This window comes from Camelina sativa, chromosome 8 (genome assembly GCF_000633955.1).
Source record: "Camelina sativa cultivar DH55 chromosome 8, Cs, whole genome shotgun sequence".
Lineage (NCBI taxonomy): Eukaryota > Viridiplantae > Streptophyta > Magnoliopsida > Brassicales > Brassicaceae > Camelina > Camelina sativa.
Window position 1 is genome coordinate 8,577,394 of NC_025692.1, and position 57,677 is coordinate 8,635,070.

Sequence of the window (57,677 nt, forward strand, 5' to 3'; positions counted from 1 at the left end):
GAAGAGGCAACCACAATAGACGTATAATAAACCGCAGATTTGAGATAAGCTTTAATCGATTCACGTGAGTTTGGCGGTTTTCGGACATAGACCTTGATCAAACCGAGCAAAATCACGCAAACCAGAGAAACCGAGAAAACCGAGATGAGCTTGTAGTTCTTGATTCCGGTTTCGTAGAAGGAGGATGCATAAACTAATGGTGGAATTAGGCCGAAGAAAATGTAAGACATGACCGCTACTAAGATATGTATCCGGAAATTGTCACGTCTCCCTAACAATTCCTTGTACCGATCTGTCTCTTGATCTGAACTGTTTCTTATATCTTGAAGCTACAAGAAATTACAAAGAATCGAAAACATCAAGAAACCAAAGAAGCAATTTATATCTCACAAGAAAACGTTTACAAAAGGGTTTGAAAAATTAATTACGTTTTGAGCTAGAATGATGAGCCCACCAGCCAAATTTGCGACAGCAAGAGCCAATATATTTACTGAAACAATAGAAGTTATAAATCATTATATTGGTTAATTATTGTCTGTTATATATAAGAACCATGTCTAATACCAAAGAATGGTGACTTACCGGTGGAGGAACCGGAGGCAGAGGCGGAGGATACAACGCCGAGGCTGGTGATGGTCTCGGTGAGACCGCCGTAGATAATGCTCTTCAACAACTCAACGGCGAATCTTTCTCCGTCCGGTTGAGTTTGTGGCAGTGATTGTGTTGTGTTAATACTTTTCATCACCTCTAAATTTTCTTCAACTGCATATAACTTGCAAATTTTCTTAGGATACAAGACAAATTGCAGTGATTGTGTTGTATTGTATCAATCATATATTCAATGTTTTTTCATCAAAAACCGTTCTTGATTTTCCCCAATTTGGAATCAATTTGTCTAGTCCGGTTTAGGTGAGAGGACGAACTTAATAATTTTGTCTCGATTCAGGGATAACATACCTGGTTCCTCAACCGGTTTTGCCCTGATATAAACAAATTCTAAGAACCTTGTTCCTGAAATTGGATTAAAAAGCATGGCTCATCATATTTATAAAACCATGCAACCCCGGCCGGAAAAAATGATTTAGAACCGGTTTAGAAAAAGTTTGATATACCTAACCGGATGAAGTACTTAAGACAAGCCAAGCATGTGAAGATAATTCCCTCCTCTTTAGCTTCTTGAACATCATCTTCAATACCGGTCTCAGGGAGGACATGAACCTTAACCGGTGGCTCCATCTCTTCAATGTCGCTTGGTTCGTCAGTTTCATCAACCGGTGCATTGAGTTTTAGATCCGTCATCAAATCAACGTGCTTTCCACGTTTCCTTTTCTTGAGAATCACTTTTCTGGTGATACATGAGCTACAACATGGACAGTAAAGCTCATAGTTTTCTTGTGTTTCAAGCAACTTCTCTAGGTTTGACTTTTCTTCTGAATCCGATGATGATATCTCGCTCTTTTCTTCTTCTTCTTCTTTCTCTTGTTGTCCTTCTACCTCATCATTTTCTCTGTTCTGTTGCATTTCGTTCTCTACATTTGCTAAGTTTATGGAGCTCGACTTTAACCAATCTAAACCGTTTTCTTCATTTGAACCTGATACTTCGTTTGAACCGGATACTTCGTTTGAGTCGGTTTCATTATTTGAACAGGTTTCGCTGACAGTAGTCTCAAGTACTATTGGATCTGAATTGGAACATACCGATGATGTGCTTTCACGAACAGACTTGTTTCCTACGAGAGCAATTAAGAGTAGACAGTAAACGAGAGGTTGATTTACCGCTTAAGCAAGGTTGAGCCCGGTTAGCAAATTGGAGCTAATTTTAGACGCAATTACAATTTAAAGATATATAGAGGTACCAAAAGAACATAAAAGACCAAGAAAAAAAAAATATGTATGAAAATGACAAGTTGACTAATCATTGTATGTACCTTGAGATCCATCATCTTCCTCTTCGACTTCCAAATCTATCTCGGTGGTAATGTTGACAGGCGCCGGCGTGCTCGCTACCGCCTTGAATCGAAATTCTCCGGCGGGAACATTATCTTTACCAAATCTATAAGTCTCAAGAAGATCAACCAATAATTCTGCATCTATAATTTCACTCTCCCCATCATTCAATCCAAACCAGCTTGCATTGACTGGTCGGTTTGGTTTTTTCATTTCGAGCCCAATTGTAATGAAACCCAATGCCGAAGTTTCTGAGATATGAAGGAGACTACAGATTTTGTGACTCTCTTTTCTTCTTCTTTTTTTTCTTTCAATGAGAAAACTTAGTTGTGCCTTTTTAATTTTTATCCTCTAGAATCATATTATCGTACATAAATAATACCCACGAGGGAAGCACGAGGTGTTTAAATATTTGTTAGTAATTTATATAATTAAAAAAATTGCTTCAGCTTGTACATTTTGGATTTTTGGTAAATAGGGAAGGTGTCATAGACTCATAGTTAGGTAGCACTCTATTTTGCAACCTTAAGTCCTTAACCAATTTTTTAAAAATGAGTAATGAGTTAAAGAAGTACTATTAGAAGTGTAAGAATACGAATCACTTATGGTGATTGTACTGAGTTAACTTATTTCTTCTTTTCACAGAAAAGTTCATACAATAATTAATTAGGCAACCCATATTAAAAAGAGTTCCACAACATTTCATTTCACGAGTCGCACAAGTTTGAATGGTAGTATAACACAATAATAAATCATAGATTATACAACTCATTATTGACAAGGAAACGTTACAAAGTTAGTTGGGAAATAAAATAACGGACACAATACAAAATGTGTAATTACTGTCTGTTACGAAGCCCATTAATTGCGAGACCTTAGAAATTTGCATTTTGCAAAATTACTGTCAGTTTTTTTTTTCTTTATTACTTTTTTTTTGGGTTGGAGAAGGAATAAAAATAAAAATTTGATTATGTTTCCTAATTAAAGATCCAAAACTTTTGTTTTAGTCAAGAATTAAAGGGTTGCAGTGTGTTCTCTCTGTGTGTGTTATAAAGATTTGGAAGCATGTCGGCGAAGTTCGTATCGTAAAAAAAGGATTCTTTACGTAGTAGATAGGCCACAGGTGGTTTCAATCTTTCCCCAAAGAACCAAAACATTTCGAAATCGACAAAATATATATTTCGAATTTTAAAATATCTAATCAGCATTTTCAGAAAACCCTCACTACTACTCACCCCTCTCTTCTTCGATTTGATCAATGGCGTCGTCTCTTCAGATCAGGTTCGAGCCGCTCCTCGGATTAAACCGAACCGGTTATTCCCGTCCGATCGGGAGTCTCGGTTTCCCTCGTTTTCGCCGCAGGTTTTGTAGTATCAAACGTCCGCTGTTGCTCCGCCCTTCTTCTTCTTCTTCTTCTTCCTTCTCCGGTGGTGGTGAGTCTGATGGTCATGATAAAGGATTTATCCCTGACGCAGAGAGAGATGGCTCTGGCTCCGTTCTTGGATTTCAGCTCAGTCCTCCTGGTATAATTAGAATCACTGTTCTTTGAATTTAATTCACTGCTGTGTTTGTGAATTTAGGGATTTGGTGGTGGTTCTTTAGGGTTTAGAATATTTGATTTTTTTTTTTTCATTTCTGATATAGAGTAGTAGTACAATTTGGGATTCAGAATTTTGTATTTTTGCTTTTGGTTATACAGGTGATCAAAAACTCTTTGGCACTAGCACTAACGAAATTACACATCAAGGAGAGAAGAAAGACGTTATTGATGAAACAGTAATGGCTGATTTTGGTGTACCTGGGAATAGAGCTGTTGTTGAAGAAGGAGCTGCAGAAGTTGGAGTTCCCAGTGGAAAAGCTGAAGTTGTCAATAACCTCGTTTTCGTTACGTCCGAGGCTGCTCCTTACTCTAAAACAGGAGGGTTAGGAGATGTTTGTGGTTCTTTGCCTATAGCTCTTGCTGGTCGTGGGCATCGTGTTATGGTTGTTTCTCCTCGGTACCTGAACGGAACCGCTGGTGACAAGAACTATGCCAGGGCTAAGGATTTGGGGGTCCGTATTACTGTAAATTGCTTTGGAGGTTCTCAAGAAGTTTCCTTTTATCATGAATATAGAGATGGTGTTGATTGGGTAACCACTTTTCTCGTCTTGCATAATATCTTTGATGGATTATGACAATCTCCATTTATTTACTAGTTGTTTTTTTCGGTTTGTTAACTGTTTTTAGGTTTTTGTTGATCATAAATCCTACCATAGACCAGGAAATCCTTACGGAGATAGTAAAGGAGCCTTTGGTGATAATCAGGTACTACTGTTGATCGAAATACTTGTCCAGAGAAAGATTTATATTGCGAGAATGTTGTGTCCTAAATCATGTGCTCTACCAAAAATGACAAAAGTACCTCGTCTCTCACATTTTGTTATTACAGTTTCGGTTCACGTTACTTTGCCATGCCGCGTGTGAAGCCCCTCTTGTGCTTCCTCTTGGAGGGTTCACTTACGGAGAGAAATCCCTTTTCCTTGTCAATGACTGGCATGCCGGACTTGTTCCCATGTAACCTTTTCTTATTCAGATTACCTTACTTTTGGGTTCAACTTTGAACAGATGCGCAGGATTGCAGTTTCATTAGTGGACTTTAATTTTGTGTACTTTAAAACTCATATCGTGTATCCCCTTTGATTCCAGACTTTTGGCTGCAAAGTATCGCCCATACGGAGTTTATAAGGATGCAAGAAGCATTCTCATTATACATAACCTTGCTCACCAGGTAAAAATCTTAAAGCATTTCTCTAGACTCGAATATCTATTCTTCTTGTGGGTTATATATGGTCGTAAGTTATTTTGCATTTCATAATTTGGTTCTTTTACTGAAAGGGAGTGGAGCCAGCAGCTACTTACACCAACTTAGGACTGCCTTCAGAATGGTATGGAGCTGTCGGGTGGGTGTTTCCAACATGGGCAAGAACTCATGCTCTTGACACCGGTGAAGCAGTTAATGTTCTCAAGGGTGCTATTGTTACCTCTGACCGTATCATTACTGTGAGCCAGGTAATGGATCTTTGTAAGCATAATCCCTAATTGTTAGTGATCACAATCACTAATAGTAATTATTGTAAATTATAAGTTGGATGAGTTGGTATTCTGATTGGAACTTGCTTTCCGCTTTTTCAGGGCTATGCATGGGAAATCACTACTGTTGAAGGTGGATATGGTCTGCAAGACTTGCTTTCTAGTCGGAAGAGTGTTATAAATGGTACTGTTCACTGATCCTAAAACCCATGTCTCTTATTACTTAGACATTTTTCCAAGCTGATATTCTTGCGATGATTATCAGGGATAACAAATGGAATTAATATTGATGAGTGGAATCCGTCCACAGATGAACACATTCCTTTCCATTATTCTGCTGATGATATCTCCGAGAAGGTGATGTGAAGTTTTCTTGAGTAAATGCTCCATAATCTAGCATTACCAGTGCATTATTATGGTGAATGCATGCTCTGCTTTGGGCATTGATATGGTGAATTGACTTTCTGTGTCTGCTTTGGGCATTGCAGGTCAAATGCAAGATGGCACTACAAAAGGAATTGGGTCTTCCCATTAGGCCTGAATGTCCTATGGTGTGATTTCAAAAGCCAAACTTTTCAATTTTTCAGATTCAGTTTTGTCTTAAATCAAACTCATGTAGCCTGGCGTGGCTTGAAACTTTTCTCAGATAGGGTTTATTGGAAGACTTGATTACCAGAAGGGCATTGATCTAATCCAAACCGCTGGTCCTGATCTCATGGTGGATGACATTCAATTCGTAAGTGAGTCTTTTGAACAGATTGACTGGAAAGCACACAGTGCAAGTGGCTGGTGTTTTTCACATGTTTCTTAAGCCCGAGGCAGAAATTTGTTTGGCTTGTGTAGCACTTTTCTGTATTCTGATATTCCTTTTTTCAGTGAAAGACATGTTTCTTTCTTGTTGACCTATTTAATGTGATTTGGTTTCTTGCAGGTCATGCTTGGGTCAGGTGACCCAAAATATGAAAGCTGGATGAGAAGTATGGAGGAAACATACAGAGACAAATTCCGTGGTTGGGTTGGCTTCAATGTTCCAATCTCTCATCGAATCACAGCCGGGTAAGAAAAAAAGAATGTCTTTCCAACTTAGACTTTTGTCAAATTCCAAAAGACTCTACTTATCTAGGTAGATCGATTCATTAAATTATCACATGTGTCATGTGAAGGAGCTGTTTTAGAAAACCTTAAGATTGTCACAAGACTCACAAACATCTCATTGGCTTTTGTTTTGAAATCTATATAAACAGATGTGACATCCTTCTGATGCCGTCAAGATTCGAGCCTTGCGGTTTAAATCAATTATACGCAATGAGATACGGAACCATTCCAGTCGTTCATGGCACTGGAGGACTCAGAGTGAGTTTCTTAAAATCTTCAAAAACCGGATAAAAATACAAAATCAGAGAATTATTTGATAGTTTTAAAAGGGTATGAGTATAATTGGATCATAATTGTTGTCAGGATACGGTTGAGAACTTCAACCCTTACGCAGAAGGTGGAGCTGGTGCTGGTACAGGGTAATATATTCCTCTGTATTGACAAATGAATGTGAGAAATCAAAGTCCAATGAATTGTATTCTTATGAATCTTTCTTTTGTGGTTTTAATGTTTCAGGTGGGTGTTCACTCCCTTATCGAAAGACAGCATGGTGTCAGTAAGTCTTATCACACTCTCTATTTCTCTTTAGGATTTGCGATATACGTTTTTGGTTAGGAGGGATTTGTGGGTGAAATGACCCTATTGTGTTACATAATTCAGGCCTTGAGGTTGGCTGCAGCAACGTACAGGGAGTATAGAGAGTCATGGGAAGGATTGATGAGAAGAGGAATGACCCAAAACTATTCTTGGGAAAACGCTGCCGTTCAGTATGAGCAAGTTTTCCAGTGGGTTTTCATGGACCCTCCCTACGTCAGCTAGACCCAACACAAATCGAAACAAACCGAGTTGGACCGGATCGGACCAGACCAGACCTGACCAATCAGATGGAATATAGGGCTATTGTGGAACCTTCTATTCCGGTTATCGAAAATCTATGTATGGTTTTCAACGTTTCCAGTTCCACAATAAGCCGTGTGTATCTAAAATGTTATTGACTCGTATAACTTTTGTTTTGGGGAGGTATAGTAGTTTAGTGATGAGGCTATAATATGTTTCTTCTGTTGGTTATTATGGTATGTACTTTTCCAATGATGATGATTGATAAGTTTAATAATGATGGTTTCATAACAAATTAGTGGGCTCTATTCGTTAAAATAAATAATTTGACCAACTTTTTGATTAATGAAAGATGAGAGAATGAGTAGGAGAGCAGTAACACACAAATGATCGAAAACGTAATGTATAATTGAGTTTCCATTAGACGTGCTTACCTTAAACAATCAAACACCAAATATTACAAAACATGAAGTGAAGTATCAACGACTCTATAACATGATACTAATGAGAAAGAAGGACAGTAATTCTGACCAACCAAACGATGACGACTATTAAAGAGATCATCATTTCGTTATAGTATTAGGCATTGATGTTCAACATTTATTGACAGATCGGTCGATCATCTCATCTTTGATCTATTATTCTGATAACAAGTGATGGGGTTAATGGGGGTAAGGAAAGAGTCCAAAATAAGGTCTCTTAATTATTTAGTTGTTATAATGTTTCGTTGAATTGAAAATGCTATCGTTCGAGCACGCACGATCCTAAAAATTCTCTATTATTGCGATTATTATTATTGTTATCCTCTAATTCGTTGAAGAATGCCATATTTGTGTAGTTCACATTCAAAAAAAACCTTTCCTAAAGTTGACCAACCAGTTTACACTGAAAAGTGTATATGATAATGATTGTTTTGTTTACCCTGTCTTTTTTTTTTGGGAACAAACTTGTTTAGACTGTCTTTTCTTTCTTCTTACCATTAATTAACAAAACGTAATGAAGATATTTCTGAATAAATATTAAATTCGGAATTGAAAACAATACCAAACGCGTAATAATTATTTTTCTATGAAACAAACAGTACTCGTAAGTTAAACATATTAAAAGTCTAATAGTGACTCATAAAATATAAATTGATAATGTAGCTTGTGTTTTCTTTTTCGGTGCTTAATTGCATCATCAACCATTTGAAACTTTGACATCCTAAATTTATTAGTCGACAAAAGAAAAAAAATATCAGCCATACTTAAAAAATAATTATGTAATTATGCTATATTTTTTTTTATTTAAGTAGAAAACAATAAAATGTCTAATATACATGAAATAAATCGTTTTTAAATGTTAACATGACATATACCGATAATAGATATATTAAAGATATACCAAAAAAATATTGAGAATTTGTTAGAAATATTGATTTTGAGATACGTCTTATCAAAAATATTTCTTTTCTTAGCCATCTTCATATTTGCACTCTTTTAGATAATCAAAATATGTTAAATTAAGTTTTATAATTTTTTTTAAGGGTTGGGTTCTTTATTTTATATTTATGATATAGTTTTAAGATGTTGGAGTTTATAATATATAGAAAATGAGTATTTTTGGAAAATGAACAACTTAAAAGAGTATTTTTTAAAAGAACATAAAAAATGGGTCTTTTTTAAAAAATGCTCCAAAAATATTTAACCATGTAGAGATATATAGGAGAGATAAAAAAAATTTAAATGTTAAAAATTAAGTATTCAAGTTTTTGTTAGATGAAGACATAAGAAGTTTGTTTTTTTCTAATTTTTGTCACACATTCATTTATGTTTATAGTTGAAAAGTTGAATTTATACATGGGCTACTTATTTTGAAATAAACTAAAATAGTTTTCTTTTTCCTTGAATTGAATTTAATTTCAATAAAAGAAAGAAATAAAACAGAACAAGAGCAATCTCTCCGGTAATGATGGACAAAAGTGGGTAAGTCAGTGGGAATTGAGGTCTCTGATACCAAACACAAACCCTTTTTTCTACACTTTTCTCCCCTCTAATCACTCTCTTGTCTTTGTCGCTGTCGTCGTCCCCTTTCCTCTTTCGTCGTACGTGTAATGTGTAAACCTTGACAAAAAAAAAAGAGAGAGAGTCTTTTTGGTGTTTAAATTTCTCATTTTTTTGCCAAATCTGTTTCTCGAGATTAACTAGCGGGAGGAGGAGCGAAACAATAAAGGCAAGAGGCTTTCTCAGGTGAATTTCATTGTTTGTTCTCATTATCTGTTTTGTTCGACAAAAACCTCAGTTTCGATATGTCAAAAAAAAGGTTGAGACTTTAAACGACTGAGTTCTCTCTTTAAAAACCATTTTCAGGACATGATTGGTAAAAATTTGAATTGGGTTTTTGTTCAAATGGTAAAAAAGTTGAAACTTTTCAATGTTCTTGATTAAGGGTTTTAGGATGACGATTTCTTCTTTTAGGGTTTAGATTTTATTCACTTGCACTGGTCTTTTCATACGCTTTGGAAACAAATGTTGCAGGTTTTGATTGGTAAAGCTAATTATATTGATCTGGGTTGGTTGAAATTTCTAATTCTTTGATTTTAAATTGTAAAGAAATGCCACCTTTCTTCTGGAAGTTTTTGTTCATATCTTATAGACGAGAGAGAGTATTATAGAAGATTCAGACAAAATCTGTTTTTGTTTCAGATTAAATTGTTGGGGTTGCTTTAGAGCTGTGGATTCTACTTCTTGTCTGTTTGTTATTTCTTTTATTATGATTTAGTTAGCGTGTTCTTGTTACCTTAAACATCCACAGAATCATGTTATCTTTTGTTTTATAATGGTTTAAAATATTTGAGATCTGTGATCCAAAATACTCAAGACCTTCTTGTGGGAATCAGAAATCCCCTAATTTGTTTGTTCTGTTTGGACTTAAAGTTACAAGACTCATGCTTTCATATGGATCTATATATATTATTAGGTACTTTAGTTTCAACTTTTGCTAGCAGCTTAATACCAAGTCTTTCTGATCAAGGATGTAGCAGTCTCTCATGTTTATTGCAATACCCATTTGTTTCTCTTCATTGTCTAACATTACTTGGTTAGATATTGTCTTTATCTTCTGATTTGTGTAAGTTTGAATCAGTTGTCTTTTTTTCTTCTTTCTGCTCGCATGTTATAGGAAATGTGGCTTTGAAGTATTCTTACGAATACCATCACTGAAGATTGACTATTTTGTTTTCGTCATTCTTATTTATATCATTTCATTTTCACAGTGAAAGAGAGAATTGGAGTTGGGATTGCATTGTTAATCTTTGAATCAAAATGAGTGCAGCGGCTACAATGCCTATGCCCCGTGAAGCGTCTAATTATGATGAGATCTCTATGCAACAGAGCATGCTCTTCTCTGATAGTCTTAAGGTAGATTCTAAACTTTTGAAGTTGCATAATCTTACTAAGTCTTGTGATCATTGCTAAAGTTTTCAAAAACAATTTCCATGCAAGATAAGGATTCTAGTTAATGTCTTTGGTTTGCAGGATCTAAAAAATCTGAGAACGCAGTTGTATTCAGCAGCTGAGTATTTTGAACTATCCTACTCTAATGATGAACAAAAACAGATGTGAGTGAGTTTATTCCTCTCGGTACTCCCTATTCTATCTCTCAATGATCCTAGTTTGCAGCTCTGATTACTTTTCGTTAGACTTTCTTCTTTTGGGGGTCTTATTAGTTTCTTATGTGTTTATGTAGAGTCGTGGAGACACTGAAAGATTACGCGTTAAAGGCTCTGGTGAATACAGTTGACCATTTGGGATCTGTTACGTATAAAGTCAATGACTTTGTTGATGAAAAAGTTGATGAAGTTGCAGGAACTGAACTACGAGTGTCTTGCATTGAACAGGTATCATTTATTCCTTCTTCTTTAAAATGGTGTTCTTAGATTGATTTCGTTTAGGTTACTGAGTGTTCTTATATATGTATAGAGGCTACGGATGTGCCAAGAGTACATGGATCATGAAGGTCGTTCACAGCAATCACTTGTGATCGACACTCCAAAGTTCCACAAGCGATACATCTTGCCTTGTAAGTTTCTCTCTTATTTGTAACCATCAAGTCTCATCCTCTTTTTTGTTGGTTTTGAGACTCACTACGTAAAAAAAACTACATTCTCTATCAGCGGGGGAAATCAAAAGAGGTGCCAACCTCGCAGAGCTGAAGAATGTTGAAGGTAGTTTTGATGGAGAAGAGAGCTTGAACCAATTCAGAAATGGTATAAATTTCCGTTACCTCTACATGTTCAAGATTTGTTCTAAACCTGATTCTTGATTTGATCTGTTTCTTGTTTCCTAAAGCTGTTCGTGCTACAATTCGGGAAACGCCTCCACCACCAGTAAGGTAAACTCCCTCATTCCTAGTGAGTCCCCTTTGTTAGCTGACTGGAATGTTTTAATCATTGATGTCGAGTTGGTTTATTGCTTTTTTGCAGGAAACCAATAGTTCAGTCTCCGTCTCTTAGGAAACCTCAACGTTCAGCAACCTTCTCGTTCTCGTCTATCGCCACGGTGCCAAAGAAAGAACAAGGTAAAAGAAACAGCTTTAGCTTGAAACTGCCGCTTTGGGATTAATGTGAATACAAACCCTCTAACTGTGTTGCTTGGAAAACCAGATAAGCGAGCAGTATCACCACATCGGTTTCCACTTCTAAGATCTGGTTCAGTTGCTATCCGACCGTCATCAGTTAGCCGGCCAACGACCCCGAGCAAGAGTAGAGCGGTATCTCCAACTCCTAAACGGGTAAGCTTCCGTTACATTTCATGCACACTCACTCAGACTCTATCTTCACCGGTTCAGAACGTTTTTGTGCTTTACGGGTTATGATTCTTGATTTCTTTACGGTTCAGTATCCGTCGGAACCGAGGAGATCAGCTTCGGTTCGGGTTGCGTTTGAGAAAGAAGCCCATAAAGAACCAGAGCATCAACAACAACCGAGCAAGAGCAAACGGCTGCTTAAGGCATTGCTTAGCCGACGCAAAACCAAGAAGGACGATACGCTCTACACTTACTTGGACGAATATTGAACCGAAAGCTGGTTTTGTATTTCGACTGGTAAACCGGAAATTACATTCCAATTTTTATTGCATTTTTGTGTAATATAATAATGTCAATATATATGTTTCTGTTTCATTTTTTATGTGAATGCAATATTTCTTACAAGCATACTAGAAAAAAATTCACCGATTTAATCAAATACACTACAAGTTTTCTTCCAAGAGAAAAAAAACCACAATTTTATTCTTGAATATTACACTTGATGATGTTTATACTTACCAAAATTGTTTAGATGTTTACACTTTTACTTCCAAGTTCCAACAACCAAATTCACTTTTTCTTACTAATCTTTTTTTTTCGGTAGTGATCTTTTTTTATTTATAATTATGCTTTCACAAAAGCGGAGTTTTTAAAAAGCTTTACTAATTAAATTTTTATGTCCATGTAAATCGCTGATCAACCACTTAGGTTGTGTTACTATGTATAAATGTATATAAAAACAGACAATATGATCGATCATTTTATACTCAAATGTAAGACTAAAGCACAAACGCAAAAAAAAGGAACGTGACGATACCGTGTCCTGAAATACTCACATCCGAATTTTCGTAAAAGTGTGATAGAAATTAAAATTTGTGTTTTGATTTGTTTATCAAATGCAAACATTACACTTAAATTTTGAAACAATAATTGAAATTTTATTTTCACCAAGGATTTGGGTAGTACAAACACATATTAGTTTATAGAAAACAAATACAAAGTCGACATGGAAAACAAAACCGACTAGAGAGCCTTAAGACACCAACTCACGAGTCTTCATGTCCAATGATTTAGATTCCAGTTTCGGTTTCTGATATGTCTTTTATAGCCTTTTTTGGTGGTGGTGGAGGCGGTGATCTCTTGTAATAGGCAGCACCAAGTGATCGGCGAGAAGAAGGAAGAGAAGCTTCACGAGAACCTATTGATGAAGGAGTGAAATAAGAGGATGGTGCATTATCGCCATCATGAGTGTATTGAGCCTGTGCGATCATGACTGTAACTAGTAGAATACAACATGCTAAGAGCTGGTTCCGTGAAAACATTTTTTTCCAGTGATATAGATTAGAAAGCACACCAACGATGAGAGCTCGATATTGTAATGTCTACTATATATGTATGGTAGCAAACAATAATTAGAGGGTTCCCACTAACTTATTAATTAGATTTGTTTTTTACTTTTTAGAATATTTGTCAATAATTAAAGATCAACCTGTGTTTTTTTGTTTAATTTAGGAGAGAACTCAGGGCCGGTCCAAAGTAAGAAAATAAATGTGGCCCCTTTACAATTTTTGGTAGAAAAAAAATCAACTAGTCTTTAAGACTTTTTAACAAACAGAACAAAATAAATTTGATGTATACAACAAAATTAATAATATGGCAAAGAGGGGGAAAAAAGTAACGTGATGTACACAAAATGAAGAACGAAAAAATCAAAATATGTGGCTCGTACATGGTAGTAGTTATGTGATATAAACCATTAGTGTTTTTTTTTATTAAAAACATTGCTTAAAGAACCATGGGATGACAAGCGGAAAATAAATGAGCGTCAAATATTATGAGTCAAATCTGAAACTTTTTTTTTGTTTTTATTGAATTCGGTTGAGTTATGCAAAGCCGAAGAGGATTGAAATCCTTTCGGAGTCAAGGCTGGCGGGTACAAGAAAACCCTCAGCCAAACAAGGCAAGCTAACATGAACAAGCTAAGAAAAAGATACAAGGTTAACAACTAAAGGAATAAAAGCTAAAGCCTCCATAGCAACACCACTCGAAGCTCTTTCTTATATTACAAGCAGTCGACTAGCACTTGCATATAACCTTTCGTCTCACTTAATTTGATCGAAGAAGTAATTTATATAGAACTATCCTAAAATATATAATAGAACTCCACAAGAAAGAGATGTCAAGGCCTTTTAAGATATGAATAAGGTGAGTTATGCTAGTATTGTCATTGCATGTGAATCCTTTTAGGACCATGTAAAACTTCACAAAAAAGAAAGAAATGAATCGTCCTAACAACATCATCAAAAGTTAAATCTACACTAGCCGCGCATCGCGCATGAGAATATTTAACTATAAATTATATCATATAATAGTTTTCATTATAATGTCATAATGGTTGTTATAGTCATGCGTAACTAAATTTTGATGCAATTGGCTATTTAAAATAAAAAAAATTATAATAATATGCATACAAATCTTCAATCAAAACTGATTTGTACAGCTTTAAAAGTAATATTCTTGGCCTCTGTATAGTATATTTTTGCTATATCACTAATCCAATTGTAATTATTATCTGGTTAGATAATTCATCATCTATCTCAGAGCATTTGTATTCCCGATCTCCTATCACCTCCTATTAAGCAATTTGTTCAATATAAAATCTGGAATTAGGATCATATTTTCGGATTTTTAGGCAAAATTAGTTTACCTATATTAAATATGTTTAGATGTTATTCCCTTTTTTGACTCGAATTTAGGATTAAGTTCTATATATTTTTTTCCTTTTCAGTAAGTCATTACCTTTTATTTCTTTACATGATTAATTTTATTAAAACTTAAAATTAAAATTTGTGCATTTAGTCACTTTTCAAGAATAATACAATATTACATCATACCTTATTTACATATTTAATCAAAGAATACGTTTATTGACATCTAAATTGGAAACATAAAATTAATTTTACTAACTTGATATTATTGCTTCTTTTTTTAGGGCATTTAGGACTAACTTAGGTAACGAATATTCCCTTTGGATTTGATTTTTTTTTTTTTGCATTTATATACTATAGGGAAATTAATCCTTAAATATAGCACTGTTTCAGAATTAAAAATGGAACATATATCATACTCATTTAGAATATCTTTTAATCAGGGAATTACTTTATTTTTTAAAAATACAACAATAAACCCGTAGGTTGTTAAAACAGAATAATAAAACAGTTGTTATCATAAGTTCTTTTTTAAAAAATAACTTTTTTTCCTTTTTATTTATATTTTCTAGTATAAGATATATTCGCCGAGAAATAATTATATTGATAGACAAAATCAAATTATTATGAGAAGGCTAATATGTAGATGATGAAAATAGTTGTGCTTGATGATTTTTGAAATTAATATGAAATAAAATATAAATTATCCGAATGAAATACACATATTAGTGGAATTCTGTAAATCACATTTTTGTGCTTATTCTTGTTTCTGAATACATATGAAATAATTACAATCTAGAACTGTATTAGTTTCCTAGTTGTCATGGCTTATTTTGATTCTATGTCTTTGATTTTGTGAGTCCGTCTTCTTTAATTAAGTACTGAAACAGTATCTTCATCTTATGAGTCTGATCAATTGGTACGTGCAATACATATTTTGGAACCTGTTCATATGTAAAATAGATTTTTATTAGTATAAAAATAGAATATAGCATAAAAATAATTTAAGCATAAACATAAATCTTATCGTCCAATGGGACACAATTCTCGTGGTGGCTGGTAGGTACACCTTCAACTTGAGTTTTTCATGTAAAAATTATAGATGAAGTTTTGCTAAAATTTTGGACTTTTTTGGTTGTTCTGGTGTTAGATATTTTAGTGAAAATAAGAAGGAATTTATAGGTGAGAGGAGAGGTTCCGCCTCATGAGTGTATCATTTAGGATTTATTTTTTAATGGGTTTTTTATATAAAAAAATCAATAAATACAATGGCAGAGAACTGTAAATAAATTGATGTTTTGAGGGTTGATTGATAAAAGGTGTATTGAGCTCTGTAATGCTAGCACATCAACTTTTTTTACAAATGTACTTCTCTATTAATATATAAGGGATAATAAAAGTTATTAATAAATATAAGATGTCCTCGAGTTGTCGTTGATATATGTTAGTAATTTGTATAGATTCAGTAATTTGTATAAAATCATTTATATTTAAGTTATCTCAGAGTAGGCCGAGTTATTTAAGAGTTATTTTTTTAAGTTACTTTTTTTTAAGTATTAATTTTTTAAGTTATATAAGTTATTTAAGAGTTATTTTTTTAAGTTACTTTTTTTTTAAGTATTAATTTTTTAAGTTATATAAGTTATTTAAGAGTTATTTTTTTAAGTTACAATTTTTGTAGATACAAATTAATTTTGTTTATTATTTAACTCTAGGCGTACTATGAGACAATTTTTTTACACAATATTAATTTAATCAACTTAATTAGATATACTTATTACTCTAGTATTGATAGTGTTGAGTGTTAACAAAATGATGAAATGATTTTTTACCTATCGTATAACATCGAGTTAATGATATTTTAACTTTTAAAAAGTTGAAATTCTTTAAAAAAAATAACCGAAGTAAACTAAATAAAATTTATATATTTTGAATGCCTAATAAATCAAACTCTCTGCTCATTCGTGTTCAAAATCATTTTGATTTCTTTTATAGCATGAGTTTGAACCATTGCCCTATTTTTCCAAGCAATGTGAGACATTGTATACATATTTTTTTTCATCGATTGAGTAATAATGTTTGTATAAAATTTTTTTGAATCACATCATATACTGAAAATTTCACAAATTTTATTAAGTAAATATATTATATAATAATTCAAAATAATTTAAATATAAGATCAAATAAAAGTGAAAGGATAATCAAATATTTATGTTTGAATTAGGTAAAGAGATTTATGAATATTAAATTAAAATTGGTGATATTTTTTCAAAGACCTTTCATGTAATTAAGTATAACTAAAAGGGTAGATTGTTAAATGTAGTTCAAAAATACTAATATAGATTAATTTATTATGAATTTATAAAGAAAATTTCCTTATTTGGTAATCCTTTTTATATAAGATTTAATCGTTATAATCAATAGTTTTCTGTAATTTATTACAAGAAAAATAACAATTATGATTTTGATACCATAAAAATATTATAAATGAATTCCAACTACAAATTAATGTAATTTAAAGAAACAAAAACAACAAAAGAGTCACATTTCACTAAATGTTCTTATATATATATTGATAATTTTAATATAATCATTAGTTATGAGACCATATATTTATAAAATATTTCCAAAAAAAATTATTATCTTATTATTTAATCATATTATTAGGTAATCCAACTTGAGATTGGAGAAATTTATTAAATTACAATGATTATTAATTTATCGATTATTCATTTATATAGGTTTTATTGTATATAGTATATAAAATAAAATACTAATAAATAATAGTGTAAATTTATGTTCAACGTTTGCACTAGTAGAACCGTTTACTTGGATCATATGAATGAGAAGTGAAAAAGAGAACATAAATATACATGACAAGTTTAAAATTGTTGGTCTGCTCATAAATTACTAATGTTTAAGTTTAATTTACATTTAAAAGGGTAAATAAGCTTTTTCAATCTTTGGAATTTATTCATTTTATCAAAATTGATTACTAATGTTTAGATTATTTTCCTTATATTTTTTAGTAACAAATATTTGTTAAATGAATCAACCTATTTGAAAGGATATACTATCATCTTACACTAGCCATTAGATTTTGGTATTGAATCAAGGTTTAAGAATTTAAGAAGACCAAAGTATAACTCACTTTATATGCTTAAAAAAAATCACTCAAAAACTTAAGCTCTCAAACTCTCTCTCTCTCTCTCTAATGCCACAACTCAACATTAGCGTTTATATAGAAAAGAGGTAAATATTTATCCTAACAACCTTTAGGAAATATTACATAATTTAGATCTTCCTAAATCTTTAGATATGTATATTTAGATATCTCCTAAATATACTTAGCTTGAACCTCAAGCTATTTCAAGCTTACACCAACATTGTCCCCCTTAAGCTTGAAATCATCTCTCTTCACATCTTGAACTCCAATAAGACTTCTCATTTCCTTGAATTTGATCATTGCGAGTGCCTTTGTCAAGATATCAGCCTTTTGTTCACTGCCGGGAACATGCTCAACCTCTATCTGCTCACACTCGACACATTCGCGGATGAAGTGATACCTCGTGTGTATATGCTTGCTCCGACCGTGAAACACCGAGTTCTTAGTAAGTGCAATTGCGGACTTGTTATCTACACGAAGAGTTACTTTTTCACATGCCGTACCAGTGGACTCTCCAAGAAGGTTTTGTAGCCAAATCGCCTGTTTTGCAGCCTCCGTGGCTGCCATGAATTATGCTTCACAGGAGGACAATGCCACCGTCTCTTGTTTCTGCGTACACCAAGTGATAGGACATCCATCGAGATAAAAGATGTGACTGGTTGTACTCTTACCGTCATCCTCATCCACATTGTGACTATTTTCACTGTAGCCAATTAGACCGGTCTTATCCACACGAGTAAACACGAGACCATAGGAGAGTGTCCCACGCAAGTATCGAAGAACTTGCTTTAATGCTGCTCCATGTGACACCTTCGGCTCTTTTCGATACTTGCTTTAATGCTGCTCCATATGACACCTTCGGCTCTTGCATATACCTGCTTAGCAAACCAACATAATAAAATAGATCAGGTCGTGTATGGAGCAAGTACCTTAAGCACCCAATGTTTCTTCTATATTCTTTTCCATTAATACAATCTTCTCTTGGTGCTTTAGACAACTTCAACCCCGAGTCCATTTGTATATGAACCGAATTGCAACTACTCATTCCAGCTTCCTCAAGAATATTCTCTGCATATTTTTCTTGTTTTAGCATAATACCACCTTTAAACTGAGCAACTTCGATTCCAAGATAAAAAGTTAACTTTCCCAAGTCACTCATTTCGAATTTTGAAGCCATTCCCCTTTTGAAATCAAGTATCATACTTAAACTCGAACCTGTGACCAAAAGGTCATCCACATAATCAGCAACGAGAAGGAGGTGACCTTGTTCTTCTTTACGATATAGTGACGGTTCCTTCAAGCATCTTACGAACTTAAGTTCTTTAAGAATTTCGTTTAACTTGTGATTCCAAGCCCTACGTGCTTGTCTTAACTCGTAAAGTGCTTTGTTCAACTTATACACTTTATCCTCACCTCCCTCGACTGTAAATCCTTCCGGCTGAGTTACGTATACAACTTCCTTTAATTTGCCGTGAAGAAACGCGGTTTTGACGTCAAGATGATGAACCTCCCATCCGTGAGATGTTGCCAGTGCAATGATGAGACAAACCGTCTCAATTCTTGCTACCAGAGCAAACACCTTGTCGAAGTCAACACTGTGTCTCTGCACATAACATTTAGCCACCAGCCTCGCTTTGTGTTTGTTGATGCTTCCATCCGAGTTTCTTTTCAACTTAAACACCCACTTCAAACCAATTGGCTTAACCCTGGGAAGGAAGATCAACTAAGTCCCATGTTTTTTCCTTTCAATCGAAAAAAATTCATCCTCACATGCTTCTCTCCATGCTCTGAGCTGCTTGGTTTCATTATAATCCCACGGCTCTTCATTCACTACTTACAACCTGTCTCAGCAGTCTTCTCAGCATCGGCTGACTCTGTTCTTGTGCAGAGATATCCTCTGTTTCGGGTTTGGGAGCACGAGCTCTGGTTTCATCACCATCAATGTTACCCTCATCTTTCTCCTCAAAGTCGGAATCTGCTTCTGAATTGCCTCCTTCGACAACAACTTCTTCTCCTCGAAGCCCATTGTTTCCAAACTCTCCAAACTCGAATCTCAACGTTCCTGGTATTTCAGATTCTTCACTGACTACACTACTCCATTCCCAGCCTTTTGTTTCATCAAAGACCACATCCCTACTGACCACAATTCTTTGAGTGGTCGGATTTAATAACCGATAAGCCTTCGACCCAGGTTCTGTGCCAAGATGCACTAAAGGTCGTGATCGATCGTCCAGATTCTTGAGAAGTGATGTCTCTGTTTTCGCAAACCCGATACACCCAAAGACACGAAATTGCTCGATGTTTGGTTTCCTTCCCTTGAATACCTCATATGGAGTTTTCTCGATCAAAACCCTTGTAGCAACTCTGTTTAGAAGATATGTAGCATTTCTTACCGCCTCACCCCATAAGTAATTGGGTAAGTTCATATGCTTCAACATGCTCATATTCATCTCCATTAATGTCCTATTCCTCCTCTCTACCACTCCATTTTGTTGATGAGAGTATGGTGCAGTCAGATGTCTTTCAATGCTAGTTTTTTCACAAAACAAATTGAATTCATGTGACGTGAATTCTCCACCCCTATCAGTCCGAAATATCTTGATCGTAGCACATGTTTCTTTCTCAATTTGCAATTTGAATTTCTTGAATTTGTCAAAGGCTTCGCTCTTGTCTTTTAACAGTAAAGTCCACATGTAACGACGGTAATCATCGATTAACACGAAGATATACATGTTCCTTGCCAATGTAGAGGGTGTTATGGGTCCACAAAGGTCTCCGTGTATAAGCTCAAGTGTTCGTGTGGCATGAAACGTGGTTGCTTGGGGAAATATTTTTCTGACTTGTTTTTCAAGCAAACATGAACCACAAGTTTCCTTCTCGATCGTGATACACGACATTCCTAAGACCAATTCTTTCTTCACCATTGTTCTCATCGTCTCAATGCCAATGTGTCCCAATCTCGCATGCCATTTAGTTGATTCACTCACCGTTTTAACTTGTAGACACTTAGTGGGTTCTACGTCCATGACCACCTTATAGAGTCTGTTCCTCGATCTAATTGCTTTGACCAGTAGTCTGCCGTCTCGATCGTGCAGAGTTAAGTAGTCCTCTCTCATCCTCACGTCGCATCCGGACTCAGTAGCCTGCCCAAGACTGATTATGTTACTCTTTAGTCCTGCTATGAAGTAGACATTAGCTAACACCTTCTTCTCTCCATCTCTAGTTACGAAAAATATGGAACCTTTGCCTTTGATGTCGATGTGTGAGTCATCTCCGAACTGGACCTTTCCTTTGACCGTATCATCTATCTTTGAAAAATACTTGCGGTTGCCTGACATGTGATTGCTAGCCCCATTGTCCAAGTACCATATGTTTTCAGAATGTGTGTCAAACTCGCTTGGCTTCACTTTCATTTCATTGAGATACACCACCTCATGCATCATCAATTCTTCATCCTTTTGTGTGTCATCAGCCTCAACTTCTTGGGTTTCTTGAAGCTTAAGCAACCTGTCAGGACAATCTGAAACATAATGACCCGACTTATCGCACCGATAACATACAATCTTCGACATATCTCATTCTTGTTTGTATCCTCCGAACTGTGGATTGCGGAACCGTCTGCTTCCCCTTTCACGGCCGTAAAAATGACCGCCTTGTACTCTACCATGTCCAAAACCATAGTTCCCTTGATAGGATTGTGTATCCATATTTGCATACATGAGTTTGCCTTGATCACTGGTTTGATCTTCTTCTTCCTCACGAGTTCGCTCCTCATAAGTTTTTAGCCTTCCAACGATATCTTCAAAACTCGTTGCATTTAGGTCAAGGACCTGTTCAAGCGATGCAATAATATGAATATACCTCCTCCGTGGTAAACTTTTAAGAAATTTCTTAACAAGTTTTGGCTCCTCAATGTTTTATCCTAGGGTTGCAGATTTTGTGGACAGTTCCGAGAGTCGACCTACGAAGTCATCAATGGTATCGCTATCTTTCATCCTCATTCTGTCGAATTCTGCCATCAAGGTTTGTAACCTTGCTTCTCTCACCCATTCAACTCCAATGTGTCAGGCTTTGATAGCATCCTAGATGCCTTAGAAGTATCTAAGTTTCTGACCTGTAAGATCAAGGCTTCTGGTATTGATTGGAACAGAAGGGTTCTGGCCAGGTCGTTGTGGTCTCCATTGTCTGATCCAGGTTCGATAGACTCCCAAGCTTTGTTCACCTTGAGTAATACCTTCATACGCATTGCCCATACTGTATAATTTACAGCATTCAACATCGGACATTGGATGCTAGAAGGATCACCTTCTTTTGGCTTGGCAAGAACAATATCAACAATATCACCCATGATTCTTGTTTCTTAAAAAAAAAATTCTCTCGAGATTGTTAACGTGTTTGATTCAATACTCGCTCTGATACCAAATATTGAATCAAGGTTTAAGAATTTAAGAAGAACAAAGTATAACTCACTTTAGTTGCTTAAGAAAAATCACTCAAAAACCAAAGCTCTCAAACTCTCAAATCCCTATTCTCTCTCGTCTAATGCCACAACTCAACATTAGCGTTTATATAGAAGAGAGGCAAATATTTATCCTAACAACCTTTAGGAAATATTACATAATTTAGATACCTCCTAAATCTTTAGATATGTATATTCTAAATATACTTAGCTTGAACCTCAAGCTATTTCAAGCTTACACCAACATTTGGAACGTTATATCGTTAAATCAACAAATCAAATTTATTTAACATATCGCATACACTTGTCATGTTTCTCTATTTTACCATGTTTAAGCATAGTTTTATCTTCAGTTTTGCATTGTTTAGAAGCTAGTTTTAGCATTTCTATGCATTTTAGCTTCAGTTTATGCATTAGGATAGAATTTGCATAGCATTTGCATAGTAGGTGAATCAAGTGCTTTGGAGCATGGAAGGGAGCTGTGATCAAAGAGAAGACATCTAGTGAAGCGGATCAAGATTAAAGTGGATTTTAGATGAGTTCGTGAAGTCACTCGACCTGACACATGAACGAGCATGGAGAAGCACTCGACCAGGTGGCAATAGGACTTCAGGAGGCGCTCGACCAAGCACTTGACAGAACACATGGTCGAGCATTTGCCCAGCCGACTTACTCTTTTGTCTTCTAGCCAATTAGGGATTCCCCCACTTACTATATATATATATAATATATATGTGTGTGTGTATTGTACATGCGGCCGCACAGTAGTCAATAGAGTCCTAGTGAGTCAGCTTTTAATCTAATTTTTGCTACTTACCTTTTTAAACATTTTGTAATCCAAATATCTTTTGATCTGTTGAGTATTTGCCTTTACTTTGTATTAAGTTGTTCATCTCATCATTTTCTATCTATCCATGTCTGTTTCATCATTTTCTAGGTTTATGTTCTTAATCATGTTTGTTAGATCTGAGTAGTGATTAGATCTTTGAGATGGGTTTGGTTGATAAAAAGTTTGGTTTGTCTAGATTGTTTAAGCCTTGATTGTTTATAGATCCTTTCTGTATTAGTTGTTCTCTATGCTATATTTGTTCTGAGAAGTTAAAGATAGATCTGAGGTGTTTCATCATTCAAAAGATGCCTAAGATGCTTGATCAAACTAATACTGGAGATACTATGCCTAGCCTAAGAAATTAGTTATCTAGAGTGATTTTTGACAAAGAATTAACCTGGAATTTAATGTCTGTTTATTCATGTCTTAGCTAGTGAGACCTAGGTCTATGAGTGTTTAAACCTGATTGATATTGCCATGAGAGTGGATTTGTAAGTTTATGAGATCATTGTCTAGGAATAGCTTGTATGAGTTTTGTTAGACAATCTCGATATCAATCCATTATTCCCATCTTTAAGATCTATTTGCTTCTTGTTTATTCTCTGTTTTCTCTGTTTAATCGCTTTGATTCTTTTTCTGTGTTGTTTAAGTTGTTAGAATTGCATCTGTTCTTCGTTTAAGTCCACTCGACCACCTCGCTCAACCACGGTTCATACTGTACTCGATTGTTTGCATATCACTTTCTTTATAGATTGATATCTTTTATGGTGCAACAACATAAAAGGTATTAAAACACCTTGCACTTCATGTATGCATGTACAATCTTTGGTTTATGTTTGTTTGATCTCTGTCTATCCATATAATGATTAAGAACATAAACCTAGAAAATGATGAAACAGACATGAATAGACAGATAATGATAAAATGAACAACTTAATACAAAGAAATAAAAGCAAATACTATTTGGATTACAAAGTGTTCTTAATCATGTTTGTTAGAAGAGCACTTCATATATGCATGTACCACTTAAAGTCCATCATTATCTATCTATCCCACTAATTATTATTGAATTAATTTCTTTTAATTGTGACATTCCTCTTTATCCTCCAACTTTTTTACCATGAAAAATAATTTTTATTACACATCATTCCTCCTCCACGTCAAATGGGCAACAATAGAACACAAATATTCATTCTCAAATATTGATGAGGAACAAAAAAAAAAGAACTGTTCCACATGATAGTTTGATGTTTGGTTCGGTTACGGATATTTAAACCGTACCCGAGAGAGACTACACATAATGATAATAATAATAATAATAATAATAATAATAATAATAATAATAATAATAATAATAATAATAGATATTCGTTCTGTTTTTCACAAATTTACCATACCCAAGTTTTTTTTTTTTTTTTCTTCAAATTATATCACTACAACAAACACATAATCGTGACTAAAACCAAATCCAAAAACCAAGACTATTGTAATACAACATACACATAAATGAATATTAGAAAATATCCGTATGTGTAATGGTAAAATAGAGATACTGTATATAGTAAAAATCAAATAAATAAAGAAGGAGATAGATAGTGATTTCCTCTTATTCATATATAGAGATATTAATTATACTTCCGAAAACAAAGAAAACAAAATCAGATAAAAGCCTTCAAAGATTGCGAAGCTCTTAAAAACATAAACCAACATTTGTATAATGACATCAAACTTACGAAAGTCTTCTTTTACCGAAAAAAAAAAAACTTACGAGTCTTCTTCACGACCGATGCTCATCATCACTCAAATGGTCTAGGTACCGGTAGTGAGGGGTTCGACTTCTGAGGATTTTTTAGGTGGTGGTGGAGGCGATGATCTCTCGTAATGCTCAGCACCAAGTGAACGGTGGTGAGAAGAAGGATGAGTCTGACTAGATTCAATCGATGGTATATAAAAGGATGCTGCAGCATTATCCTCATCAACAAGTTTCCGGTCTGTTTGAGCATGCCCCATCATGATTATAGCTAGCAGAATACAACATCTTATTAAGAGATGAATCCTAGATACCATTTCTTTTTTTTCTTTTTCTTTTATCCGGTGATGATCGAGATAGAGTTGATTAATTTCTATGCTCATTCAACAACTATAATGTAAGGTTCCATCGTGTAATGTCGTCTATGTGTAGCTCACAATAGAGGGTTCCCACTAACTACTATTACTAATTAGATTGAATTCTTCTAAGATTTACACCAAGTTATTATTAATTTGTTTTGTAGTGTGTTTAAAGTTAAAAAATTTATGATATCAGAAGAAAAGAACCGTTCCACATGAAAGATTTATATCCGGTTCGGTTAGGGATAATTTTGTTCAAATCAGAACCGATCAAAGATAAACCATTAAACCGAACCGGAGTGGCTAGATATAAAATCAGGTTCCGGTTCTATCTATTCTTCTACTGTACAGAGTGGTGTGTGTAACCCATCCATGGCTTCTTTTTCCTTCACCTGCTCTTCGATTTTACCTGTAAGTAAATCCCTAATTGCTGATATGATTGATTGATTACTCATATGTTATTCGATTTTTTTGTATTATTCAGATTGCTGATACGAGAAGCGTGAACTTGCGCTGCACATTTCAGTCTCAGGTTCGTATGGTTTTTTTTTTTTGGTATCTATACGAAGTTTTCGGAGTTAATTCAGGTAAAAATTGAGTTTGAATCTGGTTAATTTCGTTTTTAGGTTTCGTGTGGGATTCAAAGAGATGATAACGGACGCCGTGTTTGGAGGAGGAGAACATTGGTAAGATGAATGCTTGAGAGAAATCGCTCAGTTTCCACAGTTCAATGTAAAATGACCTAAATTGGAATCAGGAATCAAATATTAGGGTTTAGCTTTGCTTATAGACCACAGAAGAAAGCATTGTCCTCTTGATTTCCAGTTTAGGTTTTTTACACACTGAGGATGAACTCTGCTCATTTCTGTGTAAACTTTGTATATGAATTTTAGAAAAACAACAAGGCTTTCTTACTACTAGTTAGTCGTTATTCAAGTCACAGTGAGTGGTCTTAGTGTAATCGATATAATGCATAGAAGGAGATGGAGATTGTCTTTATCTAAGTTTGTAGGACATCGTTGTAAAAAATACTCTGGATCTTTGTTCTTATTGGACATCTTGTGAACTATCTGTGTTTGTTGTTTGATCGTATTAGGTTCTTGAGGGTTTGTTTTGAGTATTCACAACTACTCCAATATCCAGAACAGTGCATTCTCTTTGTTATATGTGTAGCTCCAAAGTTTCTTACACTATTGTCTAGATTCTTTACTTCCTCAAACCTTTTCTTTTGCATTGACCATATGTATCACAAGACACTCGTCCAATCCCATTAATTATAGTGAGATATCAACCAAGTGTTTTGCAATTTTTGTAAAGCAGCCATCGATTGTTTCATAAACTAACAACCTCTCCTATGTCGTTCTGCTGTTTTTCTTTTTGGGTCTGTAGACGAAGAAGGATGATATGTTGCGTTACAAAATGCAAAGAGTTCCGTTTGTGGAAGAGCAAGTAAGGAAGATTAGAGAAGTTGGCAAGGTTATGACAATGGACATAGAGCAGCTTCTTTTGAGAGAAGACAATCGGTTTGAATTTGTCAACAGCGTAGCAGCTGAAGCGACAGAGTACGTGGAAAAGAACAGAGACGAATACGGAGGTTCCAAAAAGGCCATCTTTCATGTTCTGAGTAATCGTGTGAACGATCTCGGGTTTGATCGCCCTGAGGCTTATGTAGAAGCTGATCCTTACAAACCCGGTCCTGGCTATTTGTTGGAGTACTACACATAATATGCCAATATATATTCTCACAGCTTTGTTGTTGTATTACCAAAACCAAATCTCTATGCATCCACAGCTTTATTGTTTTGTAGTTAATTTTGGTAGAACAAATCTGTTTAATTTGTTCTGGCTTTCATCTATCTATAAAAGGAAGCATTATTCACTAAATAAACATAAAGTTAGAGATTATTACATGAAATGTCATTACAAACAAAAAAAACAGAAAAAAAGTAGAATTGTATTAAATTAAAATTGAAAAGACGCGGACTCTGTCTAACCCAACCCGAAGTTTATGGGTTTGATAAAAATTTCGAACAAAACATAAATGAGCGACTGAGTATATTTTTAAAATCTAAAAAGGAAATCTTGCAGAGTAAAAGGGAAGCATTTAATAATATATTACATATTTGTATGACTAATGATCCAAACGTTTTGGGCTATCTTATAGTACAAATTGGGCTATCTTATAGTACAAATTGGCCCACTTTTATATAACGTGTCCAATACTTTGGTTCATAGTTTGCTATGGAATGACGTTTTTTTATTGGAAAGTTAATTATGGGAACGAACGGTACATGTAAAAAATATCCAACCAGATATTGATTTCTAGAAATTTTGTCAATCTCACACGTAAATTAAAGAAATTAAGAGAGGGCTAATTACTCTCAAATACAACATATCAAAGATCCGGTAAACTAAACATATCAATTCACGTAATTCGAGCGCATTTATTTATATGTCAACTTTCCAAATTTAAAATATATTATAACAATTATGGAAAACCAGATTTTACAAAATCTTGGATGCATTTCACATGTTTAATATTCCTCAATTAGTAGTGAAATTACGCAAATTTGGGAGTTATTCCACGTTTACGGAATATTAAACATGGCAAAATTTTTACCACTTACCTAATTTTCCTATCATGGTGTACGACTATAAAAACCATACAACGTGATGTTATTGTTACTCAAATCAAACACATAAAACAGTATACTACAAGCAATACTTCTACAAAAAAAAAACTAGATTCGGACCCGCACGTACATGCGGGGTTGATTTCAAAAATTAAGGTTATTATTAAGTTTGCAATATATTATGTATATGCAGGATAATGTTTATAAACATATTTTTAACGAATATTAGTAACATTTATAATCTAAAGTCATATCAGTATAGTATTTGATATGTTTTTGGTTTTTGGACGAAAAGAATGATTATATATGTTTTGTTTTTAGACGAAAAGTATAAACAACTACAATTAAAAAAATAAGATGAAAATAGAATGTTTATATATGAACAGAAAAACCGTCACGTCCCATATACGTCATATTTATTCTACTTTATAACTGTGACTTTAATAATACTTTACCCATTTAAGATTGTAAATCTTAGTCTAACAGATAAAGAAATAGGTAGAAGATTCGGATGGGATACTCGTACTTCATGTACTTTTTGTTTGGATATTTAACTTTTACAAATTAGTGGATATTATACAAATTTTCTTTATATTTCATAAAATTATCTATAAAATCTGCTATAATGATTAAAATTCCTAAACTCAATGACCTTAGCGTGACAAATCTACATTGATAGGCTTACCTTGTAATGGTTTTGCTATTTTTTTACTTGTGGAAAACTCTTCACCCAAAAACCACAGGAGCAATATCTGCATTGGCCATGTTGAATTTACAAAACCCGTAGGTAACATGTATTTCAATTAAAAAAAATTATTATCTATAAAATATGTCTTAAGAGATTGGATTAGAGATTATTTTATATTTTGATAGTCTAAAACTCTGTAAAATTTTCAAAAATACTCAAATTTATTCCATTTCAAAGTTATATATTTATCCATTCTAAATTGCTCTTACTCAACTTAGATTTTGAGAATAAAATATAGCTATTAAAAAAAATGGAATTTTACCCAAAATTTTATATATTCATGTGTGAAAATAAGTGAAACTATTCACTTTTAAAATTGATATTTATTCATTGGTATTTATAAATGAAACTTATCCTTATGCACTAACATTGTTACAATAGTTATGTTGGTATGATATGTTCTTTCGTTTTAATTGGTCTGATAGCTTCTTTTTGTCCCAACAAAAAAAAGTTGGTATGTTTAGTTCTATATTTATGCAATTGAATTAAAATTGATTTCTTTATATAATTTAAAATTGATAATTATATTTCCAATATTTTATGGTAGATTATTGGTTCATATAAGTTTGGATATGAAATTATAACTAATACTCTAAAATATACTTTGTTTGATTGCCGTAATTTTAATAACACACAAATTAAATTAAATTAAACAAAAATGTGAATTTACAATTTAAAAATGATTTTAAAAAACACATTAATAAAATTTTGATTTTTTATACCACACATATATACACATATATATACCTACGCTATATGTGTGGATGGTTACACAAATCTACTATACAATTAAATTGATTAGAATCAATCACTTGAGAAGTATGTTCTTCATAATTAAAGTCCTTTGACAATACTCCTTCACGTTTCACCTTACATGTTTTCTCTTTCACACCATATCTAGTAACAACATTTGTTTTTTTACCGCCTGCAAACAGATATATACATATAAATATTTAATTCATGTGTGACAAAAAAATAATAAAATCATTTATATATTGGTATTTCCACGTATTTTTTTGGTAGGAGGTATCTCCACGTATCTATACTGGTATCTTCATGTATCATTAATAATATATAAAATAAAAATAAACAACTATCAAACTGGGGTTTTATGGTAATGAATTTAAATGATTGTATATGTTTGGATACGGATTTAGAACCCATTCTCTTAGCCACATTAATCACGATCCAAATAGGAATCTCCCTGTTTAACCAACTGATCTTTTTTTTTTTTTTCCTAAAACTAAATCCAATGGAATGTAATAATCTCAAAATTTATGCCTAGATAGTGAAAAATGCTTCTCTTTATTTAAAGAAATCTAGCTTGTCACTAATTCAGTCTGAATCTCTTACCTAATCTGTTGAACTAAAATGTATAATCTTAAATGGGTATTAAAACTAAAGTTATAAGATACCAAAACAAGACATACATGGGATGGGAAGGGTTCTCTGTCCCAAAATAGCCATACCACAATTTTCTTACTATTTTTTTCATAGAGTGATCTTCTTACTTATAAACCTGCACTTATGTATTACAAACATAATAATAATTTTAGCTTTAAAATCAATTCCGCACGTATTTAATTTAGTTTGGAATAAATTAAAAAAAAAAAACACAAAGTTTCATTCATAGAATAATTGTTTTATAATGCTAACATGGTTTTTGGCACCTTAAATGTCGTCTTGTACACTTGGAGGCAAAGTAATAAGAACCAAAATCCATGTCAATCGAATAGGTGGTACACATGCAGATCTTATACTTTCCCTCCTAAAAGAAACATTTAAACATGCAATTAGTTTGCATGATCCTTCTATAAAATATAAGTAATAGAAATATACTTGACGTAATATCCATACATTGGTCATTACTTTAGTTGCTTCCAAAACTTCTGAAATGGTTTTGCGAGGAAAAAGGTTAACATACTTTCTTGAATTGTCAAGGATGTGATACTCCATCCTTCGGTAACCTAAATCATAAGTAGTAAACATAGTTTAGTCATAACTAAATATAATACTTGCCAACAAAACATAATTTTTAAAAATCAAGTAACTTGCAGAGACACATCGGGTAAATTCAATCATCTCTATGGCTTCCCTTTTCTGATTTTCTATGTGTGCATTATTTTCACTTGAACCTCCAACATGTTTTAAAAGGTTTGGTCATAGCAAGACTTGTGAGTAGCATTTGCAACTATTGTGATTTCAAAAGTGTATGCTTTTGTGAATGGTTTTAATAGTGGGGTGCTATGTTAAACTTTTAGGATGTTTCTATATTTATAGCCTTATGTAACTACTCGATGAAAGGAATATGCCGGATCCGGTGCAATATTCCTAAACAATAGTAACGTATTACATTCGAATTGCCAAAAAAAACTTGGATTTAGATATATTTTGTTAAGATTGCGAAATTATTATTATGATAAATTTTGGAATTATCATTAATTACTTTCTTTTTTAAAAAATTGCAGGTGAAAGATATGCTCGAAGTATTTTGTTTTAACGCTTACTCATAATTGTTATGGTACGTGCTAATGTTCAGGGATATAGATTTTATTATGATTCCTTAAGTTATTCATTAATAGAAGATATTCTAAGATTAAATTTTCCTAATTGTAACAATATAATAAGGGAAGCATTAAAGTTTGACGTGCTAATTAGATGGGTAGATTTGTTTAGATATTGGCATATACATGACGAATATCGTGTAACCATATTGTTTGCTTCCGAATTTGATGTGTTAATAACGCATTAAATGTTTGTTTGCTCCGTACACTTAAATATGAATCTGTTTGGCTCTGATTTTTTTGCTAAAATATCACATATAATATCTGTTTGGCTACAAAATTCCTTATTAATTGTGTCAGTTTGGCTTCAAGAATTATACATATCCTTATTCCGATTTAAATGGCATTTCATTTCATGTAATAATCTCTTAATCTATATTTACTTATTATAAATGCTTCTCTTTTAATAGTATAGATAGATGGCTACTAACAATGTTTTCACAAGTCTTGCTACCATTAAGCCCTTCAAGACGACTTGGAAGCTATTATAGAGTTCGAGATAAAGTGTTGATTCCACGGATACTGCTAACACCGTCAGATACCAAGCTTTTTTTTATGATGAGAAGAAGACAACTCCCGTTAGTTGTTGCTTTTGCCATGGCCATAAACAAAAGTTAGGGACAGTCTCTCGAAAACGTTGGTCTATATTTACCCAGACCATGTTTCTCTCACGGCCAGCTGTATGTTGCTATCTCTAGAGTAACTTCTAAAAAAGGATTAAACATCCTTATTGTTGACAAAGATGAGAAACCGCAGAAGAGGACAATGAATATAATCTTCAAAGAAGTTTTCAAAAATCTATAGATTTCAGCGAGGAAAGCAAAATGGATTATGGGTACTAGGTATTTTACATAATCGATGATATTAAATAAAATCCTTGTGTGTGTTTCAGATTGATGTACTTATCTGTTTTCAATATTTGGTTTCAGGGCCTATACTTTTTTGAAGGTACTTTACGATAAGAAGGGAGTTATGATCAAAACAATGATGCTTTCCAAATCTAAATATGGTACTGCACTGTCTTCATTATCCAAACTACCATTAATGTTGCGAATTAATAAGATGGTAATGTCAAATAGAAAACTGATTATGTTGGAAAGACAGAAGTTTCTAAATGGGTTACATTTAAGGAGTATGTGGTGTGAAAATTGAAGCAAGTGTAGGCAGAACGGAGAAAAGGAATGTGACAAGAATCAAGATGTCAGATAGGTGCTGCTAACTATCCATGATTTCATCTATTTATCTGATTACTTGGCAACTTAGTTCTGTTTTCGAAATTTTAAAATACAGTAATTTCCAAATGATTAATTAAGCATTAAGACAGAGTTTTCAATTTTTGGGAAATTTGTTATGTCATACGATATTCAATAATATTACCAAAGTTCTATTCCGTTCAAGTCACTCTTACTTTTTAAGTCTAAACTATCTATACTCAAAAAAACAAATTTCTAATTAACAACATAATAATTTCATTTGTAAATAAAAATAAAATTATGAAAACATGCCCGCACGTAATTAACAATATAACAATTTCATTTGTAAATAAAAATAAACTTATGAAAATATGCCTGCACGTATGTGCGGGTCCGACTCTAATGTCTTTTTAAATCAAAATCATATAATTTCAGTGCAACAGTTTGTTGTAAACTTGTAATCAGAACTCTCTATGCATACTTCATGCGTATTTAATATGTTATGACCATTTTTGATCCGACCAGTCTTTTTTTATTGGTTAAACTCTATCTAGTAAATGTCAAATAACTAATATTCCTTCTGTATCAAAGATGATTTTCTAGTATTTTTTCTTGTATCACAAAGAATAATTTTTTGTATACTTTTATCAATTAATGGTAAGAAATTGTAAATTTCAAGAAACATTAAATGAGAATTTAAAATTTTGATGAAATTATTGGTTAATAATTATAAAATATCTTATTATAAATAAATAATACACTCCTCATTAAACATTAAATATTTTTCTTAATTCATGTAAAAATCCTATAACATCATCTATTGTGATACAGAGGGAATAATATTATGTAAAAGTAGTTAAATAGTATTTATGGTTTGTAAATTTTGAGCTTTTAGCTAAACAGTCAATAAATAAACTTAATACTCATTCTTTTTTGAAAATACTACGTAGTATTATTAAATACGATTGAGCTGATCTTTTGTTGACAAAAAAAAAATTATTAAATACGACTAAATTTATATAGAATTCTAATTTCTACATGAAAACTCCTTGACAAATAAAAGCTCTATATATATATTAGGGGACACTACAAATGTGATCATCGAATTACCATACGTTAAAACTTAAAAGCCATTTTTTTTAGAATGACTACATCGACTAAGAACAAATAAAATTATAATAAAAACAGTTAATTTGTTTAAACTATTGGTCTAGCGACTTATAGTGAAGGGAAGAGCAGCGATTTATCATTTATAGTGAAGTTAAGAGCAGGAGGTGGCCTCTCATGTGGTAGGAATAAAAATGGATCCTTATTCGCATAGTTGTCTTTTATACCCACATATTTCATCAACCTTTTAAATTAAAAAATTATTATTATTTTTAATTATTCAAGATTAAAATCCTCTGAATAATAAAAAAAAGGACGCAGCATCTTGTATAATACTCCCTCCGTTTCAAAATATAAGATGCTTTAGAGAAGTTTTTTGTTTCATAATATATGATGTTTTCAAGTTTCTATGTAACTTTTAGATTACTTTAGTATTTTATTTTATGCAGTATTGTTTTTGATTGGTTAAACTTGTTAAAAGTAAAAACTTCTTAATCTGTGTGCTTTAATTAAAACATCATATATTTTAAAACGGATGGAGTATATTTTTATGGAAATTATTATTTATATGACATTTTCAAGTTAGCTGAATCATTGAATGATATGCTTTGTGATACTTTTATGCTTGTAATGGTCAACTAATTTTTCTTGTTATAGGCATGTACTGATGGTGCTTTTGGAGGTGTGGGCGGCCCAGTGTAATCCATCTCTAGATCGACTCTTCTTCTATTCATCACCATCTCCTCTTTAACCTTTAAAAACAACAAATTAAAATAGTATATATATATATATATATATATATATTTTTTTAGTTTGGATGTGCATATTTGTAATCGATATATAACACTTTAAAAATCGTTGTTGTTGATACCTCATAGTTGACGTTGTCAAGATACGAAGTCTCAGCGATCCCTAAGAAAATATGAAGCATGTACACAAAACATTTATAACATCAATATATATATATTTTTGAACTCCTTCGGAAAACCAATCTACAATAGTATACTTACACTCTAATTTTATCTATGCTTAGTTAATTCAACAAACAGTAATAGGTTACGTTACTTATTTGCAAAAGCAACAGATTGTAAAAACATGACTCAGCTAGTTAATTTACGTTTCTACAATCTAGATTTTATAAGTACTTTTAAGTTTTAAGGCTTAGTTTACATATTGGAGCCACGAAGTAAAGCATAAGTTAGAACAGTGTTTAAATGTTCAGTACCTGAAGAAAACATCGGGGGAACGAGCAAGAAGGCTACAAGAATCATAACCAGCTTCATCTTTTAGAAATATTTTCTAATTTTTCTGTGTTTGGTGATATTTGAATGATTCGAGTTTATAATTCTTCTGGCTTAGAAGACACATGCTGACATGCATGTAGACATATATATAGATAGATATAAAGTAGAGTCAACTATAGATATCAAGGTAACGGATCAACAACTTTAATACAAGTGTTCTATCAGTTTGAAAATTTTAAGAATGATGAATCCCTTAATAATTAGTCAAAGTGAATACGTATACAATCCATTCTTTCCTTTCTTGGAACTTGTTAAAAGATTATATCAAAAAAAAAATTTGTTAAGAGATTAAATTATCTGATAATTTTTTTTTGTAGTAGTTGGTTTTCTTTTTGCTTCAAAAATACTATTAGGTGAATTTATCGTTTCTATGATTTTAATGAATTTGGAAATCTAAACAAAAATCATGTGTTATTCATTCATTGATTTTAAAATACTTATCAAAATTATGTTAAAAAATTATATTTCAAAAAGTATTTTTTTCATACTTTTACCTCAAAGTTGTATGAATTTTTTTTCTTTTGAATAATCTAATTTCACTAAATGAAAATAAAGAATTCGTATACACATATAAAATGTTAATAATCAGAAATTTAGAGAAAAAAAACGTCGAAATGGAGAAAGAGAGAATAATAATGTTGGTATATATTTTGTGCTCACCAAAATATGCTTTGCTTTGTCTTTTCGGGGATCCCTAGATGTCGAATTAATGAGTCAGTCTTCTTCAGCATAATATCATTGTAACACTCTTTTTGTGTCCGATAGATTTATAGTTTTCTCTTTTCGGATCCAGTTTTTTCTTTTTAGAGAGAGGAATACTAATTTCTTTGAATGGAAGTATAAAGAACACTATTCGAGTTTCTTGCATATGTACACTGGAAACAAAAAACCTTAACAGAGAGAATTATCTTAAAGAAAATAGCCATGCATGCATAAACATAAGCTAATTACCAGGAACTCATCAGCGAACTGATAAAGGGGGGAATCCGCATCCTCAAAAAAGGATCAGGAATAGACCAGAAACTCATCAGCGAACTAAGGGACGCAGTAAAAGCAATCCTCCGGTTAAATCAGTGGTTAGACATCAGAGGGATAATTCAATGTCTGTTGTTACTCAAGAAAAGGTGAAGGACTGGATTAAGGAGAGTAAAGAAAGGAAAATACCGATTGTTCCAATAGTTCAGCCTGTTACTCCCAAAGAAAGTCAGTGGATTGTAGTAGGTGCAAAAAATAAAGCAAAAGACAAGACTCGTCAGAATGGAAAGAATAAGGAGGCTCAATCGGTGGGACAACTCTCTGTTTCAGACCCAGTTAAGTCGATTCCGGGTGTTCAGGCATCTCGTAAATTGGCAAAGGTGGAATCTAAGAAGCAGTTTGGTATAGCTAGGCAGGGGTTGGCATATCAGTTTAAAGTGTCAGGTCTGGGCTTAGCTATGGTGGTTAGTAAGTCTTCAGGGGAGTCTTCAGTCTTGCAGGTTAATCGAGGAGATGCCTCGATTACGCCTGTTAGCATATGAAAGAGCGTAGCTCTACCTTCAATTTTGGGTTTTTGATGATGAAGGTTTTTTCTTGGAACATAAGAGGTCTTAATAGCCTTTCTCGACAGAGGTTCCTAAAGGAGTGGATAGCTAGTAATAAACCCATAATGGGTGCTATCTTGGAAACGCATGTCTCAGAGGAGAATGCGGTTAATACTTTGGGGTCTACCTTTCCCGGGTAGAGAGGTTGTTTCAACTATGAATTCGCGGAGCTAGGAAGGATATGGGTGGTGTGGGATCCATCTGTATCAGTGGTTTGTCTATACAAGTCTGCTCAAATAATGCTATGTGGTGTGTATATGCCAGCAACCAAGGAGAGCTTCTCAGTGGCATTTGTCTATGCCTACAATACAGTTAGTCAAAGGAGAGATCTATGGGACCAAATATATATGATTACTCAAGAGTCATCTGCTAGAAGCCTTCCACTCTTATTGATAGGTGACTTCAATCAAATTCTATCTGTTGATGAGCACTATTCACTCATTCCTCATTCACTTCCACTGGCGGGAATGCAGGAACTCCATGCTTGTCTGGAGGATAATTATCTATCAAATATGGCAAGTAGAGGTGATTTTTTCACTTGGTTCAATCAACGACCTGAAGATACTCATAAAACTGGACCGAGTCCTAGTCAATGAGTTCTGGAGGGACGTATATCCTGAGTCAATGTCTGTCTTTGATCCTCCTGGAGATTCAGACCATTCACCAAGCTTGGTGTTTACCGCAGCAGTCGTTGAGAGAAGGAAAACTTCTTTTAAGTATTTCTCCTTCTTATCTACTCATCAGAGATATAAAAAAGTGATTGGAGCAGCTTGGCAGGAGGAGGTATCAGTGGGATCAAAACTGTTTATGTATGGTCAGAGGTTGAAGAAAGTAAAGGTCGCTTGTAGACAGTTGAACAGAGAGGGGTTTGGTAATATTCAACAGAGGACGAAAGAGGCTCTGTAAGCTCTAGAGTTGATTCAAGCTCAATTGATGACTGATCCATCGGATTCTCTTTTCAGAGAAGAATTTGTGGCGAGGAGGCAATGGGATTTCTTTGCGAAAGCACATGAATCTTTTTATAAGCAAAAATTAAGACTTCGATGGACTCGAGATGGCGACGCTAATACAGCTTTATTCCATAAGTCTGTAGTTGATAACCAAGGGAGGAATTCAATTAAGTACCTCAGAGAGGAGGATTTTCAACGAGTTCATAATGTGAGTCAAATCAAGGACATGCTGATAGGTTATTATCAGAACCTACTGGGATCTGAGAACCACGAAGTCACTCCGATGTCAGCAGAGGAAATTCAAGCCTTAGTTCACTTCAGATGTTCACCGGATCTAGCCACACAATTATTGCAGCCTCCTTCAGATGACGAGATAAGAAATACAATTGCTTCAATGCCAAGGAGTAAGGCTCCTGGTTCATATGGGTTTCCAGCGGAGTTCTTGTGGAAAGCTTGGGATATAGTCGGTCAAGATACGGTGGAGGCAGTGAAGGATTTCTTCTCTTCTGGTTTCCTTCCACGGAGCTTTAATGCCACGGCTATCACGTTGATCCCCAAAATTCAAGGCACGGATTAGATCACTCAATTTCGTCCCATATCGTGTTGCTCAACAATTTACAAAATCATTGCCCGATTGCTGAAACAGAAGATCAAGCTCTTTATCTCAGAGGCTGTTCAGCCAAATCAAGTTGGATTTATTCAGGGACGTCAACTTTGCGAGAATGTCCTTCTTGCCTCCAAATTAGTCACTGATTTTCACATAGCCGGTCCCACTACAAGGGGGTGTCTGCAAGTTGATTTGGCAAAAGCTTATGATAGCCTCAACTGGGATTTCCTATTGAACGTCTTACATGCAATTCATCTTCCGGAGCAGTTCATAGGATGGATAAGACAGTGCTACACTACTACCTCATACATCATAGCTTTTAATGGGGAGCTCATAGGATATTTTCCCATAAAGGAAGGACTTAGGCAAGGGGATCCAGTTTCCTCCTTACTCTTTGTTCTAGCCATGGACGTACTATCAAAGCAATTGGATAATGGAGTTCTTCAGAGTGAATTTGGTCACTCATCTTAGTTTTGCTGATGATATCCTCATTTTCTTTGATGGACAACAAGAATCACTCAATGGCATTCTACAAATCCTAGAAGAGTTCAAAGCAGGTTCTGGATTGGGCATCAATAGGGATAAATCAGCTCTGTTTTTGGATGGGGGTAACTCTCAAGCAATTCAACAAACTGCAAATACTGTTGGAGTTCAGTTGGGCTCCTTCCCGGTAGAATACTTGAGTGTCCCTCTCACATCAAGGAACCTAAGAAAGCAGGACTATCAACCACTAATTGATCGTATTTTGAAGCGGTTTTCTTCGTGGACAGTGAGGTTCCTATCATTTGCGGGCCGGCTCCAATTACTTCAGTCTGTTCTATACTCCACGATCAACTTCTGGGCATCTATCTTTGTCCTTCCAAATAAGTGCCTTCAGGAGCTAGAAAGCATTTGTAGTGCTTTTCGATGGAAAGGAGCACCTAACTCAGCGAGAGGGGCCAAAGTAAGTTGGGAGTCAGTTTGTACACCTAAAGAGAATGGAGGTTTAGGATTGAGAAGGCTCTCACAGTGGAATAAGGTTTTAGCTTTGAAGCTAATCTGGATGATCTTTGCTAAGGGAGGTTCCCTATGGGTAGCTTGGGTTAGGCGCAACCTGATAGGGTCTCGTTGTTTCTGGGATTTGGATGCGAATACCTCAGGGAGTTGGATCTGGCGAAGCATTGGTAAGTTGCAAAGTCTAGCAAAGACATACATTGTCTGTCAGGTGGCTTCGGGCATAACCTGCAACTTTTGGATGGATAACTGGACCGGTTTGGGTCCGCTGATAGAGATCACTGGAGAATCGGGACCGAGAACAACTGGTCTGCATAAGTATGCAGTGGTGGCAGATGCAATAAGGAATGGTCAGTGGTGGATTTCTCAGTCCAGGAGCAGAAGCCCTATTATTATACTCCTCAAGCAATGCCTCCCACAGTCCTCTACAGTCAATACAGAAGTTGAAGCACCGGATGATTAGTACCTCTGGAAAATAGGAGAAGGTGAGGCTTCACATATGTTCTCCACGGCTAGGACATGGGAATCCTTATTTCCTACTGGTCCTAAAGTCGCTTGGTTTGCATCCGTTTGGTTTAAGGGTAGAATTCCGAAACATGCTTTCATCGCTTGGATAAACTCTAGGAACAGAATTCATACAAGGGATAGACTCATCCGGTGGGGACTTAATGTCCCTTCAGCGTGTCTTCTTTGTAATGCTCATGACGAAACTAGGCAGCATCTCTTCTTTGACTATGGCTATTCTGCTGAGATCTGGCTCTATTTCACGCTCAAAGCACAAGTATCCCCTCCATTATTGTTTGATGATAGGACTATTTGGCTCAAGAATCCAAGCCGTGATAGGAACATTTGTTTGATTCTACGACTCGCCTATCAAGCTTCGATGTACCTCGTCTGGAAAGAAAGAAATTCTCGCCTGCACAACAACATGTCTCATCCTACTTCACTGTTGATCACTCAGATTAAACAAATCCTCCGATGCCATCTTGACCCTCTCTCTCGTGCTCAACGACATATCGATCCTGACCAATCCTTCTTGGTGACATGGTTTCGTCTATTTGACTAATGTTTCTCTAATGTGAGCTTTTGTTGTATTATATTTCCTTCCTTAGGTGTATCTCTTTTGAAGACACCATTGTTGTAACAAGATGTAACAGGTTTCACTTGTTGTTAATAAAGGTATCGGTTAAAGAAAAAAAAACCATAAGCTAATTACTGGTCGTGCCAGATTCTACAAGTAAAAGCCAAACTAATAATACCAGTAATTGTAATCTTAAAAGAAAGAGTCAAACATGTGTGTAGGTTGTGCAATTTTTGTAAAGCAGCCATCGATTGCTTCATAAATTAGAAACCTCTCTATATGTCGTTTTGCTGTTTTATCTACGCTTCGGCATAAAATTCAAATCCAAAAATCCAACTGCATCCGATCTGGAAAAATTAGATTAAAACCGAACCAATATTGAGTAAATAACCGATTGGTTTTTGTTTTCATTATTTTTGGAGATCAGGTAATATCCGATCCAAACTGATATCCAATAGATATCTAAATATAACAGAAAATATAAGAAACAGCTTGATAAGAATAGATATACACATAACTATATACGATACACATGATACGTAGATAAAAAATATACACACATAACTATATACAATATACATACATCGTAGATATATATCTACATTATGGTTTATTTTGGTTTTGATTTTTTTCATTCACACGGTCTTATGTCTCACTTTGGATGTTAGTACGTCGCACTTTTATGTATTGCTATGGTTTTATGTTAGTTTGAACTTTGAACTTATCATTTACTTTATTTTTATTTTTTTTCCAATACTCAGTTCGTATGTATTTTTGGATACAATCAGATTAAAAAGTATCCGAATAAAACTTTATCCAATAAATTTTGATTTAATTTTGGTTATCGACAATACATCCAATCCAAATTTTGAATTACCTGAATCGAAAGCGAATGACATTATGACAACAGTTTGATTATGATTTAATTTTAAATCAAAATCAAAATTTATGTAATTTTAAGCGGATTAGATGGTCATCTAATCTAATGACATTATGACAACAGTTTGTTTTATTAAAATTAGTTCTCTACTGATTTATGGTGAGGAGGAGGAGGAGGAGGGCGAGGTAAGTATGGCACCGGTCGTCGTATAACTGGAATTGGAGCCGGATCCTTATAGTCGTCTTTGATATACACCGGTGGTTCCTTTGTCACAACCTCATCTACCTTTTAAAAAACCAAACTCTCATTGTTTTTATCATCAAAAATCATACACTATTAAAAAATGAAAATATTATTTAATAAAGTACGTAGACGGCATTTGTTATCATATACATTTTCTTGGAAAATTTTAATAATAATTTCCGTTCAAGGTAACAGAGTTCATTCATCTTAATTTCAATGTTACTGTTAGCTATATGTTTTTGTCATCATCATATTTATAGGCACGTACTTGTTTTTTCGGAGGATCGGATGGATCAGATGGTCTTAGATGTGGACCAGCGTAGTCTATCTCAAGATCGATTCTTTTTCCATTCATAACCACCTCCTTCTTAACCATTTTCTAAATCAACAAATTAAGTAATGATATATATTTATTAAAAAATACCGATGCGTATTGGTGATCCTAATACAGATTGTATACCCGTGGTTGTTAATAAAATACCTCGTGGTTGACGTTGTCAAGAAGCAAAGTGTCCACGACCCCTAAAAAAATGAAGCATACATTAAAACAGTAAAACAATCTATCGAACGCGTTTCTAACCAAAATGTTACCTGACGAAAACATCGGGAGAAGGAGCAAAAAAGATACTAGGATCACCAGCTTCATCTTCAAGTCAGATTTTTTTTTTGTTTTGGAAAAAACTTTTTTTCTTTTGTTAAGTTTTTTTTGGTGATTTGTGAATTGATTTTGTAATTTCTTTGATTGTAGATACACATATATATATATATATATCGCAATTATGAAGGTAACGCAATCTACGCTGACTAAATTGTCAATTAGTTTAAATATATGAAACAATGAGTAAGTTATTCTCTATAATTTAGTTATTATTACCATTCTTCTTCTTCTATTCAGAAAGTCAATCTTCTAGAAAAAGTTAGATACATAATTAAAAACTGAAAGATTTTAAAGTGTTTTACAGTTTTAGATAATTTCTATCCAAATGGCTGTAATAAAATGACATTTGGTTCGTCTGATTAACTTTCAATCAAATTTTAATCAAAAGATATATAACAATTTGGCATCGCAATTAAATCACAATTTTTAGTTTATTTTACATAACAATAGTATTTAATAGAAATTAATAACTTAATTAACAGTAACTTTTTTATAAATTTTTATAATATTTTTTAAAAATACATAATTGAATCAGACTAATTGATATCGAACTCACAGTTCATTCTAATTTAGTAAACTTTAGTTTTTCTTTCTATAACCCCTCTCCCCCTTACTATATAAATTAATTCATAACCAGAAAAAAAATATGTACTCTCTTGCAAGGTTTTGAAAATCGAGGAAAGGTTTGAAAATATCATTTTTATGATACGATTTTAAAAATATTATAAATAATATACAAATTTACAATATTATAATCTGTTCCGTAAAACATTCATAATACAAATTTATAAATTTATATATATTATAAGTAAAAATTCCATATTTGTGATATGTTTAAGAATCTATATTAACATTTTCACAGCAGTTTTGTGAAAAAGGCTTGGTCTTCTAACATATTTACAGATATGTCATTGTCATTTATTATTAAATTTATAAATAATTTTAATAATATTATTTCGTTAAACATCTTCCTATATTCATTATATCCACTTGATTACAAGTTTCCTTTCCAATGAGATTCGATTCTTTTGAAAACAAATAAAACAACATTCAATTATTTTCCGATATAGAAACAAAAATATCTTAACGATTTATACTAATTGATTTTGTAGCTTTCCTTTCAAAATGCATGGATTTTGCATTAACTAAAACACCGTAAAACACGCAATAATATCTTATAAACCATAATTCTATCCTAGCATATTTCATAAGCTCCTAACAAAAATTTACTCACCTTCCGAAATTGTAATATTTCCAAAGATATTACCTACTTGCTCACCAAGCTTATTTCTACGCGCTCACATAACACCCTACTTTCTCATTAACACTATAAATAAGTTCTCTTTCACGGCAGCTCGTAACAAAAGCAAAACCAAAAGCTTAGTTCCTATCAATTGTTTTGTTTCTTATACAATCTGTACTTATTTATTTTTGTTTACAACTATCGTGATTCAAGATCCAAAAGCATTGTAATGGTCATGTCACAACAATGTAAGTATCTAGACTAAAGGTTTGGCTTATTCGTATATTCTATTAAACTATTATAATTTGTTTCTTGATTTTAATTTACAGGCTCCAAAACAAAAGACTATCAAGAAGACAACATAAGGCTGAGGAAGTTTCTTTTTAATGGCTATTATATTTTCTAAAGGATGTTTTTCGTTAGTCTTATTCTCAGTTCTAAAGGAAAGATGACATAAAGGTTTAATGATTGTGTGTATTCCACATGTTTAAGAACATAAGCTAATCTACATAGTAAAGTACCTATGAATTTTTCATGTTAAAAGTATGATACAGTGAAGTGTATTTTTACCAACCTGCGATTAATTACAAAGCAAACAAATGATTATTTACTTTATAAAGTACAAAATGAGCCAGCATACTGTTTTGATTTTGAAAGTGAATCTTATCATTGTCTTGAATCTGACAAACACAAATACCATGTTTGAATAGAAAACCCCAAACCATTTAGTGAAAGGAGATTCAAAGTTGTTTACCTCTGTTACAAAGGCTCTGTATCGACTCCGAAGATTAATCTACAAAATTTGGATGAAGAATTTTTTGGTATCTATACAAACTGATGAAATTGTGCATGGATAAGCGATTTGGAAATCGAATCGACGAGAGGTAAGAGTCGAACGAAACAATGAAAGAAATCGTTGATTTAGATCTAGAGAGGCTTTCCTTTCTGATTTTTTTTTTCATTCGGCGGATGTTTCAAAGGTAACTCACTTTTCCTTTTTTTTTTGGCAATATTAACCCACTTTTCCTTTCTTATTCATGTAATCACTTTTTTTTTTGTAATAATAATTATTTCCATGTGTTTATCTCTCTCTTCTTTTTTTTTTTTTTTTTTTTTACAACAGACTACTATATATCTCTCTTTTATGTTAAAAATGTACATATCAAATATTTTTCAGTTTCTAATTGATTTTTTTGGTTTCACGGTTTTGTGGTTTATAGTTTTTATTTTTTTACAATTGACTTTAGTTCTTGGGATATAGTCTTGAATGTGTACCACATGATAAATATATTACTAAAATACACATGTAGGTGTAGCATGAGTTAAATTTTGAAAACACTAGAAAAATTCCTATAATTTTAATACTAAGATTAAAAATCTGTAAAATCTTAGAAATTTAAATATAAGATTATAAAAATTATCCTGGAGATTAAATTATAGAATAAAAGCCTTCCAAGATAAATGAATAAATTAATTATAAACTAATTTCATAAATTATATTATTGGCATATTAGTTTGGAATTTATTCACTTACATATTCTTTCCACATTTATATATACACACTACATAGTAACATGATGATCTGTTTACCTTTACAACAACTAATTTTAATTGATCAAATTCCAAATGAAAACAATTAATTTGTATTTACATCAAAACAATAAAATTACTTATACTTCCCACATATCTCTAAATTATTATATATATAAAAAATACACTAATGTGTTCTACTGCGGGTTAAAATCTAGATAAACATTATAACATCTATATTAAAAGTCAAAAAAATAATCATTTTATTAAAAACCATAAAAAATTGTTATAAAAGAAAAAAATTGTTTCATGGTAAACTACATGATAAATCCAATAACTTTTTATAATTATACAAGGTCAAAATTAATAAACAACCACAAAATAACAAACAAATATAATATAATTTTTCAAATTAAAAAATATACTCCCGTGGTGTACCGCAGGTTAAAATCTAGTAAGTTAAAAAAAATCTGTATTTTTAGAAAGTACTATCATAAAATTTGAATCATAAATCCATAGTTGTATTTTTTTTTTTTTATAGTTGTTGAAAAAGAGTTGCAGATAAATCACGTTTGAGGAAAATTGATCGTGAGTCTATATTTACATGGCATTTTTTCTTAAGTTTCTGCCAAGTTTCTTATACTTATTTATAATTGCTACATCGATTAGGACGAATTTCTAATGATAACAATTGTAATTTAAAATTAATGGTCTAGTGATTTATTGTATAAGGAAGAGGACGAGGTGGCCTCTCATCTCAAATGGTGGCTTCAAAGGTGGTAGGAGTGGAAATTGATCCGGATCCACATAGTTGTCTTTGGAAAAAATAACATTTTAAATTTTTAAAGTGTCACTGGTTAGCAATAAAAACTTCGAGAGAATTTTACTAACATTACAAACCTCTAAAATGATTTACGAACACTGTAAACCTTAAAAGTAAGTTTTCTATTTGCACTGTCATAAAAAATGACAGAATAATAATATCTGTCAATGTGAAATATATGTTAGTTTAATTAAATTTTAATTATTTTTTTTTCTATAAAAAAAAGAAAAAAAGATATTAAAAATAATCATCTTTTTTTTAATAAACTATGCATGTTTATTCTCACTTTAATAAACCTCTAAAACTAGATATTGAATCAGAGGTAAGATGTTTATGAAATTTTTTTTTTGAGAAAAGTGAAATTGAAGTCGACAATATATAGGATTCATTAGTTTCCAATGAGAAATAAATAGGTTTAAATCAGAATCTAGTGCAAATGCATATATCAAAAAACTAATGTGAAAAGTAACATTGTAAAAATTTAGTTTACAAGGAGAATGAACGAAAACAATGAATTGAATAAAAAAACTCTGATATTTTGTGATCAGACGGTAAGCGGATCGAAAAAGATGATTTAAAAAAAATCTTTGCTTTCTTTTTATAAAAAAATGAAAATTTAAATTTAAATTAAACCAACATAATTTAAATATATATTGTTACCCAGTAACATTTTGAAAGTTTAAAATGTGATTTTTCCGTTGTCTTTGTACCCATATTTGTTCCATATCTCATAACTTTATCAACCTTTTGAATACAGACTTATTTTTTTATTACACAACATTTAAAAAAAATCTGTATAATAATTAAAAAGGACACGCAATTTTATAATATATTTTAGCGAAAATATGATTTATATATATGTGACATTTTCAACTTAACTTCATGTTTTTAAATAAAATGGTTCGTGATATTTTCATTTGTGTAATAGACGGGCATCTACTTTTTCTTGTTTTAGGCATGTCCTGGTGCGTTTGGAGGGCCGGGCGGCCTTGGATGGGGGCCGGTGTAGTCCATTTCAAAATCGATTCTTCTTCCATTCATCGCTACCTCCTCTTTAACCTTTTAACTCAACAAATTAAAATAGTATATATTTTGGTAAAAATTAATAATATAGATAAACTATAGTCTTACCACATATATATTATATATGTATATATATAATTAATATATGATATATTTGTAATCATATAAGACTTTATCGATGTTACTGATACCTTGTGGTGGACGTTACCGACATGTAGTAGTGCTTTTGGAGGGCGTGATGGAACAGGTGGTCTCAAATGCGGACCCGTGTAGTCAGTCTCTAGATCAATTCTTCTTGCATCCATCACCACCTTCTCTTTAATCTATTAAATCAACAAATAATGAAAATAATATTTATAAATTTTACTTTCGATATGCATATTTCTAACATACTTAAATCACTGTTGTTGATACCTTGTGGTGGACGTTGTCAAGATGCGAAGTCTCAATTCCTGGCAAAATATTTAACATCCATATTTCAAAACAGTCATATCATTAACAATATCAAAAAAATTTAAGTAGAATACACAAAGTCGTAAAAACAATAGTAAAAATTTAAGTAGAATATATATATATATATATATATATTTAAAAACATTTTAAGTAGAGAAAATTGAGCCAAAATAGTATATTTTTTGAACTCCTTAAAAAAAATTAAGTACAATAGTTTGGCTACACACTAGAATAACATGGATTTGATACGTAAAGGCTTAGTTACATATTAATGGACCAGTTACTAAAATTTTGAAATAAAGCATTAGTAATTAGAACATTGTTAAAATGTACCTGAAGAAAACATTGGGAGAACGAGCAAGAAGGATAATAGGATCACCAGCTTCATCTTTGAGTCAGATTTTCCAATTTTTCTGTGGTTGGTGTCTTGGTGATATGTGAATTGATTATATAATTTCTTTGGCTTTGTTGGATATATATACACTCATAAACATGCATGTAGACGCGTATATATAAGGTAACAGATCAACACTAAAATGAATGTTCTATTAGTTTGACTACATTCTAAGAATGATGAATCCCATGTAAAAATAGTCAAAGCAGAAACGAATACGTACCATTTATTCTTAATATGTAGACCACTGTTCTTTCCACTTTTGGAAGTTTTTCAAAGATCAAATGTATAGGATAAGTATTTTATAGTAAGGTTTTGATTTTGTACTAAGTATATATAAGATTCCAGTTTGTTAAATGGAAATTATAGTAAAAAAAATATCATAGTCAACAAGTGGATGGTCACATGTGTCATGAGGTGCAAAATTGAGAGAGCATAAAATATTTCCCACTTAACGATGAAATATTTATTTATTTCTATTTTGTGACCATATTCCTTATTTATTCGGGCGTATTCTATATTTCCATCCATTAATATTTATTTCAAAAAATATATTTCTGTATTTTTAATCCAAAATTTGTATTTGAGTTTTTAAACACATGTTTTTTTATTAATTAGTGTGAAAAGTTAATACAATAAAATAACTACCACATAATTATTGAGTAAGAGCATGCTAAAAAAATATTCGTATGTAAAATACAAATTAGAAAAATTATCTAATTTCATGAAACTAGAGATCAATGTTTATCCTGAGTTTTGGAAGACCTAAGAAGACATACCTGAAAATATGTAAACTAAGAAAATAGTTTGATAATCTAATTAAAGTCTAATTCATAGTCTAAATTTGTTGTAGGGCATGTAACTTTCAATACATATTTATTGTTCAGCAAAAGAAAACATCGTTGACAATTTCATCAGACTATTGATCAGACATTAAAAATTGTTTGAATCTTGTTTCACTAGAAACGACAGCTTGTTCTATAATATTTATGAAATAACAGACCAAAAATGATAATATTTATAAGAGACTAATTTACTCATAAGAAATTGTAATCATACAAGTGATTATTAGAATATGCCGAATATTACTGCGACATTACAGTATACGAGTTTAAGTTGAATAGTTAGGCGACCAATCTTGTGAGATACAAAAATAAACAAAGACACTAAACTTGATATTCACAATTTCCATAGCCTGCACAAATCAAAATTCAATATTTATTAAAAATTAGTTACCAAAAAATATAATTTTATAGTTTATAAAACGAAACTTACTTGGATCCATCGTAGTTATCTCTCCAGTATTTTCGAAATCACAATCAAATTTGTATTTTCCCATAGTTTGATAAAACAAGTTCATCGCGTACTCCGAGTGAGCTTTCACTGTGTTCGGCAAGTAACAAAGCCCACCTTCAATAATGGGCCTACAATCCAAACCTAGCCCACATACGTAGTCAATGTTCCTTTGTAACGCCACCGTCTCCGCACCGGCCTTTGCAACGCACCACCGCGATCCCGGATTCGATGATCTAACCTTCGGCCGGAGGATTCCGATGTCGTACAACGGCGTCAAATCAGACCGGAGTATTCCGAAGTTGCGCTCCGACGTTGGTCCTGATTTGAGGTTCTCATTGAAGAGCGCGAAAATGTAAGTCTCGAAAGACCGATTCGGCATCAACGGTGTTCCGGTACCGGAATCCACACGCGCCACCAGGTTTTTGTTAAACTCGGCCGCCGTGGAAACATCAACGCCGATCTGATCTCTATCTCCCTCCGACGGCCACCCGATCTCGCCTATGACGATCTCAACATCTGAAAACCCTAGCTTATCCATGGCGGAGTAAACCGAATCGAGCTGAGCATCGAGCATGTTTGTGTAGAGAAGCTTCGTGTGTCGATCGATTAATCCTGGATTTGGTCTAGCCAGAGCGAAATCGAGTGTTTCGATTGAGTATCCGAAGAACGGGTACGGATTCACGACGAACGGGGAAGAGGTAGCGCGGAGGAAGCTGAGGAGAGGTTTGAGGACTTGTGTGTTGTAGCCTCGCCGAAACTTAGCGGAAGACGGTGGGGTTGAACCGGAGAGGATTCCTAAAGAATGCGGAGTCGAGATTTGGATTCGACGGTGGAGAGAGGCGGAGACGAGGGCGGTGTGTAAGGATTGCATCGCCGGGACTAAGGTTCTGATGAGGAGGTGGTTGGCGGTGGAGATGACTTCGTTTCCGACGAGGATTCGGATGATGTTTGTGGATGGGTAGTGAGGTTGGATTTGATCGGAGATCCATTTTTGGGCGGAGGTGAGGTTGGTTAAGTGTGGGACTTGGTCGTTGGGGACTGTGACGGTTACGGCGATACCGGTGTTGGCGAAGGCTTGGAGGATTTGTGGATCGGCGTCGAAGAGGCGGACGCGGTTAATTACGGTTGAATGGAGGAGGAACTCCGCTACTTGATGCGGTGGAGGAAGGTTGTTAGCAAGTGTGCCGTAGTTTACACCAATGCTCGCTTCAGCTCCTCCTGATCATGACACAACTAAACCGTTAGATTTCAAATATTAACATTAACATTTATATATATAGTAAGCTAAAAGAAAATTTTAAAAACATATTTGGTTGTACACAAGATAAATAATTTCACTGTTACAGAATCAATTCTTTTCTAGGGGAAGTAATGAATTCGTTCTACTTGGTGTGTTTTATTATATGAAATAAATTGAATTAAAATGGTAAATGAAGAAATGAAAAAATACCTGTTAAACAGATGATAAGAAGGCCAACCAAATTGAACATACTGACAGAAGAAGTAAAGGAAGAAAAATAGAGAAATGGTAGCACATAATTCATTGGTAAGTTTTAGAATCAAAAATCGAAATGGAGAAAGAAGGATCAATGTTGGTATAACTATGTAGGTATATTGTTATGTTTTGTGCTCACCAAAATATGCTTTGCTTTGTCTTTGGGAGATCGCTAGAGGTCGAAATGAGTTTGTCCTTCCATTCTTTCTTTTTGTGTGTCTAGAGAACTACAGTTTGTCTTTTGGGCTCCTATGTTACTTTTTTAATGTTTTTAAAAGTGAAATGTAATTCACTATGAGTCTATAAGCCAGTAATATAAATTTAGAGAGGAATACTAATTTCTTTGAGTGGAAGTAAAGAACACTATTCAAGTTTCTTGCTCAAAAAAAAAAACATATAACTGAGAGAAATCTTACAGAAAAGAGTCATGCATAAGCCTAACCTACTCTACAAGTAAAACCAAACTAATAATACACATGCAAACAACATGATATGTATGAAATCTAACGATCACAAGACTGTTCTCAGCAAACTCATATTTTTATGAGAGATTTAAACTCTGATTCCAAGTGTCAAGTTTTCTACTACAAGTCTTACCATTTACCAAAAAAATATTGGAGTGGAGAAAACACCATGGTATTTACACGAAAGAAAAAAAACAGAACTCAGTTACATTTCCCTATATATATTATTATTACTTACAGGAACAAAAAAACAAGTATAACTATAATACTAATAATTTTTACGATTTAAAAAAAAAGGCAAAAAATCTGAGTAAAACCCTTTTTTTTCTTTTCGTTTCCCTACGTCTGAAGAAGCAATTCCGAACCTTCTTCAGCTCCTGGCTAGGTCTCTGAACCAGGTGACACTCAGCTACAAACCACCGGGTCAAAAAGCGGACCAACGTGGTATAGGCCCAAACTTAGCCCCGTCGAAAACTCCAAAAAACAGATGGCTGCCGAGTTTATACGGCAATGTTTGACGAGGGTTTCCTTAGCCGTTGGGATTTCAAACGGGAACAGGCAAACCATAGTTATGAAACAATCTGATTCGTCCATCCCACCCGCCCGTGACTATAACCAATCCCCAGAGATGAGACGACTCCGAGGTTCTTCTGCACGACGATCTTAGGAATTTGTAATGTGATCTACGGATGGCCTTGACCGGAGAAAACGAGCTCGCTAGCTTCTCCTCCGGCCAAGTCGCAGATCCTTTAGGAGAATCTAGAACGTACTCGCGCCCCAATGAGAACAGCGATGGTGATAACTCGGATCCGCCCGAGATTACAGGGGCAAAACCGCACCACGGGATAGCTACTGAGACATCTGCAGAGAATTTCTCAAAGGATCTGATCTTAAGTCGTTTCGTGTAGGAGAAGAAACCAGTAGATGGCTGTTCAGGACCGTTTCCAACGCAGTTCCAAACATAGACCGACGAGTCGTCACACGCTGATACGATATGCTTCCCGTCTGCTGTAAAAGATGCTGATATCTGGTTTCCGGTGTTTCGAGATCCTACAAGATAAAACAACATTTCAGAATATTTGCATACACTTTTATTCGACTAATGTGTGTGTCTTTACTCTTTAGAAGTATTACCTTTGTATTTATGGACAACGTTGCGTCCGCTTATGATCCTGACTTGTGAATCTGCGGACGCCACCATGACTCTGCTTGGATCAGTTGAATCAAACTGTCGAAGAGTTGAGTATTGTGAAAAGATATTCAATCTTAGGGTGACGAATTTAGATGTTTTGAGAAGAGAAATGTACCTGAAAGCCGATTATTCGTTTATTTGACGATTTCTTTTTGTTATGCAGACATATATGACCATCGAGCTGAAGGCAGTTGCCTGAAACAGAAAGAGAGATAAAAATGTAAGAAACCAGGTTTCTAAGACCATCTCATGCGTGTGTGTTGTAATTGAAGAGCAGTACCTGATACATTGTAGAACCGACAATCGCTAGTCAAAGTTCCGACAATCACTCCCTGAAATAGATTAAAAGTATTCTTGTTTTAGAAAACAAATCTGAGTCGCATCAATAAAACTATAAAAGAATGAATTTGGGTTCCGAGTCAGACCTGTCCGTCTGGGCGATAACAAACTGCGGTTACAATGCCTCTAGCGTCTGCCCAATCTACAACTTGGCACTGAGAAGCTGACCAGATACGAACTTTTCCATCTATTGAACCGCTGATGAAGTGATCATCATCAACCGGGTTGAACTGAACTGATGTAACTGTAATATTGCACAGAAAAATAGAATGGCGTTTTAATTAAAAGATGACTAACAAAGGGAGGCGGGGAAAAATACAATACACAACAAGTCCATTGTACAAACGGAGAAGAACATTACCATAGTTATTGTGAGAGAAGATTCCAAGACAGTCCTCATGACCAATCTGCCAAAGCCGCACACTATTGTCTACTGAAGCTGACAACAGACGCTGCCACCAATATCACAGAATGAGCAACTCGGTCTAGTTTTCTGTTCAAGATTACACATACAGGGACTGAATCTACGTTCTTGTGTGTTACAGATCTCAAAACATAACGAAACAGACATTCAAAAGGTGTCTAAGTAGTTCAAAAATAGCTTATTAGGATTCTTGAATCAAGTTTAAGAGGGGCCAACCTAGACTTGGGTACTAAGATGTAAAAAATAAAGGGAGATTCAAGAAAGTAAACTCACATTGTTCTTGGACCATGAGATATCAAGGATATCACCACTGTGACCGAAAAACTCGTGAACTGGTTTATCAAGAACCCGGAAAATCCTTGGGGGAATAATAACACAAGCGGACTCTGTTGTCTTCCTTGGACTCATCAACGAACCAGTAATGCCCTCTTTTACTAAAGCCACAGGTCTCAACTCAGAGAGTTTGCTCACTTCAAAGTATATACAAGAAGGATCAATCTTAGGTACATCTTGTTCTTCACATCTTTCATCTTCAACAACACTCCAAACACGCAAAACCCCGTCTTCACCAGCACTTGCGAGATACCTCCCATCAGGACTAAACTTCATAGCTAGAATAGGTCCTTGATGAGCTTGTATCTCTTGACCTTTAAAAAGAGCAGAAAGCTCCTTAGCCTCTTTCTTATACTCTTTAACCTTAACCCTCTCGACCCTACTACTCCCGTAAACCGCAACTTCACCACCGTGAACATCTCCTTCTCTTTGCTTATTCCGCACTCTATACAACCGACCTAACCATTTCTCCTTAACCCTCTTCATAATCCCACCTACATCCCGAACAACCTCAGACGAAACCATCGGGTTTGGTAACAACTTGGATTCAATAACTTCACCATTAACCTTCACAACCTTATCCGTTAAACCAGATGATCGAGAACAAAGACTAGAGCTAATATCATTATCATCATCATCATCATCATCATCAACAACACCCAAATTCCTCAAAACCATTCCACTATCTACTTCTTCTTCTTCTTCTTCTTCCGCTTTACACAAAGTCTCATTCACAACTCTATCTACACCCTCACTCGAACTAAACACAGAGGAATCACAACGACAAGAGCCAAACTCATCATCATCATCAGAAGATTTAAAACTCCTCAAAACCGCTGATGATCCGTTAACAGAGGTCGAGAAACGATCCACATTATTATTACCTGATCTCTCTGTTTCGCTCACAACAGTAGTAGTAGTAGTAGTAGACAAACCCATCCAGTTCAGAAACTTCTGACGACGCTCGACAGGGTTACCAGGGCTTTTGATCCAAACATCGTACTGAAAACCACCAGAAACCAACGGTTGAGATCCATAGTGGTCGACACTAGAACAGGACGTGATGTCTTCGTGAGCGTCGAAAAATCGAGATTCTTCTTCTTCTTCGATTAGAGATTCCATTTCTTCTTCTGAATTCTTAAAGCTGCCTGGAGAGGAGAAACAAAAAGAAAAGAAAAAAAAAATCAATTTTCCCCGAGAAAAAGTAGTGAAATACTAATAAAAAAACAGAGGAAGAAGATAAGAACATTGAGAAATGGGAAAACAGAAAAATATATATACCTAGAATCAATCGAACAAAACATAGATCCCGATCAACAAATGTTACAGAATCGAGAAGAAGTTAAAAACGAATCTGGATCGAAAAGTTGAGTTTTTTTTTTTTTAATTATTTGTTGTTGTGTACAAAATCGAAGCCATGAAAATACAAAAACCAAAGCTTTAGAAGAATCAAATCACAGAATTTTTTTTAAAAAAAACCAACATATGAATTCAACAACACATGCAAATTTCGAGATAAATAAAAAGGGTAATTTTATCTTACATGTGGAGATTTTTTAATGTTGGAGAGAGATCAGAAAACGAAGAAGAAGAACCCATGAGAAGACAACAACAACATCTAGAACACCACCAAGTTATTCTCTTTTTTTTTTTTTTTAACTCTCTATTTTTCAGATTTTTAAATAAACAACAAAAAGAAAAAAAAAATCTGAAGAAGAAGCGTAGATAGATTGAAGGAAAGACAAAGAAGAATCTATATGGCACAGAGGAAGAAGAAGAAGGAAAAAAATTTAATATTTTAGTTTGGGGGAAAGAAGAAGAAGAAGAAGAAGAATGAAGATTGTCCGAATCTGATTTTGGGAGGACATTAATTTCTCTTTATATTAATAATAAATATTCTTGTGCGGACACATTAATTATATTATCTGCCCCCTTTTTATTTTTTTCCCTTTCTCCTAATTTTTTTTTTTTTATCCTTTCTCTCTAATTTTTATTTATTTTACTACAAGTAGTTTATTTTAATTCTACTTAATCACTTTCCCAATACAGAGTTAGACGAAAATGTGGAATTAATTAAATAAGTCAAACACGAAGAGCCAAACAAAATACTATTAAGCACACGGAACTGTTGAATTATCTCTCTCTCTCTCTCTCTCAATATATACTTACTATAATGAGTTTTTGTTTTACTTGTTTCCTTAATAAAATATATCATAATTAAAAACAGCCAAACTAATATCTTATCTTTGAAAAGGATATAAGAAAAGCATTAAGTATGTAAAGTAGATATATATCATTAGAATGTTAGAAATAGTTAGGTTGAATTAGTTTAATATTTTAAAACCACTATAAATGATCTGAAATTCAGCTCAAGATGTATTTGAAGATGATTAGTATACTATAATTTTTAACTATTTTTTTTGAATTTTGTATTTATGACTTTTAAGATAAGTCATTCTATATATTTGCTTTTTTTATTGATTTATATTAGATGATTAAGTCGTTTGTTGCATACACACTAAAAAAAAAATGAAGATGATTAGTTGTTCTACATGTAAAATTATTACTTTTTTTTTATTTTCTATTTTAGCTTTCTTACTTTCTAAGTTTATAATACCATTTTCTATATATAATTCAAAAAAATTTGTTGTTTATAATTGCTGAATTACATTGACGAATTCATTCTTTTGACGAGAATTACCGTTTACCTACTAGGTTATGATGCGACTTTGATTTCTTAATACTATACATATTTTTGGAGATAATCTATCACCTCGATTTAATAATAATCACAATACCTACTTTTACAAACTTTTAGAAAGACAAATTATGTGCAATATTTGTCAATTGTGTGTTCAATATTTAGTTTTGTATATATATAGAACACTAAATTGAGACTTAAAAAAAAACACATAATTTGTACCTCATAAAAAGGTAGCATGGTATGGTAACACAAAGATAATATATAATATCAAAAACATGAGATATTTTTAACCTCAAAAAATTCTTTTGTTTTTCCTCTCGAACCTCAGCTCCCAATAATACAGTATTGTTATCATTTCGTCCAACACTTCCATCTCCTCCACCAACATCTCCTGATTTAGCGAACTTTTTAAATCTACCAATACGTTTTATCTATTTTATAAACAATACTTCCAAACCATTAGCTCAAAACATAATTATGAAATGAAATGTTTATGGAATAAACTTTCAATGGTGTTAAATAGATAAACTAACTAAAAATTGTAATAAGTGTTTTTATTATACATCTCACATTATATTGTTATAGATAACTGAAAAATGTATTTTGTTACCAAAAAAGTTAAGGCATCTGTCATTGCAGTAAATAGAAAGAATAAATAATGGTTTGATATTTTGGTAATTTTTTTATAAAAGCGAGAAACTCTGATGTATATAATTTAAATATTTGATTATAATCTAGAATTATAAAATGACAGAACAAATAGTAAAAGAGAACTTTGACATAAACCACAACGTTCATTTCTCCAACTTGGTTTGTATCATGCTTCATTTAATTCGTTAGTAAACTCCATAAAAGGATTGGTAATAATCTCTAACCAACTCTCTTTCTAATTGTCGTGGCTCACATGGATGATTTCATCTTTGCAATAATTTTGCGAAAACCCCCTATAACTACCCATAGTTTACCAAACATTCGGGGAAACAAAAAACACAAACCACCTAGAGAAACAAAAATATATGATAACTTTGTTTATATACCGGTAGTGACCGTTGATTAGTGTAACTTCAACGTAAAAAGAAAATGTAGAGTATTTAATCGAATAATCTTATAGAGAGAGAGATGCTGATATCCGACATGTATGATGCCAATGTCTCCGATGAAATCTTGAATGCTAACACTCGGATAGTACAAGTACCGAAAGATCCGAAAGTATTATCATACCACCAAGAGATATCTCCAATATTCTAACTATATGGAGTATATGATTTATAAATTCTTGTTTTTTTTGTTTTTAAATATCAGTATGTAATTACGAGATAAATGACTTTTTATTATATATCTTAAGAATTATATTAAGATATATATCTTAATATCTTAAAAAATATAGTAGATGATAGAATATACGATCGTTAAGTTTTAGAAAACAAAATAGAGATAGATTTAATATATATTAATTTACTATAATGAGTGTTTGTGCACGGTCAATATAACATCTATGGTGTTTATCGGGAAAAAAATAAGACCAATAAATTAATAGAAAATTAAAAAAAAATCTATGAATATTTAATTATAAGAAAAGAGTATAAAAAAGTAAGCATGGTGGGTTAGGTGCTTCATGCTTGCATATACAATTTATTTGTAATGCGTTTTTTCCAAGCTTATATTAAATAATAATAATATTGATAAGAAACAACAAGGGTAATGCATTTTTTTCCAAGCTTTATAATTTCACAAGAGAAATAAGAAAACAGAACATGGTGCTTACTAAATTTAGAAACCGAGTACTGTATTTACCATATTGACAGACAAATTCTTGTATATGACTTTTTAAAATTTTGAATGTATATACCCGAGTAATGAAATTTGATGTACTATTTATTCAAGTTGATAATAAAAGAGATAACCTAGGAATCATATCGGATATGATGGAGGAAGTGATGAGAGGAATCAAATGCCATTTTCTTTCACGAATACTCTTCTTAGTTAAACCATTTTTTTGTCGGTAATGAAATTTTCTTAATTAATTAAACCATAAAATTATATTAAGATCCAATGATGTGGAATCTCTCTTCTATTTTACTATGATATAAAAGACTAGAAACAAAAACCTGAGTTAGCCAAATAATTTTCATAGGACACACACCACTTTTTTCTTAAAGTATTGAAACATTATTCTCTGATCTCATAAATCTAATTTTAATTTTTTCCCCCTTTAATGTATAGCGTAATAGCTAACGTCGATGTTATATCAAGAAGTTCTGTAAACGGTATATGTATATACAATAGTTAACCAATTTCTAAATTACTTTTACCTACTAAATTTTTTTAATAATTTTTATTATAAATAATGAAATTTTGTATATGCTTTACAAAAATTGTTATTTCGATATGTTTTACACAAAAAAAAAAAAAAAAAAA

General features: G+C 33.3%; 10 protein-coding genes and 1 long non-coding RNA gene across 13 annotated transcripts in view; 4 read left to right on the forward strand and 7 right to left on the reverse strand.

The window, feature by feature from the left end:
• The window catches only part of LOC104706735 (membrane protein of ER body 2-like), a 4,347-nt gene extending 2,102 nt beyond the window's left edge, over nucleotides 1–2,245 (reverse strand). The window contains exons 1-6 of the mRNA XM_010422949.1: nucleotides 1,929–2,245; nucleotides 1,113–1,730; nucleotides 958–1,011; nucleotides 583–762; nucleotides 429–490; nucleotides 93–329 (exon numbers count right to left, since the gene is read on the reverse strand). Coding sequence (XP_010421251.1) covers nucleotides 93–329; nucleotides 429–490; nucleotides 583–762; nucleotides 958–1,011; nucleotides 1,113–1,730; nucleotides 1,929–2,160 — 1,383 coding nt within the window. The 5' untranslated portion in view covers nucleotides 2,161–2,245. The remainder of the gene's footprint in view (nucleotides 1–92; nucleotides 330–428; nucleotides 491–582; nucleotides 763–957; nucleotides 1,012–1,112; nucleotides 1,731–1,928) is intronic.
• On the forward strand, nucleotides 3,011–7,226 carry LOC104706736 (starch synthase 1, chloroplastic/amyloplastic). Its single transcript, XM_010422950.2, has 15 exons — nucleotides 3,011–3,470; nucleotides 3,647–4,077; nucleotides 4,175–4,252; nucleotides 4,377–4,501; nucleotides 4,634–4,715; nucleotides 4,823–4,996; nucleotides 5,120–5,201; nucleotides 5,283–5,374; nucleotides 5,506–5,568; nucleotides 5,664–5,753; nucleotides 5,949–6,073; nucleotides 6,262–6,370; nucleotides 6,476–6,531; nucleotides 6,629–6,668; nucleotides 6,773–7,226. Exons 1-15 carry the CDS (start codon nucleotides 3,206–3,208, stop codon nucleotides 6,929–6,931), a joined length of 1,971 nt encoding a protein of 656 aa, XP_010421252.1. The 5' UTR covers nucleotides 3,011–3,205; the 3' UTR covers nucleotides 6,932–7,226.
• On the forward strand, nucleotides 8,879–12,193 carry LOC104706737 (protein ABIL3). The gene is made up of 10 exons (XM_010422951.2): nucleotides 8,879–9,177; nucleotides 10,203–10,347; nucleotides 10,465–10,547; nucleotides 10,676–10,826; nucleotides 10,909–11,008; nucleotides 11,103–11,195; nucleotides 11,278–11,320; nucleotides 11,412–11,506; nucleotides 11,592–11,719; nucleotides 11,827–12,193. The coding sequence occupies exons 2-10, from the start codon at nucleotides 10,252–10,254 to the stop codon at nucleotides 12,001–12,003; spliced, it is 966 nt and encodes a 321-aa protein (XP_010421253.1). The 5' UTR covers nucleotides 8,879–9,177; nucleotides 10,203–10,251; the 3' UTR covers nucleotides 12,004–12,193.
• LOC109126071 lies at nucleotides 24,506–25,061 on the reverse strand. Its single transcript, XM_019229149.1, has one exon. It carries the CDS (start codon nucleotides 25,027–25,029, stop codon nucleotides 24,706–24,708), a length of 324 nt encoding a protein of 107 aa, XP_019084694.1. The 5' UTR covers nucleotides 25,030–25,061; the 3' UTR covers nucleotides 24,506–24,705.
• Nucleotides 25,349–26,884, forward strand: LOC104706738 (protein PLASTID TRANSCRIPTIONALLY ACTIVE 7). Its single transcript, XM_010422953.2, has 4 exons — nucleotides 25,349–25,416; nucleotides 25,490–25,537; nucleotides 25,632–25,691; nucleotides 26,395–26,884. Exons 1-4 carry the CDS (start codon nucleotides 25,378–25,380, stop codon nucleotides 26,728–26,730), a joined length of 483 nt encoding a protein of 160 aa, XP_010421255.1. The 5' UTR covers nucleotides 25,349–25,377; the 3' UTR covers nucleotides 26,731–26,884.
• On the reverse strand, nucleotides 33,842–34,594 carry LOC104706739. Its single transcript, XR_754468.2, has 3 exons — nucleotides 34,476–34,594; nucleotides 34,122–34,162; nucleotides 33,842–34,002 (listed from the first exon to the last, which is right to left on the reverse strand). It is a non-coding gene; the product is annotated as an uncharacterized LOC104706739 (long non-coding RNA).
• LOC104706740 lies at nucleotides 39,175–39,848 on the forward strand. Its single transcript, XM_010422954.2, has one exon. It carries the CDS (start codon nucleotides 39,184–39,186, stop codon nucleotides 39,748–39,750), a length of 567 nt encoding a protein of 188 aa, XP_010421256.1. The 5' UTR covers nucleotides 39,175–39,183; the 3' UTR covers nucleotides 39,751–39,848.
• On the reverse strand, nucleotides 40,617–43,800 carry LOC104706742. Of its 3 annotated transcripts, XR_002033002.1 has the most exons (5): nucleotides 43,544–43,800; nucleotides 41,480–43,469; nucleotides 41,370–41,410; nucleotides 41,157–41,267; nucleotides 40,617–40,926 (listed from the first exon to the last, which is right to left on the reverse strand). XR_002033002.1 is itself a non-coding variant. In XM_010422955.2 (4 exons), exons 1-4 carry the CDS (start codon nucleotides 41,532–41,534, stop codon nucleotides 40,784–40,786), a joined length of 354 nt encoding a protein of 117 aa, XP_010421257.1. In that variant the 5' UTR covers nucleotides 41,535–41,566; the 3' UTR covers nucleotides 40,617–40,783. The 3 variants fall into 3 exon arrangements, 1 of the variants encoding a protein (XP_010421257.1); XR_002033001.1 differs by lacking the exon at nucleotides 41,480–43,469 and having other exon boundaries at nucleotides 40,617–40,930; XM_010422955.2 differs by lacking the exon at nucleotides 43,544–43,800 and having other exon boundaries at nucleotides 40,617–40,930; nucleotides 41,480–41,566.
• Nucleotides 46,027–47,048, reverse strand: LOC104709330. The gene is made up of 4 exons (XM_019229137.1): nucleotides 46,952–47,048; nucleotides 46,580–46,617; nucleotides 46,357–46,488; nucleotides 46,027–46,201 (listed from the first exon to the last, which is right to left on the reverse strand). The coding sequence occupies exons 1-4, from the start codon at nucleotides 47,004–47,006 to the stop codon at nucleotides 46,094–46,096; spliced, it is 333 nt and encodes a 110-aa protein (XP_019084682.1). The 5' UTR covers nucleotides 47,007–47,048; the 3' UTR covers nucleotides 46,027–46,093.
• On the reverse strand, nucleotides 48,055–50,053 carry LOC104706743 (glucan endo-1,3-beta-glucosidase-like). The gene is made up of 3 exons (XM_010422956.2): nucleotides 49,759–50,053; nucleotides 48,288–49,526; nucleotides 48,055–48,207 (listed from the first exon to the last, which is right to left on the reverse strand). The coding sequence occupies exons 1-3, from the start codon at nucleotides 49,850–49,852 to the stop codon at nucleotides 48,179–48,181; spliced, it is 1,362 nt and encodes a 453-aa protein (XP_010421258.1). The 5' UTR covers nucleotides 49,853–50,053; the 3' UTR covers nucleotides 48,055–48,178.
• On the reverse strand, nucleotides 50,366–54,351 carry LOC104706744 (uncharacterized WD repeat-containing protein C18H10.05-like). Its single transcript, XM_010422958.2, has 8 exons — nucleotides 54,099–54,351; nucleotides 52,496–53,703; nucleotides 52,160–52,250; nucleotides 51,885–52,042; nucleotides 51,740–51,791; nucleotides 51,575–51,654; nucleotides 51,402–51,495; nucleotides 50,366–51,317 (listed from the first exon to the last, which is right to left on the reverse strand). Exons 2-8 carry the CDS (start codon nucleotides 53,675–53,677, stop codon nucleotides 50,812–50,814), a joined length of 2,163 nt encoding a protein of 720 aa, XP_010421260.1. The 5' UTR covers nucleotides 53,678–53,703; nucleotides 54,099–54,351; the 3' UTR covers nucleotides 50,366–50,811.

Coding starts and splice junctions, on each gene's coding strand:
- LOC104706736 (XM_010422950.2), top strand. CDS start 3,206: ATGGCGTCGTCTCTTCAGATCAGGTTCGAGCCGCTCCTCGGATTAAAC. Junction 5,202..5,282: donor TCGGAAGAGTGTTATAAATG/GTACTGTTCACT, acceptor GATGATTATCAG/GGATAACAAATGGAATTAAT. Junction 5,569..5,663: donor TTAGGCCTGAATGTCCTATG/GTGTGATTTCAA, acceptor AACTTTTCTCAG/ATAGGGTTTATTGGAAGACT.
- LOC104706737 (XM_010422951.2), top strand. CDS start 10,252: ATGAGTGCAGCGGCTACAATGCCTATGCCCCGTGAAGCGTCTAATTAT. Junction 11,196..11,277: donor CTTGAACCAATTCAGAAATG/GTATAAATTTCC, acceptor TGTTTCCTAAAG/CTGTTCGTGCTACAATTCGG. Junction 11,720..11,826: donor TATCTCCAACTCCTAAACGG/GTAAGCTTCCGT, acceptor TTTACGGTTCAG/TATCCGTCGGAACCGAGGAG.
- LOC109126071 (XM_019229149.1), bottom strand. CDS start 25,029: ATGAGCATAGAAATTAATCAACTCTATCTCGATCATCACCGGATAAAA.
- LOC104706738 (XM_010422953.2), top strand. CDS start 25,378: ATGGCTTCTTTTTCCTTCACCTGCTCTTCGATTTTACCT. Junction 25,417..25,489: donor CCTGCTCTTCGATTTTACCT/GTAAGTAAATCC, acceptor TGTATTATTCAG/ATTGCTGATACGAGAAGCGT. Junction 25,538..25,631: donor GCTGCACATTTCAGTCTCAG/GTTCGTATGGTT, acceptor TTTCGTTTTTAG/GTTTCGTGTGGGATTCAAAG.
- LOC104706740 (XM_010422954.2), top strand. CDS start 39,184: ATGTTCTCCACGGCTAGGACATGGGAATCCTTATTTCCTACTGGTCCT.
- LOC104706742 (XM_010422955.2), bottom strand. CDS start 41,534: ATGAAGCTGGTGATCCTAGTATCTTTTTTGCTCCTTCTCCCGATGTTT. Junction 41,411..41,479: donor TCTCCCGATGTTTTCGTCAG/GTAACATTTTGG, acceptor TCATTTTTTTAG/GGGTCGTGGACACTTTGCTT. Junction 41,268..41,369: donor TTGACAACGTCAACCACGAG/GTATTTTATTAA, acceptor TTGTTGATTTAG/AAAATGGTTAAGAAGGAGGT.
- LOC104709330 (XM_019229137.1), bottom strand. CDS start 47,006: ATGAAGCTGGTGATCCTATTATCCTTCTTGCTCGTTCTCCCAATGTTT. Junction 46,489..46,579: donor TTGACAACGTCCACCACAAG/GTATCAACAACA, acceptor TTGATTTAATAG/ATTAAAGAGAAGGTGGTGAT. Junction 46,202..46,356: donor TCGGTAACGTCCACCACAAG/GTATCAGTAACA, acceptor TTGAGTTAAAAG/GTTAAAGAGGAGGTAGCGAT.
- LOC104706743 (XM_010422956.2), bottom strand. CDS start 49,852: ATGAATTATGTGCTACCATTTCTCTATTTTTCTTCCTTTACTTCTTCT. Junction 49,527..49,758: donor TCTTATCATCTGTTTAACAG/GTATTTTTTCAT, acceptor TGTCATGATCAG/GAGGAGCTGAAGCGAGCATT. Junction 48,208..48,287: donor GATAACTACGATGGATCCAA/GTAAGTTTCGTT, acceptor TGATTTGTGCAG/GCTATGGAAATTGTGAATAT.
- LOC104706744 (XM_010422958.2), bottom strand. CDS start 53,677: ATGGAATCTCTAATCGAAGAAGAAGAAGAATCTCGATTTTTCGACGCT. Junction 52,043..52,159: donor CTTCTCTCACAATAACTATG/GTAATGTTCTTC, acceptor GCAATATTACAG/TTACATCAGTTCAGTTCAAC. Junction 51,792..51,884: donor GTTATCGCCCAGACGGACAG/GTCTGACTCGGA, acceptor AATCTATTTCAG/GGAGTGATTGTCGGAACTTT.